A 70,592-nucleotide genomic window follows, 5' to 3' on the forward strand; every position below is an offset into this window, starting at 1 on the left:
CAGATATAACATTACAAACATCCGTGTTAAGTACCTTTCCAGAAAAGACCATGGAAGAGTGGAAGAGGAAAAGAGTCTCAGGGAAGCCTGGAAAGGCTCACAGGGCTAGCAGCCATGCTGCATTAGCATGTTCCTAATCCTCTTCTGCCTCTATTTTGAGTTAACAACTTGTGTTAACTTGTGTGTAGTGTGGATGTAACAAGGGTTTTAGGACAACAATACTTCCTGAGTGCCTGTTACTAAGTGGGAAAATGCCCTTGAATCATGGGTGATCAATCTATTCTTTAAAATGACACAACAGATCGCAAGAAGAAAAATCATTTTTATTCACGTGGGGATGGAGGGAGGCTCTGCAAAACTCCATAAAATTCTCAGCTTCTAATGCCCTTCTTGCTCCCAACACCTTTGACCCCGGCACGTGGTTGGCAGAGGTAGGCCAGTTTGGTTTTCAGAGCAAATTCCAGGACAGCAGGGCTACACAGTAAGACCTTGTCTCAAAATACAAAAATCGATCTGAGGTTGTGAGATTGTGGAAGAACCTAGGCTTATCACTCCATGAGTGGCTACTGAGAAAACAGAGATTTACTTCTTCGGTGGGTTGTGAAGGTAAACTATGGGGGGTTCATGGAAGCAAACGGGGAGGGGAGGAGCTACAAGGAAAAGCCTGGGGAGATGACACTTCCCATCGAGCAGTTCTATTCCTGGTGCAGACACTTTTACAAAGAGGACTCTTTTTTTTTTTCTTGTAATTTTGGTTTGTTTTTGTAGTTGCAGCTGCCCCAGACAAAAGAGGCAACTTTAATCGAAAAATCACCAGCTCGGTGCTCGCTGGCTTGGGACGACTACTCTGGTCTCTTAGAGCCTTAGTTTGGCAGGATGTCTCCGGAGTCTGTCAAGAAGCAGAAGACTGCAGAGAGCTTCTCTGCCAGCCTCACCTCTGTCCCACCCTGGGTACAAGTTAACATCTCAGTCTTTGGGAGCTGGAGGATGGGAGATTTCTGACCCAAAGGATTTTCTTCAGTAGGAAAGCCTGGGCTCATTGCGAAGGGGAGCTGGAACACCTGCTCTTAAGAGATGTGCCCAACTGGGGCCCTCTTGGTGTCCTCAGCCCAGACCTGTCGGGGCTGGGAATGTAGCTGCTCCCGGACTTTCAAGGGACAGGGTTAGCGCTCCCTTGGGCTTCCTCCTTCACTCATAGTACAGTCCAAAGACTGCATGGGTCTGAGCCGCAAAGGCCCGGGGCTCCGGAGGCGGGTCGCTGCTAGGGGAATGCCTTAAGTTCAGTCTGGTCTCTCGGTGTTAGGGGAGGAGCGCTCCCTGGGCTTCCCTCGGGGAAACTCCTCCTCCTCCTCCACCTCCCCCGCGGACAACCTTTCCTGGCCGTTCCCTCCTCCTAGCCGAGGTGACCGGGCACCTGCGTTTAGGGGTGTCACCCTGGCTCCTGGGACGCCGCCTCCGGAGATTTAAGCAAGAGCTGGAGTGGGTCGTGTACGTGGAGCGGACGAGGAAGCCAAGAGCTCGGACGGAGGAGGAGAGGGGCGGGGAGCGCAGCAGGTGAGCAGAGCGCCGGACAAGCTCCGGGTCCCCACACAGACAAGGAAATGGGGGTGACCCGGGTCCGTCCGGCGGTGCCGGGCCTGGGCGTCTAGGGTACAGATGAGTTAGGTGAGGCCAGGGCGCTCTAGGTTTGGCCGTCTCGAGACTGAGCGGCCCGGGCGTTCGTCCTGGGGACTGGGAAGGGGCCCCGACGTCCCCAATCTCGTGACGCGCGGCAGAGATCCCAGGTCGACTCCGTAAATTCGCGGCTTGGCATGTGGTCTTGCTGGTCCCTGACTAATGGCTTGGAGAAGAGACTCCCTAGGGGCGGGGGTCCTTTGGCTCGCATCAAGTGCTCATATCCTTTTCTAGAGCACGGATCAGAGGTTCGTCCGCAGTTCTCTTTGTTTCGGGAAAATCTCGGCATTCGGGCTGGTTACCTGAACTCCTTCCGCTCCTTGGTCCCTACTGAGGTGGAGAGAAACTGGAAACTGGCTGAGATGCCTAGGACCGATACAGGCGGCGCTGCTGGGCCCTGGGGACCTTGGCAAGACTAGAATTGTCAGCCACCTGTGGGAAGCGAGTGCTCCAGCTGTCCCGTGCGGTGACCCGGTGCGACAGTGCGGGTCAGACTCCTTGGTTTTGGGCATTCACTGGAACCGGCCTTGGAGGAGCTTGCTCTGAGACAGCAGGCTGGGCTGCCAAGGGCGGACTGTGTACTCCAAAAAGGGCTGACCACCTGTAGCATCTCATTGGGTGGGACTTGGGATGGTGGCAGGGTAGGGCAGTGGACGCGGTGCGTGAGGACCTGGAAGCCCAGTTGAAGAAATTTAACTGTCCCATGGCCTGAAAGTTTTGTGTGTCCATGCCCCAGAGGGTGTGGGTGGCTTGTGGCTGGGCTTTTGCTTGCTGGGAGCCCAGACACCTTCACAGTGACCCCTACTTCAGTCTAGAGCATGCAAAGGCCTCTAGTAGCTTGTTTAAGGGAGGAGAAAGCACTAGATGTACCTAGAAAACAGGGGTTACTTCAAGGGTTGGGCTTGCAGACCTTTCATGCAAATGCTTACCTTAATCCTAGGGCTAAGATAAGCCATCTAGGGCTGGTTCCTTCAGTTCTCAGCCGGCAAGAGCCAGGCATTGTGGAAAGTTCCAAAGGGCAGGCCACTTACAAGGTGTAAAATCCAAAGTGAGGTGGGAGTTGTTTACCTGGTTTGGGAGGAGGGGAGAGGTTCTCTTGCTGATGAGGGTAAGGACTGCTTCCTTCCTGGTAGGAAGGCTAGAGGGCAAAGGAACTGAAAGATCCCAGGCCACTAAGCTGCTGCAGTGGTAGGTGGGGAAGGACCTCCAGGTAGACAAGGTGGCCCACTCCCCACCTTTACCTGCCTCTACTGAAGAAGTGCTTGGGATTCTTCTCAAGTGACCTGTCTGGTCATATGCTAGAACGGAAACTCAAAAGCCAGGTGTGGTGAGATTTATCTTTAACTCCAGCATTTGGGAGGCAGAGGCAGACACATGTGGCACTCTGTGAGTTCAAGACCATCAAGGCTACCCAGTGAGACCCTGTATAAAGAAAGAAGGAAGAAAGAGGAAAGAAACTGAAGAGTGTCACCAAAGCATGAGACCAAGCACAAGAATTGAGAGGCGCTCTTGTGGCTTGGACTCACATCTCAGTCTTTGGTCTTTTTAGGCATCTCTGGCTGATGTTCTCAGCTCATATCCCGGTTTGGTCTTACACACGCACGCCTTTAAAATCAACTTTCCAGCAGCAAGGTCTTGGAGTCAAGAGCAGAGAGCCTTGCCTGTGACACATTAGTCATTGGAGGAGGAAGTTTGACCATACAGCAGAATAGCTACACACTCTTTATTTCTTCTAGCTGGACAACGTAGTGAATTCTTTGTAATTTGTTTACCTCAGCTACGGAGAGGCTGATGCAAAGGTTAGGTAGTGGTAGGGTCCAAGAGTCATTGAAGGAAGACCCCAGACTCAAATAGTATGCAAAAGCAAATAGCATTTATTCTACAGAAATTACCAGCATGCAGGGGTGGGGGTAGGGGAGTGGGGGGTGGGAGGGGTCAACCATTCATCAAAAAGGGGATGACTTGAGGGGCTCACAGGCCCCCTTTTTTTTTGCAGGGCTAGAGGAATTTGCCAGAAGGGTTAGGTCACCTCTGATTGGTAGGGGCAAAGCAGTGACATTAGTACAATTTTGATTGGTTGCTAAGTTTCTCTATATTTGGTGAGGGCTTGAAGGATTCTGGAAACCAGCTCAATTCTGGCCTTGTTATCACCTCTAACTCGGTGTCCCAGGAGCTGACTCAACTCCAGACTTATTCTCCCTGAGTCAAGGCTGTCATTAACTAAAGGCCTATTGTCAGTGGCTGCTTCTGAGGAGCCCAGCATGCTTCCCAAGAAATTGAAATTTTTATTCCTAAGGTTTTTGGACCTCTCAGTAGCTTTTCTGGTGCCTCTATGGGAAGAAAGGGGCAGACTCAGGGCAGAACTGGTCTTTTTAGGGCAGCTGCCCTAGTAGGTCAGTGCTATAAGCAATGGGCTCTCAGGTAGAGCTGTGCAAAAGTGGCTTTGTTGACCATAGCTGAACCTAGGACCGCACAGTCTCAATTCTTTTTTCTCCCCTTAGTCCTGAGGTTACAGTGTGGCAGCAAGTCAAAAGAAGAGGAGATGAAAACTGAGAATGAAGTCTAGGGAATCTAGATACCACAGGTGCTCTAGGGCCAGGCTGCCATGCTGCCTAATCTCAAAGGCCTACTTCTGTTTGCAGCACCACAGTGGCCAGGACCTGGGATTACTTAATGAACCAGAAGGCTGCCTCTCTGGGTTACAGGGTCACTGACTGACAGACACTTGTGCAATTATCCTGCAGGCAATAAAGCATGAATATGTGACGTATGGTATTCCAGAGACTGCTCCCCGTGATAAGCCCAGTCTGGGACCAGGAGTTACCAAGAAATGGAAACCAAAAATCTAGTTGACTGTATCACTCTTTACATTTAAGTATTAAGGGAGCCTAGAAAGTCTTGGGGAAGGGGCCTTCCTTAATCTGAGGTCATTGCCTTGGTCCCGAGTACTCTTCAAGCCCTGAAAGTGGGAACCAGGAGTTTTTGTAAGGTCTGCAGAAAGTTCTGTGTCTGGGAACTCCTGGTCATTCCACACACTGGGCATTGAGGAAGAAAGGAAAGGTGGCTGGTCCGTCAGGTGGCTGATCAATTTGGGTTCCTGAAAGACTGGAAACTGGCTCTGTTGGTGAGGAGGCAAAGGAGACATCTAGGGATGAGCAGGAGAGCTCCCAGGGAGCCACACAACTTGTCAGAGGCTTTTCGATGGGAAAGCCTCTATCCTCTCTGAATTGTTCGACTAGCTGTCCTTAAGGTTGAAATTGCTGAGCCTGTTCAGGCTCCTCCTCACTTTCTGAAATACTCCCCAGGGGCCCTCCCAAGCTGCCCCCAGGGGACCTTTAAGAACCGAAATTCAGGAATTCAGAAGTATCATGATCATAAGAGCTGAGACTTTATAAAGGCTGACTTGGGAAGCCTTTATGTGGAGTCCCCAGATATAGTGGATCTGGTAATGAAGGACAGTGGTTCAAGTGTACCTCATTCCAGGGGCAACTTTGGTCTAAACCTACCTGTGGGTTCTTGGGGAGGAACATGGTCATTTGTGTTTCATCTGACCACAGTGGCAATTCTAAAGGATGGTCCCTGGAGTAGACTTGGGATTCTGGAAGGGAGTAGAGCTAGACCTAGGGCTGCTTCTCTCAGCAGGTGGTTATCAGGAGAAAGAAATAGGAATGCATAGGGGCATCTTGGGCAATGGCAGCTCTTGGGAAGAGAATCCATGCGGGATACTGGAGGGTATGTATGTTGTCAGTGACCTACACTGTGCACAGGGTGGATTTTGAAGAGCCCAGAGACTCAGTGGGGGAAGGGAGGAGGTGTGCCTGCCGTGCTTGTGTACACAGGTGAGCTATCAGGCATGGGGACATGGGCTCAAGAGGCAGGGAATGATAACAAAGCACCTAGTGTGTGAAGGCCATCCATGGCTTGTGGCTGTGGAAATTCACACAAGGACAATGGATAGACAGAAGGCTTAGCCTCAATGATGACTGAAGAGTGAGGTTGACACTGTAGTGTTTTCAAGTTAGTTGAATAGGCAGATGAAACAAGCCTGGCTTTGTTATTGTTTGTTTGCCTAAGGTACAATACAAAGAGTCAATTTCCCTTTAGTTTATTTAGTTTGGTTTCTATGGGGCATCCAAGCAGGTGGCTCTGAGCTCTTATCTGAGCTCATACAGGGTCAGAATGATCTGACATCCAGACTCAGGAAACGGATTTCTAGAGGCCATAAATTTGGAGGTCATCCTACACAGAACTCCGAGAGGTGTTCACGTTCACTACGTTATGATGTGTGGCAGTGACTTTCACCACTGAGCAAGTGCTCGGTCACTTATGGTCTAGAATGTGCTGGATCTCGTGCTTTGAGGACTTTGCACTTTCCAGTAGCTCCCATACTCAGCTAAACTTTTGAATTTCGGGAAACTTGGTTTTCCTGTGCTCAGTCAAAGTCTGCCTTCTGACGGATTCCGATCCTTAATCCTGAGGCAAGCCTCTAGGTTTACATGGCCCGAATCAGGTCCTTCTCCACATAGCAATAGCATAAATACTGGAAGGCAAAGCCTGTTTTTATCATATTGAGCGCAGAGCTGGAGAACATACTTTCACTCAATCTTTATAACACCTCATTTATGACTCATTATCCTCATTAAACTGATCCGCCTGAGTAAGGCCTTTAACCTGAGCCAGGAGCACGAACGTGTTCTAGAACTAGCCTGCCATGACCTGGAACCTTTCTGCCTGTATCAGTGTTAGCTCTAGGTACCTGAACTTTGCGGTGATTACCTGACTTATGAAGCTGATAAAGTCCTAGTGTGAGCTTCCCATTCCTGGCTGTTCAATTTCATCTTATTCATGTAGCCTCTGGAACTAAAACTAAAAAAAATTGTGTGCATATGTATGTACATCTGTGTGTCTGTATGCATGTGCATGTGTCTCTATGTGTCTCTGTGCATGTATATATGTTTATGACTGTATGCAAGTCTCTGTGTGTATGTCTGTATGTTTGTATATGTCTCTGGTCTGTCTGTATCTGTATGTGTGAGTGTGTGTGTACGCATGTCTCTGTGTGCAGGTATATGGGTATCTGTATCTGTATGCATATGTTTCTGCATGTGTGCCTTAGTATGTGCCTCTGCATATGTGTGTGAATGTCTGTGTGCATGTCTCTGTGTCTGTATGTGCATTTGTGTATCTGTTTATACGTGCACGTGTATCTGTGTTTGTATACATGTGTGTGCACATGTGTCTTTGTGTGTGTGTTTCTTCCTAGTTGGCTTCTCTATTGCTGTGATTAAACAAATAAAAAACACCAGGGATCAAAATGAGTCCAGGATAAAAGGGTTTATTTAAGCTTATAGTTTATAGTCCCTCATCCAGGGAATTTAGGGCAGGAACATGGAGGCAGGAACTGAAGCAGAGACCATCAAGGAACTATGTTTTGTGGCTTGTTCTACATGTTTGCTCAACCTACTTTGATCACATTTCCAGGGTGAAATTGCCCATGGTGGGCTGCGTCCTTCAATTGTCAGTCAAGAAAATTGCCCCATGGACTTGTCTATAGAGCAGTCTGATTCTGATGGAGGCATTTTCTTACCCAAGGTTCCCTCTTCCCAAATGCCCCTAGCTTATATCAAGTTCACACACACACACACACACACACACACACACACACACTTACACACACTCACAGACAGACAGACACAGAGGGAGAGGGAGAGGGAGAGGGAGAGGGAGAGGGAGAGGGAGAGGGAAAAAGATTGATTGATTTTAATTTTTGGTGTGGTACAAAGCTAGATTACAAACAAAACAAACAGACTTATTTTTCACCCCAAAACCCTTGTAATCTCCTTGGGGCAACAAGGCATTCACAGAAAAAGAAAGACAGATGACAAGGGCCTGCCTTTTCTGAGGTATTTTGTTTCACTTTCTTCCTCTCCCCCTAGTTTTAGGGAGCTGGCACTACCAACTAGCCAGGCCCAGCCACCCATCTCCAATATATCAGCTAAGGAGACAAGTCATAACGAAGAGCAGAATGAGATTTATTCAGTGTGGCCACACCGGGATAAGGAACATACAGGGGTCCAGTGACCCCCCCCCCCGCCAAGTCCTTCTGAGGGTCCTTACATGAGATCCATGTTTGAATAGAGGACAAGAAGTGTGGATATCTAAGCAGTCCTGGCCAAGGTCACATACTGAGCCATCATGGTCTCAGCTCCAGTCTTTTCTACTATGACTGTATAAGCTGTCAGACCCGTGTGAAATCTTTTCCTGGGAAGCAAGTTCTTCTGGCTGGCATCAGGCTTCAGCATCTTTCTCTTCAGCACTGGGATTTATGAGGAACTCTTTTTGGTTTGGTTTTTTGTTTGTTTTTTTTTGGGGGGGGCTTTTGGAGACAATTTTTTTTTTCACATGTAGCCCTAGCTGTCCTGGAACTCGCTTTGTAGACCAAGCTGGTTTTGAACTCAGAGATCTGACTGCCTCTGCCTCCTGAGTGCCAGGACTAAAGTCATTGTGTTGGCTATCCCTGGTTGTCAACTTGACTACATCTGGAATGAACTATGATGCAGAAATGGAGGACACACCTGTGATCCAGATCCTGAGGCTGGAAAACACAGGCTTCTGACCTGTATCTTGACATGGGATGACACAGGCTTTTGATCCAGCTCTTGAGATATAGTGGCCATGAAAACCTTAGGCCCAGGCAAGGTTGTACATGCCTTTAATCTCAGGAGACAGAGTCAAGCAGATCTCTGACTTCAAGGCCAGCATGGAACAGAGCAAGTTCCAAATCCAGGTGTGGTGGTAAACTGGAGGCCTACATAAGGGCAATGGAAAAATGGAAAGGTTCATTCTTCTTTTGCCTGCTTGCACTTACGGGCCAGCACATCTGTTGGAACCTACTTCTTCAGGATTCCAGCTTACACAGAAGACCAGCTGAAACACCTAGCCTTGTGTGACTGAGCAGTGACTAGACTAGCCTCATATGACTGAGCAGCCTCTAGACTCGTGGGCTCCCCTTTCACAGCTGCCCATTGTTGGGTTAGTTGGATTGCAGACTGTATATCATTCCAATAATTTCCATTAATATATAGAGATATTCCATAAATTCTGTGATTAAAGAACCCTGACCAACACAGTCATGCACCACTACACCCTGAGGAACTCTTAATTCTTCCAGGTTCACTGTTTTGATAGTCTGATAGTACAAGCATCTCTCTTTAAATATCTTCTTCCCTGACAGAGCAGTATCCCCATGTCCAGTACTTGTCTATGCTGAATGCCTTGCACCTATACCCTATACTACTATTGACTAGCTTTCTCCTAACAGAGCACTGTGCCCCTAAGAGGAGAGAGTATCTTATAAGGTCACTTAAGCCATGGTTCTCTCTCTTCTGTGTGTTCATTGGATGCACAGTGTTTGATGATGGTGACAGTGTGATGGCAGAGGTGGAAGAAAGATTCTGGGGTCCCCTCCTACTTCTAGCATCTTGAAGAGTACCTGACACTCTGGGGACCTTGTGAAGTGCCAGCACATGAAAAGTGGTGTGTGATGACATCAATGGACTTCAGTAATTGGGGTTATCCCACACTCTTGAATGAAAGTATCAATAAAAATGTCACCATTTTCAGAGGAAAGGACTACAAGGCAGTTTTTGTTTGGGAAAGAGTTTTTTAATATCATGAGATGGGACTGGACTCCACAGTGTTGTCCCATTGTGTGACAACTGGACAAGTGATTCATGAGCTCATTCTAGACGGCACCAGGGTGCTGTGTTCCTTTGAGATGGAGTAGATGAGGCTGCCGTCCAGGGGCCCTTAGGAAGCTTGCCCTCATTTGCTTTCTTAACCTTTAAATGACAGTTACCCATACTTCCTTATGTCTAGCTTTCCAGAGCGAAAGGCAAGCATCAGGTTTCTTTAAATGACAGAGTGGCTCTTTTGTCTGGTTATGTCTTGCTTCTTTCAGAAGTCAACATGTAAGAGTCAGAGCCACATGTCACCGTGGAAATCCTCATTTAGAAGACAACCAGGATTGAATGGGACTCCCTGGCTCTTTTTGACACCTTTTCTGATCATACCTAGTGTGGGCATCTCTCCTTTCATTTTTTCTCTCTTTCTTTTTCTTTTCTTCCTTCCTTCCTTCCTTCCTTCCTTCCTTCCTTCCTTCCTTTCTTCCTTTCTTTCTTTCTTTCTTTCTTTCTTTCTTTCTTTCTTTTTGAAAGTTTAGGCTGCCCTCTCCTTCCTTCCCAAGTTCATGGTAGCTGAGATAGGCCATCCTTTTATCTCTGGCTTCTATGTTTTGTGGGTCATGGGATCCCTAGACAAGATTAAAAGTCTCTGTAGGCTTCTGCTTCTTATGGCTTTCCCTTGACAATTCACAACCATGCTCCTGGCTTCCTCCTTGCATGAATTTCAAGCACCCAATCATTACTCCTTTCAGAGGGCTCCCAAACTGGGAAGGCTGCCAGTGGATCAGCTTTTCATTTTCTGAAATGTTAACCAAGACTAATTGGTGAGCCAGATCAACAAGCCAGAAAGAACTCATAGGAGTGAGAACCAGTGCAGCTGGGCTCTTCTGGAAGGACACTGGACAGGGCCTGGGTGGCCCTGCTTATGGGAGGAAGTCAGGATGCACCAGGTAGATGTCCAGGCTTATTTGAAAAGTGGTCACAGAGAAGACACACCAGTGAGTGGCAATTGCATCATTTTATGAGGTTTAGGTGTTTCCCATACATTTTAAATGGCGATTCCTCTCACTGTATAGTACTCAGTTTCATTCTCATGCCCAGAAAGCTGTTGACTTTAATAGTAGAAAAACCTAGAATCTCTCAGCATGACTTGGTTCTTCTGTTTGTTTGATCTACAACAGAAGAAATGAAAGACTTGGTGCATTTTTACTGTAGTCTGTTCAATGTTCAAAGCTGTAATCGTCTTTCTTCATCGCAGGTTGTTGGTTTGGGGATCTTCTTGTGTTTAATGATCCAAGTGCTAGCTTTGCTTAGGAGATGAGTAGGTGGCCTCTGCTGCTCCCTTCGGAGACAATGAGCTTTGAGGACAGCTGAATTCCTCATTAGCTTGGAAGAATTTTTACCAATATCAATCTGCAATTGTTGAAGGAGACACCAGAAGCCTTTAGAGTTGCTTCTTTTGTGGTGTTGGGGATCATACCCATGGTCCCCTGTGTGAATGGCAAATACTCTATCACCAAGATATGTCCCCAGGTAAAATTAGTTTTATTTAACTCTTACTAAGGTAACACTGTGTACCAACACCAATCATGTTATTGCTAATGTTACTCAATGCTTTTGAGAGTAGTATAAAAGGCAGCATCTCTTTTCTGCCTTGATAGAGAACTGAGGCATAGGACCTTTTTCGGGTCACAGCTAGTGAGAGATTGAATCTAGCTTGGGATCCAAGTCACACCTAAAGCCTAGTGTGTCATAGCTTCTAGCTATGTAGTGCTGCCTACTGCTTTCTGTGTACTTAAGTGTTACACTTGTATGTGCATGTGTAGTGTATGCATGTGTATGTGTTCATGTGTGTGTAAGTGTCCATACACATGTGTACATGTATGGAGACCCAGAGGTGGATACTAGGTGTCTTCCTCAGTCTCTTTGCACTTTAATTTTGAGATAGGCTATTTTACTGAGCCAGGAGTTTACTGAATGGGGAAGAGTATCCATTCATGTGTTAGAGAGCCTCCTGGATCTGCCTCCCTAGTGCTAGGATTACAGGTGAGCACTTCCATGTTTAAATTTTTAAGGGGCTCTGGGATCCAAACTCAGGTCACCATGTTTGCTTAGCAAACACTTTGCCCACGGATCATCTCCTCAGCACTCGAGTATCTGGTTCTTATAGATGAAGGAGGCTTATCCCTGCTTCTGAACTCCTTCCAGCCCTCATGGGCACAACATCTGGTGAATAGATGCCTCCCCAAAATGGTTTCTTAGAATAATCTTGGATCACTTCAAGTCCAGCATGGAGGAGTGAAGCAAAGCCCTTATAGAGAGGATATCAATGAAAAAAATAATGCAACAACCCCCATTAAAGCAAGGTGAGGACTGATGGATTCAGGAGCATCTTAGCAGATGGGTGGACCAGGCAGGGAGCCAGTGGTGAAGAGACAGCTTTGATTCTCAATGCAGCAAGAGAGAATGGGAACCTACAGCCATGGAGCAGAATGTAGCGAATAACAAATCAGTAAGAGATTAGATGAGTGGAAGGAAGGCTAGCCTGACTTGACAGGGTTTCTCCTGAAGGCACTCCAGGCTCACCAGGAATCCTTTGAGGATGGTAGAGGACTGAGACTCTGCTCAAGGATTTAAAGTTGAGATTCTTAGTAAAACTGATTTATCAAGGTTTTCTTAAACTTGATGTCATGAGGCAGTACACAGAGGTCCGGAAGCTTGATAAGGCTGTCGGTAGAGGACAGTGATGGGAAAGATGGCTCACGTAAGTAAGGACTTTATGCTGATGGCAACTCTGGTCGTTACTGACATTTCACACATGGCTACATGTGCAATGACCCAGGGTCTTCTTTTCATAACTACAAATCGTTGGGTTGGTCTAAGTAGTTAGTTTGGCATCATTTTCAGTTAGAGTTTGGGATGGTGAACAAATTGGGGGTGGATGTCTACATCATGCACCTTTTCTTCCTTGTGATGAATGACGGACAGAACAGCCTGAGGCGGGATTTTTCATGGATCACTGTTCAGGAAATGCATCCATCATGGCCCAGAAGATGTGGCCCAGGACCAGCCCTTGTCTGCAGCAGTGCGAGCATGAAGCAGCTTGCTGACATCCTAGTATATCAGGAAGCAGGACCTCTATCCAGAAGCAGAGCCAAGGAGTAAAGCTGGCCCGTAGAGCTATGTTCAAAAGGCTCTGTGCCTTACCCAAGCACCCCAAACTAGCTTGGGTGTCGTTTCACATTCGAACCATAACAATGTGTCGTAAGGACACATCATTTACTAAAGCTTAGGCAGTCCTGTGAGGCTTATGTAGAAGAGTCAAATGCAGCCTGTCTCTGGTATTCAATTGCAGGCCACCAGGTCCATGCAGTTGTCTGCATGGACACACCTGTAAGGAGGCCAGGTCTGACCCTGTCAGTTGCTCCTCTGCTGTTTACTCTCTGAAGACCCCTTTCTGTGTACATTTGCAACGACCTTCATCTTAAATGTGTCAACCGTGGTATCCTCTTTGTGGAGATGGAAGTGAGATGTCAGGCTGATCCAGTTATTTGTCTAAGGATGCTTTTGGGAAAGGGTACGGGCAGAAGGTAGTCCTGAGTGTTTGCCTTCCAGCTTATTGTCGCCCTCTATGGAGCAAGATGGTGGGTCTTGTGTGGTTTTCTCCCATGAATCTTCCTTTTGGTAAATGTAACTTGGAGGAACCATTACTAAACCGTGTAAATGTGGAAGGGCTTGGAGTCCCAGGGGTCTCAGCCCTGGGGTCTCTCCTGTAGGCAGGGCTCTCTGCCTGTCCACATTTCTTCAAGGTTAGGCAGACTCTCATGGCCACAGTAGTTCAACTTGTACCCCAGGCCCACTCATGAGTTTCTCTGTACCCCAGAGGAGGACATTAGGTTGTGTGGCATAAACACACCAGGAATGAAGACACTTGGGAAGACACAGGTAGAGTGAAGGCTGAAGGCCAGGGGCAGAACTTGCTGTGGTATGCTGCAACTTTCACCCAGAGTCTTCTAAAGCTAAACTGCATTAAATATTATTGCATGTGCTTCTTTCCTTCAGGTCACCTGGAGGAAGCCACATACTGACCTCCTCATGCTGCTGACACAGGCAGGATGGCACTGAACTCAGTAAGTGGTTAGTTCTTACGTCTCTGGCCTTTTCCTTGCTCCTCCGTCCCACAGGTATCTTCCACAGGTGTCCATCAGTAGTTTTAAGAGCTGTGTGTAGGAGCAGGTGGCCCTTTGGACATTGTTCAAGGTATTTGTATTAATCACTGTTCTGTTACTTTGAACAGAAACTGTGACTAAGGCAACTCTTATAAGTAAAAGCATTTAATCGGGGGCTTGCTTACAGTTTCAGAGGTTTAGTCTGTCATCTTGATAGGGAATATGGTGGCACGTAGACAGTTTCAGAAGCAGTAGCTGGAAGTTCTATATCCTGATCTGTAGAAAGCATGTTTTTTTTTTTTTTTTTAAACAAGGTCCACTCCCTAGTGACTAAGCATTTAAATATATGAGCCTATGGGGAGATTCTTACTCAAACCACTAGTTATGTTAGAAAGGGTGAGACAGGGAGGGAAACCACCAATGCTAGGCAGAATCTGGGATTGGTATACTGTATGTGTTTCCTTCTTCCTTCAAAGGCAGCAGCAGGTGTATATAGAGCAGAGGCAGGATGGGGCAGAGAGAATCAATTAAGGGAAGAGAGTTTGTAACAAAGCTGTCAGTGTCTGCCTATCAGTAACTGGGGATCAGCCACAGCTGGATGAGGCATTGGGTGGTCTATTCCTGCTGGGAGCCCACTCCCTAGGGTAATAAAAGCAGTTGTCTCTGACATCTTCAAATCTGGCCAGTTCACCATACAACTTCCACATTTATAAATACTTACTGGCTAATAGAAATATTTCTCCAGGTTCTATAAAATATATGCCAGTGTTCCATTCCCATTTTATGAGTCTCTGCTACTTTTTTTTTTTTTTTTTTTTTTACTGGATCCCTTTATAATTTTAAGAACTTCATCCAGAACAAAGTGCTAGGTGATTCTTGGTCTTTCCTGCTGGAAAGAGGAACATATTCTTAGATAGTTTGGTTTTGGGACAGATACTCACCTGATTTCTGAATCTGGAGTGCTCTGTCAAGATGGGGATAGCTTTCACTGTCCTACCCCTCTAGCTTCAAGTCATAATCTTTGGACTTTTGAAGGAGAGTGCTAGTGAGTTATTAAGCACAGATTATTAACCTTGGAGTGTTTGTATTGCCTTAAAATCCTCAACCTTTAGGCCAGCAAGACAGCTCTCTAAGGTAAGAGATGACCTGCATTCAATCTTTGTGGCCCACAGGGTAGAAGGAGGCAACCAATTCTCACAGGTTGTCCTCTGATCTCTGTTTACACACACGTGCAATATACACAATAAATAAATTAGTTTTAAAAAAATCTGAACATTTAGTGGCCCCTACTGAGGAGATCTGCTTCCAGAACATGATTTCTCTGTCATTCCTGAGGCCCATGAGAGCCTAAGCAGAAAGGGAGCTGGAGAGGTTTGGGGTAAGAACCATTAGATATGGATTAGGGTAACTGTGGCCTCCAGGAAAGGTCCAGTCACTGAGAGAGTGGGGAGAGTGAAGTCCTGACAGACTGCTAGGCTGTACTAGCAGTGCAGCCTGGGGAAGGTCATGTGAATGGACTGAGTGGAAGGATTGATACCCGAGCAGAGGATCCTGCCCTTTTCACATTTACACAGCACATACTTTGGAGCCCCAAGTTCCCCTGAAAGGGCACCTGTTCCCTCAGCACGCAAATGCACACACTCTATAGGGATGCTTACTCTGGGCTAACATCACCCTGGTGAGAGCATACGGGTAAAGAAATGACAACTATAGCTGCATGAGAGAAAGGACCCTGGAAGAGAATGGCCACAGGAGCCTGCATCATGGGTTCCTAGCAGTTTCCCAGATCAGCTGAAAAGTGTATGTACTACACCCAAGGTTGCACATAGGATCTGAATGTGAGGTCCCTTCAGGAGGTGAGTTCTCAGAGATGAGCTATTCTGAACCTTGACATCAGCCTGGCTTATAATTTTCACACCTCAAGGCTCAGGGAATGACCTAGAGGAGGAACTAGAGAATGGGATTCGCTCGGTGTGTGACTTTTGACCCCAAACTTGTATGTATTTTTTCCTTTGTTTTCTACAGAATCTTAGTTATTAGTCACCTTTTTTTTTTTTTAATTTCAAGGAACAAATAATGGAAACAAATGGACTAGGAAACCAAAATCAGTGAAACACAGATAGTTGAGCATTCTAGTAAATTCAGAAACAGAATCTAGTCGTTCTAAGTGAGTTGCTCCAATGCCAGAGTACTAAGCAATCTGCTGGCTCTCTCCCTGTCTTCTGTGAATGATGCTAACTTTCTAAACCTTTAGGATGAATGAGAGCTATAACTGATTTAATCTCCTTTCCCATCATTTAGGGGTCGCCTCCAGGAATTGGACCTTACTATGAGAACCATGGGTATCAATCTGAGCACATCTATCCCCCAAGGCCACCTGTGGCTCCCAATGGCTACAACTTGTATCCAGCCCAGTGCTACCCATCTCCAGTGCCCCAGTATGCTCCGAGGGTTACAACGCAAACCTCAACACCTGCCATCCACACACAGCCCAAATCCTCAGGAACACTGTGCACCTCAAGTAAGACTCTAGCATTGTACCACAAGGGACCACAGTTTCTGGTTCTGCATTCTCTTGTGGTCTCTTATTTCTCCTACCTTGTCAATAACACTGCACTGCCATCAGAGCCAATATTTCCTACCTGCCTTCCACTCTGCCTTACCTCTCTTTGGCAGGGACCTTCTTCTCCCCATGGCCTTTGGTGCAGCACTACTGTATGCTTGCCCAGCTCAGTTGGACTGTTAGGGCATAATTTCTCAGTCCCTTCTTGCCTCTGTGCTTATGGATGTGTTGTCTTGAATCAACCGTAATCCCTCAAGGTTGGGACTGAACTGTCTTACATGTGATTGATGTGCTCAGAATACAGCAGGCTCAGGGTTAAGGTAGCTCCTGTGACTAGTCAGAGACCTGTTGCCACTCTCATATCTGACAGTACTCGCTCTAGCAGAAGAAGGGTCTTCCCCACGAGGGGGGTTTCTCCCCTTCCAGGGCCTGTCCACATACTTTTTAGGGGAGCCGGGCTGCCCCTCCCATGGCACAAATACTCTCCCACCCCTGGATGTATCATGTCTTCCCCATAGCTCCTTAAATCCCCACCCCCGTAGCCCCAGAACAGTGCTGAAGGTTGAATATGAAAGCTGAATCTCTTTACCTTCTCCTTTGGCCTTTTTACTCAATGGTTATTCTCACTATCCAGATTCCTTACCTCTATGTTCCTCCACCTTTTAATTTGCGATGTTCCCAGTGTTGTCTCTCTTTTGTAAAGGACACCAGTGACTATTAATAAGCTATTTTTTATATTTATTTTTTAAAAGTGTGTGTGAGAGCACGTGTATGTTACATGTGTGTTGGTGTCTATGGAAGAAGGTGTTGGAATCCTCTGAAGCTGGAGTCCCAGGTATTGTCGGTGGTTGTAAAAACTCAACACAAATGCTGGAGACTAAATTTGGATCGTCTGGAATAGCAATAGATGATCCTAACTGATGGATATCTCTCCAGCTCCACACCAGCTTTTTAGCGGATAGTCTCTGATTTATGAAATGAGCACCCGTCTGTGTTTCATGTATAGTTCAAGGTTGATAAGGAAGTGAATCCTGTGGGCCACCCATCACTTCATCAGCAAGTGATAGGCCTTGGGTCTCAGGAATCTGTCTGTCTTACTTGGACATTCTGACTTCCCTGCTGTCCCTCTCTTCTTCTGAGTGGCTCTTCTGTCCTTTGCTCTTCTCCACCTCTAGTCACTTGCTCTCTTTCCTGTCTCCATGAATCGTTTTGTTTTAGCCCAGCCGAGGTGCAGAAGACCTGACCTTTACTCACCATGCTGGCTGGAAGAAAGTCAGGACAAGGAACTGTTAGTTGTCAGAAGCCAAAGAGTCCCGTATAAGGTTGTACCTCCAAAAAGACTGTCCTGCCTTCAGTGGTCAGCCCAGAAGGCAGAAGGGTCCCAGTGTGCTCTACTGAATACTTTTGCTTTCCCAGGGAGTAATCAGGAAGTGACAGATAAGGGGTAGGACATGTTAGTTTTCTGCCAGTTGCCTGTAAATAGGAAGGATACACACCGAGGTGTAATTTTCCACTGTAAACCTGCATTATAAAACCTCTGGCTGTGCTTTGATAAAATCACTTTCTGATTGGCCAGCCTTTCAGACTAAAGTCTTGGGCTTCCCACCATTAGCCTGCCAGAAGTACAGACTGATGTCTATGTCCCATGAACTGGAAAGTAGTTTAGTAATTTTATTTTATTATTTTTTTGCACTCACTTTGACAATGTTTTTAAAATCACTGGGGTAACTCAGCAGTAAAGAACACTAGCTGTCCTCACAGAGCACCTGAGTTCCTCTACAATCCCAGCTGGAAGGAATCCTATATTATCTCCTGGCCTCTGAGGGTGTACACACACACACACGCGCCACAAAAAGAAAAATGAAACAAGTTGTTGCTATTAAGACATGATATTAAGCTCTGAACTTGTGTCCTACATTATGCTGGTAGCACTAGTTTAGAAGTCAGGAGTGTAAGGACATTTTGCTTTGGGTTTATCCGTTTGCTTTAACAACTGTCCTGGAACTTACCCATTTGAGTGGCAGGGTATGCACCTGCAAGAGCCTTTAAAGATCAAAGTCAACAGTCTTGTGATACAGAGATGCCATAGGGCTGAGTCAACAGGCTCTGCTGAGAAGGATGGCTATAAATGAACAATGGCCCAAGATTGAACCTTCCGAGTCTATGCTGTGCAGACCGTAGCTGGTGACAAATGCCTGTTCAGAGGTGAAATGGGGGTTTCTTGCTGCACACATGGTCCTGAGCAAACCAGCCAGATTGTGACTCTGCACATGCCCCAACAAGAGGTGAAGGACACCTGATTTAATCTCCCCTACTCACCAGCCAAGTTACTGATTCAGTGTTTGTTTTTTCCCCGCTGAGCTAGGTTCCTGAACATGCTAGGCAAATGTTTACCACTGAGCCACATGGGCAGCTTTAAGCAAGTTATTTTATCTCAGATATAATGGCATGCAGATAAGTTGTCCAAAGAGGAAAGTGTGTTTGGTAGTTCGTCAGGTGAACCATAAGGAATTTCTCTTGTGGGTTTCTTGGTGGCTCCGCCCTGGTGCCTGAAGGCACCGTCACCCCTCATTGCGTTTTGATAAAATCGCTGCCTTGCGAGGTTTTCAGACCCAGGCCTCCCCTGTGAGGCTGCTGAGAGTACAGATTGCCCACTTTACCATAAGAGCACAGTCCCTGGTGACGAGGATGAGGACCAATACCCAGGCATTTTTTTTATACCATCAGCAGGATGTAGTAACCAGATGAAAGCAAGTCTTTCAGTCCTAAGCAGGTCAGCTTGGGTGTTTTGGCTCCAGAGCCCAAACTGAGCCTGCCCTGCTGACTTCTGGAAGCACAGTGGCACTGCAGCTGGAGTCCCCAGGCCTGAAGGCTCTTTCTAGCCCGAGAGTGTCCATTGCAAAGATGTTTCCCCTGCCCTGTATTCTATCTCTTAGCCTGTCTTCCAAGGAAAGCTCCAGGAACCCCACCCCTGTGAGACTGGGAACTCACCTGGAGAGGGAGCTGCTGGGAGTGACCAACCCCTCACTGTTAAGAGGCCAAATTTCAGACTCTCCAGGGTCCCTTCTCTGACATCTGGCTCTTTCTTTAAACCTTTATCCTACTTTTGGCTTAAACTTCTGTCCAGCAGTGCTACCCCTGTTTGCTATGGCTGGAAGATATCAGTGACTTATTGGAAATAATTCTCTAAATTATTTTTATTCTTAGCTGAATTTTTATTCTTTCTTTATGAGTGCCTGGACATACATATGTGCACCAAGTGCATGTAGTACCCACAGAGGCCAGCAGAAGGCACTAGATCCCATGAAACTGGAGCCATAGTCAGTTGTGAGTCACCAAGTATGTGACTTCTGCAAGAGCAGCAAGTGCTCTTAACTGCTGATCCATATCTCCAAACAAAGGGTGCCTTCTTTGCTTTTTGTTTGTTTGCTCGTTTTAAACATTTATTTATTTATTTATTTATTTATTTATTTATTTATTTATTTATGTACCACAGAGTGTGTAGAGGTCAGAGTAGTCTGTTGGATTCAGCCCTGTCCTTCTACCATGTAGGTTCTGGGGACCGAACTTAGGTTATCAGGCTTGGCAGTAAGTGCCTATATCTGCCAGACTATCTTGTAACCCCCCCTCCAGTGGCAGCTGAGTATTTCAATTTATGCACTTTAGTTTAATTCCACTTAACCGTGATTACTGAAAGTGTCAATAACAGTAAGTGGCTAGTGGCTGTCAAATCTACAGGGTTCTTTTAACAGCCATGGGATGTAGAAAGAATCTCTTAAGCATCACCTGTCAATAAAAACCGATGACCAATGAGCTGCAGCAGGAATTAGAAGTTGGGACATCTGGCAAGGAAAGAGAGAAAGGAATTCTGAGAAATAGTCAGATGGGGGAGATTTGCCTCTAATTCTGGAGGAGACAGTTATATAAACCCTAGGAGAGGTAACTAACCATGTGGAAGACATGATAGAATCTATAGGGTAATTGGGTTATGAGTTATGTTAGGGAACAAGACAAAACTAATGGCCTAAGCATTTATTTATAAATAATTTGCCTCAGAGTCGTTATTTCTGGGAACAAAGTGGCCAGGAGGAAAAGCCCAAAGTCATCTTAGAAAGGTTAGGTGCCTTACCTGGAGCCCCCTGGGAGCCCCATGATGTTTTTGGGGACAATATTATATGACTCATACTTGCAGTTGCTGAAACCAGGCAGCTCTCCTCTTTGAGCTGTTTTTTATGTGAACATTGGCTCGTTTTCAAACACTTCCTGAGGTGTCCTGATGTTTTAAGAGCTTAGCATTGCTGGATTTCATGTCAAGTTGGAGCTTCAGTTCCCATTCTCCAAGCATATGTTTTCATGCTACAAAAGCATCAAGACTCTCAAAGTGGTGCCCTTAACATTCAAACTAACATCTGTATGTGTGTGGCAATACTGTTTCTTAGGGCGGTTGTGTAGCTCAGTGTTAGAACACTTACCTAGAATGGGTGAAACATTGGGTTTGATCCTTAGCCTCATAAAAACAAATGAATAAATCAGTGCCTTTTCTAGCCCTAATGTGGTATATAGATGGACCCATGTACAGTAGCAAAACTAGGACTTTTGGCTGCATGACAATGTTAATGTGTACTCATAAAATCATTCTGATCGTTCTGTTTCTCAGGCTCAGTGTGGTATTCAATGAGGAGCTTGCAGAATCTAGTACTTTATGAATAGGCTTCAAACTGGGTGGTTTTCCCAGCTTTAGGTAATGTAAGAGTTCTAAGCTAGTTTCAAGGTGCCCAGGTTAAGCTGACCTGGTTGCTATGTGTAGCAACTGTACTTTGGACTTGGACTTCTGAGATCCTCCCCTCCTGCTTCTCCTCCTCCTCTTTGTTGTATTCCAGGCTGGCCTTAAACTCTTGCCCCTGTTCTCACCTCCTGAGTACTGGAGTTACAGGCAAGCCTGTGCAATCATGCCCAGCCTGACATGTGATATTTTCAAGTTAAATGACTCTAAGCATGGTGGAAGGACCATCTTCTTACAGCACTGATCTGAGCATTCCTCTCTTCCGCAGAGTCTAAGAAATCGCTGTGTGTCGCCCTCGCCCTGGGCACTGTCCTCGTGGGTGCTGCTGTGGCTGCTGGTTTGCTTTGGAAGTTCTGTAAGTTTTGGGTTGGATGCTGCTCCTGTGTGTGTGGCTGTGACTGTAACCCTTCTCCCCAGGCTAGAGGAGCCACCTGATCATCCCAATTTGACTTCCCTTGAGGCCAAGGCTGCCTGTCCTTTCCTCCCCTTTCTCCATGCACAAGTTTAACAGTGTACTCTTGCTTCCCTAACTGATGGCTTGTGGGAATCCTAAGCTAGTTCTCCCATTCAAGTAGCAATCATGCTGTACCCTGCTGAGCTTCTATACACTTCCTCCAACAAGACCACACCAATTCCAACAAGGCCGCACCTCCTCATGTTGTCATTTCCCATGAACCAAGCTTATTCAAACCACTACACGTGGCACTGGCATGTTTCTTCCTTATAAGGAGGTGGTTTCTCCTGTTCCCTGGACTTGAGGGTGAATGACAAGACTCCTAAGGGCTCTGTAGTTCCTTGGATACTCAGCCTGATGAGTTTTCCTCCCTTACTCCCAATCCAGTGTCAGGGGACAGCAAGTGTTCTACATCCGAGATGGAGTGTGAGTCTTCAGGGACATGCATCAGCTCCTCTCTCTGGTGTGACGGGGTATCACATTGTCCTGACGGGGAAGACGAGAACCGGTGTGGTGAGTTGGTCCTGGCTCAGAAAGCACTGGGCTCTGTATCTCTGCCACAAAGCAACAGCTGGGGACAGCCAGGCACGGTGCTGAGCCCAGGCTCAGGATTGTGTTTTTGGCCCTGCAGCTCACAGAGTGATAGGGAGGGGAACAAAACCAGCAAGGACTCAGTAATTCGAACACACATGTTCCCAACTGCCATTGGATGGCAGTTAAAACAAGCAGGCTGGTGAAAATAAGTTAGGGTGCACTATTCTGGTTTTAAAATGAGTGTCTTTAAGGTCGTGTCTACTGTGACAGACACAGTATATTATATATTTGCTTTTTTTCTTTAAATTATTTACTTAATAACTGACAAGCTAAGCTTGTGTCACGTTTGTCAGGTATAGTGTGATGTCTCTATACATGTACCCCTATGGATGGGGCAGTCACGCTGCTTACCATATATCCCCTGTGCTCTTATGGTGGACTTCTGTGGTCTGTCTTTGAATGGACAGTGCTGTTAACATTTATCATCATCTTGTACTATAGATCGCTTGAATTCATTCTTCCTATGTTATTAATATTTTGTGTATTTTGACAAGCTGTCCCCAACCACTCCTGTGCAGCACCACTCTGGTGAGCACTACTCTGATCTCAGCTTCAGTGACTATGACTTCTGGATCCCACATCCTTGTGGCGCTTGCCTCTCTGAACTGACTTACTTCCTTAGTGCAAAGTTCTTCAAGCTTGTCTGTATTGTCACAAGTGGCAGGGCTCCATCCTTTTTATAGCTGGATTCTAGTCCGTTGTGTACATGTACCACATTTCTATGCACCAGCTGATGGATGTTTATTTCCAGAAGTTGGATTGCTTGTTCATGTGATAAAATTCTGTTTTAGTGGTTTCAAGGAGCCTCCATATTGTTTTTCATTACTGGTTAGACACATTACAAGCCTATTGCTGATTTCAGAGGCTCTCTTCACCCTCACCAGCACAAGTTATGTTCAAAATTTTAATGATAGTTGTTCTGTTAACAATGGGCACAAGGTAATATCCCTTTGAAGAAGTTTTAATTTTGTATTTTTAAAATTAAAAAAAATATATATTCACTTACTATGTGTGTGGCAGGAACAGTGATGCCATGGTGCATGTGCGGAGGTGGAGGACAGCTTGCGGGAATTGGATCTCTCCTTTCACTATGAGGATTCTGGGAGATCAAATTCAGCTTGATGACAGGCTTTCTAACCCACGGAATCTTCTTGAATGCATGTGTCTTTCTTGTGCTGTTAATTTTTGAAGCTGACTTCAAGGACAGTCAAGAGGCTGGGCCCGAGATAGACACCTTTCTTGGAGCAAGGTTGTGTTAGTCATGTTCCAGAGTCTCAAGCTAAACCATTTGATATCCTGGCACTGTGAGCCAAGCCTGCTGTCTGGCTGCTCCATGTTGAAGGGGTGATGAGGTGACACAGACCCTGGGTTTCCCTGGCTCTGCAGTTGACAGTGAACTGTCAGCTGTCTGTCTTGCTGCCTGCAACAGCTGTCTTGTCCGGCTTTTTTGACTTTCTTAGAACTTGTTCCACAAGCACTGCTCGTGCCCAGGGGCTGAAGCCAGCCATGGCTCCTCTCTGACTTCCTGTGAAGTTCAGATGTGTCCTAACCCAGGAGCCATTCTCCAAAATGGGTAGTTCATATTGCTTTCTGAGTCTCTCCAGGAATCTCCCAAACTTTGCTGTCTCCATCCAAGTGGTCTCCAGTATTCTTGGAATTTAGAGACCTAATTATCCAAGGTGGGTTTTATTTATTCAGAGCTGACTTTGGGTGGGGCAGCTTTCTGCTGCATCCTCACCTCTTTGCCCTGCATGAATTAGAATCTGTGGCATTGGTCATGGCTCAAAGAAATTCCCATGGAGGAGCATGGGTCCCGGCTGATAGTTCACTTGAGTGGACCGATGCCTGTTCTGTGCCCCCTGGTTCCTCATCAGATGTGTGCTTGGGAGATACAGTGCTCCCAGCTTAAGATGGCTCTTTCCCTTTCTTTGGGTGACAGCAAATGTCTTAAGAGGCCAGTATCTGTGTTGAGAATGGCTAAAGTGTCATGTGCAGTAGATATCACTGCATTTCTGCTCCTGTGTATATGTGAGCACATGTGTATATATAAACTTTCATTTTATTTTATTTCAACACTAGATAGAAACCAGGACCACACACATGGAAGGCCAGCATTCTACCACTACCATGCATTCCTGTGCATACACTACTTTTTTTGAGGCAGGGTCTCATTAAGTTACCCAGGCTGGTCTCAACTCATGATTCTCATGAAGGCTAGATTTCAATGCCCAGGATGTAATGTGAGTAGACAGTAGGATACCTTCTTAGGAGCCGAGCTGCTAGGAAGGCCTTTCCATTTGAGATTTGGGTTTGTGCAGTTTGCATATAAAAGGGGCAAATGACTGGCATGGTGTGTGTTCCATGTAGATGGGAATAGCATACTTACATCCTCTCCTTCATGTCTGCTATTAAATGCACATCTAAGAATGTGCATGGAAACTGGGCATCCTTGTGCATGCCTCTAGTCCCAGCATTCAGGAGGCAGAGGTGAGCAGATCTCTGTGAGTTCAAGGCTAGCCTAGTAGCCTGGTTTACAAGACAAGTTCCAGCACAGCCAAGGCTGTTACACAGAGAAACCAAGTCTCAAAAAGCCAAAAAGGGGAGGGGGGTATAGATATGCATGGCACTTTCTTCCCAAGGGTAGGGCATGTGTGAACACCAGAACCCACCAGTTCCTTTTTCATTTTATCGAGTCTTTCTCAAAGCTGTCAGAGCGATTGTGGCCAACAGCCCTGTGCTAAGTCACTGACAGAGACAGTCCTAAGTGTCCTCACCATAGACAGAAGAAGGAACCTAGCATGAGGGAAGGAGGCAAACATGCTCCTTTGGTAGTGGAGATGTTTTGTGATGGACACTAACCAAATCGTCCCCTTGGACCCCACAAACATACACTTTGACTTGTCATTTATAGCCCTATAAGACTTAGGGGAAAAATCTCAACTCTTAAAAATATTTCCTTGGGGCCTGTTGCCTCCCTCTCGCTTCATCAGTGTGGGGAGGCAGACAGGAGGGACGACAGCCACCCCTCATGCCACTGTCCCTACCCCACCACGCAGGAATTCCATCACTAACTGTGGAAGCATACAGTTTCAGCCGCATTTCAGCACTTTAATTTTGAAAGCACCATTAGGCCATCCTGCCTCCAGCAGTCACCTGGACATTAATACACTGGTCCCTGGACCTTGTCCCTGGGAACCAGAGCCATGTCCCTGGTGTGACCATTTGGGATTTGACAAAGACACAGCACTGGTTGTGTACCTACACCCTGATTGCCCTGCTGTCCCCCGCATGCTCTTCTCCCTGCAGTGTCCTCTAGCAGCCTCAGATCTTTGTCTCCATAGCTTAGCTTTTTTGAATGTTCTGTGTTGGATGTTCTGTGAGGTACAGACCTTTTGGATTGAGTTGATTCTTTTTGTAGTATGTGGTTGGGATTTTCGTATGGCTTTTCATGGCTTTGTGGTTTCTCTTGGGTACCAACTGACATCCTATTGCCCAGCTTGTAGCAGATATATATATATCCATGAAAACACACATGCTCTGTGGCTTCACCCATCCCTGAAGACAGTTGGATCCCAGAGTGGTCACCCTCTGGGAGGGGACCCTAAGGTGTCAGGCTATTTGTCCAATGAGTCAGGGCCAGAATGAAAGATGAAAGTGAGAATTGAGCCAAGGCTTGACCAGAACCTATTGTTTTCCCTGGTCACATGGCCCTGTCTTTTGGCAGTAGACTCTCTTTGGTGTGGCACTATTTAGAAGATTCTTCTTGTAAACTCCTTACCTCCTGGATGACCCACCAGTTACCTAGGAGTCTGCTCTGAGTTAGCCACTCTCACACCTCTATCAGATGACAAGTCTTTTGAATGCTCAGATATACAGATCTCTCTGAAGACCAGAGCTGAGTAAGGAAGAGCCTAGCTGCATCTAAGTATGTTAGTCATGAAGTTAAAGAGCTGGTGTCTTTTGAAGCAAAATGTAAATGAACAGCTCAGCATTCCTGTACTAATGCTGGGGCACTTGTCAGGGACCTGGGTGATGTTCTGCCAGGGCTTGGGATTTGGATGTGAGATCAACTTGTTCAAAATGAGAGCTTAGTAGGAATTTTGTGTTGATCTGTATTTTATTCATTTTTTAAACCAGCCTTGCTCAGGTCCCAAGAAATTACTAACCACCCCCTTTTAATAATTTCTTTAAAAATAAATTTAGAAAAGTATGTGTATGTGTGTTTCTCAGTGTGTGTATGCCACATGAGTGCATTGTCCCAGGAGGCCAGAACAAGAAGGCATTGGATTCCCTGGAGCTGCAGTAAGAGGTTGTTTTTGAGCTACCCAACATGGGTGCTGGGAACTGAACTTGGGTCCTCTACAAGGGCACTATGTGCTCTTAATGACCCAAGTCATCTCTCCACCCCTTTCTTAGATTTTCTAGCCTAGACATTTCATGTGTTTGAGATTTCCAATTTCCTTCATTTTGTGTCTTGCCTTAAAGGCTCATTCATATAGTGGCTCCTGTCAGAGCTTGGCTCCTGTCAGAGCTTGGCTCCCATTGACAGCTGAGTGACTTTCCACTATGTTGCTTGGCTGTGGTATGTTTCCATTAATGTGATCACTGATAGGCTGTGGACCATTGTGAAGAATTTATGTCTGAATATCTATCTGGAATTCTTTTAGAATGCTTTCAATCATGGGAACGGAGATTCACGGTCCCTCTTTGTGTGCAGCCATGGCCTTAGGAAGAAGCTGTAGTGGTGTGTGTGGGCAGTGTTGGGGTAGGACAGCAACTAGAAGGTATAGGGTTAGAGTTAAGGACTCACAGAGCATCTTTCTCCTTGAACAGTTCGCCTCTATGGACCAAGCTTCATCCTCCAGGTTTACTCATCTCAGAGGAAAGCCTGGTATCCCGTGTGCCAGGATAATTGGAGTGAGAGCTATGGGAGAGCAGCATGTAAAGACATGGGATACAAGTGAGTATGGCAGCCCAGAAAGGACACAATACCACCATAATGACACTGAAAGACTGTCTCTACAGCTCTGTGTATGTGTCAGGGACTAGATGCTATAGACACTTGTTACCCTCCAAAAGCTGGTCCTACAACCCCATCGCCCGACACTGTCAACCTAGCCTCACTGCACCTGTCCTGCATCTTTCATGGCTACTTAGGGATGCCCATGGAGTGCTGGGGTGCCAGGAGAAAGGGTGCAAAACAAGAAAAATAGGTCACATTCTGTCCTTGGAGTTAGTCAAATGAGCTGACCCTTTTTTCTGTTCACTGTAAGTGGGAGCCACCAAAGGCTTGGGGCATGGAAGAGACCTGTGTCTTGGAAGAGACAGAGTCACACTTAAGAATTCCTTTCTGCTGGGTGATGGTGGTGTACATCTTTAATCCCTGCACCTAAGAGGCAGAGGCAGGTGGATCTTTGGTATTGAGGCAAGCCTGGTCTGCATAATGAGTTCTAGAAAAGCCTGGGTGACACACAGAAATATGATCTTAAAAAAAAAAAAGAATTTCTTCCTGTGTGCAGCAACCAGAGACATTGGACAGGGTTGAGATGGAATATTGGCGTATCTTCCACCATCTTCCTGGCCAGGGGCTCCAGCATTGCCCAGTGCCTTCTGTTATAAAAAAGCACTTGAGGTTGGGTACTTTATAGGGAATGGAGGTTCATTTTAGCCCACCATTCTGAAGGAAATCAAAGATCGTGTGCTGGCTTCTTGTGAAGGCCTTGTACTGTTTCACCCCATGGTAGAAAAGTAGGAGAGTCGATGAGCACATGTGGTGGGGAGGACTGAGAGGCCTGGATCTGCTGTGTTCTACAGAGACTTAAAAGTCAACCCCCTAGAACAGAATTGATCCCTTTGTGGGAGTGGAGTTGCTGCTACACAAATGTTTCTTAAAGTTCCTGTCACATCTCAACACTGCTGAATCAGAGTCCTCTTAGCAGACAAACCATATCCAGACTATGGCTCTCATAAAGAATGGCAGGCTTTAAGCCTGGGAAGACAGCTATGGTTTTAATGAGGATTTTTCTTTCATGGGGTCACCATGAGTTCCTATGCACAGTAGGGCATTCTGTTTGCCAGTTCTCAAAGGTGAATTGGTCTATGGTATGAAGGTTAGGTTCTTAGCGAATGAGATGCTTCAAAATGCCACCCTATGGGGTTAGGGAGATGACTTAGTGGGTCAAGTGCTTGCCACAAAAACTTGCGAACCTCAGATTGATTTTCAGCACCCACGTGAAAGCTAGCTGTGGAGGCAAACTGAAATCTGCAATGAGGAGGCAGAGACAAGAGAATCTTTTGGGTTTGCTGCACAGGCAGCCCAGCTGAATTGATGATATCCAGGTTCAGTAAGAAACCCAGGCTCAAAATATAAGGTAGAGGGGACTAGGAAGACTGATCAACAGTTAAGAGAATTGGCTCCTCTTCCAGAAAAATTGAGGCCAGTTCCCAGCACCCACATAGTGTCTCACAACCATCTGTAACTCTAGTTCCAGGGGATCCAGTGCCATTTTTTGGCCTCTAAGAGTACTAGGGATATGTGGGATACATAGACATATATACAGACAGACACATAAAAACAAAATACTTTAAAAATATAAATATAAGGTGGAGAGCAACTGAGATAGATATAGTGTTGACCTGACTCAGTTTTTAGGTACACAATGATACCCCCAAATCCAGAACCAGTGGAAATTTTATTACCAGGTAAGACTAACATCTCTACATTTTATTAGTCAGCGTGCAATCGGGCATCCTTAGCATCCTGTTGTCCTAGCTCACCCTGGGTCTGTTTCACGGCTGATGGGAGACTCTAACCTTACAAGGTTTCTGGATTGGACAATGGTTTTCACACAGCATGGATGAATTTGGACTTGAATTTTGTTTTCTAGAGTGTTCAGGTGTCCCTTTTAGTGCAATCCTCATCAAAGGGTGGCTTTGTGATTCAGAGTATGCTCTGTGAATTGACATGACTGAAGCATTATTTTCAGTAATATTTTTCTGTCTTTTTTGTGGCAGGAACAATTTGTATTCTAGCCAAGGGATACCAGACCACAGTGGGGCCGTGAGCTTTATGAAGGTGAACGTGAGTGCAGGCAACGTCGACCTCTATAAAAAACTCTACCACAGGTATGGAGGGCGCCTTTGATTTGCAGAATTTGAGAAGGATGAGGCAATTCCATAGGCACTGCCTTCCTGAGCTGATTTTTCTAGACTATGTTCTGGGTGGAGGTAGGAGGTGAGCTTCACACTGCTGGAGGTTAGAAACGGGACTTGCAGTGACCTTGACTTCATTCTTACAAACTTCTGTGACTTACATGGTACTTTGCCATTTTGGTTTCAGTCCCTACCTTCTGACCCCCTGTTAGTAATAACTAACATTGTGAAATGAGATTAGACTTTGGTTAGACGTTGTTGTTTGGTTGATCGGTTTTTGTTCTCCAGACACTAGAAGGTATGTCTACTGTGCTAGGGTATATGTTGGTTGGCTTTTAGTTACTATAACAAAATGCCTGAAGCAGACTGCTTTATAAAGAAAAGTGTTTTGTTTTTGTTTATATTGTATTGACTCATGCTTTTAGAAATAGAAGAGCCATATGTCATGACATGGCGCTAGCAGGGTCCCCGGGCTACATCTCAGCATGTAAGGGATGTTAAGCCCTGTGTGGCCTCTCTCCTTGTCCTTATGAAGTCACCAGGACTCTGTCACAGAGACTCCCCCATTCAATGACTCAATTTCACAAAGCTCCACTTTTGAGGCTCACAGTTACATCAAGTCTCTGAACTCAGTACCGTGACTCTGGGGCTTATTTTCTGCCATAAGCTCAGAGGGACAAAATGTATGACACTGTAGCATTGTGTACCAGGAATTCAAGAGACTCTCTGGCCCTTAACTCCAACCCATGACTGTCAGTGAGAAGACGACATGGGATAACATTTGGGGCTCTGGTACGAATGGCAAGTTCAGTAAACATTCGCTGTACCCAAACCATAGATAATAGGGCTGTTGACTGAGCTGTTGCCAGTTTGGAGGGGGTCATAGACAACCATCATTTGTGTGTGAGTTTACAGGGCCTTAGCTCTTTTCTGATTGTTTGATATTGGAGACCCATGATGTCTTCTTTGTGTAGAAATGTCTTCCCCCAGGGCCTCGTTGTTCTTCTCCAGGTGACTCAGCTGCCTCTAGGCCCAGCTGTCAGGTACTGCATATCAGGGCTGGAGAACTAATCACTCAATCCACATTTCTACTAAGTGGCTTGCCTTCCTGGTAGCCACTAGCCAGCGTGTCCTGATGTAGGCTGGCTATACCTGAGAATGTGGCCTGGCTGGCCTGGCTGGAGATCAGTACCCTGCCAGGTGTTCACCCAGACAGCAGGGCTTAGCACAGGAGACAGGGGGCTTTTTGTGAGTTGAATGGCTCTTTGTCTTCCACAAGGACTCAGGCCTAGAAGAGTCAGCAGGTGTAGATGGGAGGAAAGAGGAGGTGCAGGCTTCTGGTGCAGAAGGGAGCACAGTAGAAAGAGGTAGGCTCAGGTTGCCAGCCTAGGTGAGGGACTTCACAACTCCAGAGGTGGCTGACAGGAAAGCTATTGTCTAGTATTGGGCTTCTTAAAGTTATGACCCTTTTTCACTCAAGAAAATTTTATGTGACCTCAGGTATATGGGATTATAAGATAGGTATACACATCAAGTGTTTACTGGTAATAAATCATCAAGAAATTTATCTGCATAAAAATTTTTGTTTGTATGTATATATGTATGTATTCTGTGTGTATGATTTAAAGATGAAAGCAAATTTACATATTAAAATAAATGAGATAGATACATTTGTTTGTGTAGCTCAATATAACTTAAAAATATGAGAATTTACTTACATACACAGGAGTCCCTGCATTCTGCAGTTGAATCTGAATATTTTATACACAGAAATGAGGCATTACAGTAACATTCTACAGCTTGTTACACACAGAAGTCTAGAACCTCCAGTGAGGCATTTGCAGAGGGATTCATTGGTGCACATGGCCCAACTGGGTGCTCAGTACAAAGTGTCCATGGTATGTGTTCAGAGTCAAGGCTTTAGTGAAGTCATATGATGCAGAAATACCCTCTTTCCAATGCTCCCTTCTCGAGTCTTCCTACCTGGTACTCAGGGTGGGGAGCACAAGGTAGCCAGGACAGGTGATGATAGCTCCTTATTTGGGGGTTTAGAAAGGTCCTCATTCAGTGTGTGCATGGGTGACAGTGTAGTGGGTTTGTGCATGCGATGTTCTATCTGTCCAAGTGGCCTGGTGGGACATCCATGTTTGGGAAATCAACTGTTCCCCACAGAATCACAGTTGGCAGTTGATGCCATCAGGGCATGCTGTGGCCTCTTCAGCACACCAGGGACAGTGTCTATAGGACAGAACGCACTGATTCTTTCTCATGCACAATGTGGGAAGTTTGACTCCCAACTGAGTGGCTTTTTTTCTGTCCCTGGCAGAATGTTGTTATGTTGTGTGGTCTGTGGCTTACATGTAAAGCCATCCATGGAAATCAGAAGTTTCCAGACAACTTCCTAATGACACTACTGGATGACTGCTCATTTGTTTGTAACAGAGTCTTGCTGTGTAGCCCAGGCTAGCTCTGAAGTGGTGATTCTTCTGCCTTAGACTCTATAGCACTGAAATTTCCAGTGTTTGCCATGACACCCAAACTAGAGAATATTTTTAAATTATACAAGGACAGAAGTGAAAACTGAATTGCCCTCTCCCCAAAGCCATGATCCTAATGGGTGCCAAAGGTTGAACATTCTTGTCTGAGATGTTGGGAGCAGAAAGAATTTCAGAGTTCAGACTTTTCAATTTAACTTTCTATTGATTCTTTGTGAATTTTACACCATACAATCTAATTCCACTCATCTTTCCATTCTTTTATACCCACCCTTTGCCCTTGAACCCCACCCCACCACCACCACCAAAAGAAAAAAGATCTCATGTGGAAGCTGTAGTGTGTTGCCATGTGTCCCATAGCACACCCTTTTGTCCACACTTCTTTACTTGCAAATGTTCATTTTCAAGTCATCTGTCTACACTATGAGTACCGGATCCTTACCACGACTCTTCTCAGATATCCTGTTGTTGCCAAGGAGAGCCTGCAGCTTTGGTTCTGCAGGACTGGTTCCTTCATGGACTCCAGCAGCTCACTGATGGGGTAGATGTTGGGGTGAGCCAACTTAAAGCCTTAGGTCTGGATTTGTATAGTAGCTAAGTTGGTCTGCCAGCCAGTTCTCCCGCACCTACACCACCAAGGTGGGCTCTCTAGCACTGCCCCTGTCCAGGCAGGATGCAGGGCCCTCTCTCTAGAATGCTATAACCAGTGAGGGGCAGGGCCAGCTCTCCTGCCTGCAGATGGCAAGGGGGAGAGGAAGGGCATCTCTCCCTCACCTACCCACAAGATGGCTGACAAGTTGTAGGGTCAGCTTTTCTACACTCTCATCCTTGGGGCCAGCTCACCTGTGCCCCCTCAGAATTTAGACCTTTAAAATACTCATGTATGAGATATCTTTGGGCTAGGAATCAAATCTAAGGAATTCATTTGTTTCATGTATTCTCCTATTTATTAAAATTTATTTAGTCTGTGTATGTGGTGGGGTTGCTGTCATGGCACACATGCAGAGGTCAGAGAAACCAATCTTTTCTATGTGGATTTCAGGGATTAAACTCAGACTTTCAGACTTGGAAGCAAGTACCCTTACCCACTGAGCCATCTCTCTGGCTCTTGCATATACTTTATATGCATAAACTGAAGGTCATTGCATTCTAGCATGACTATGAAACTTCACATGTGGTTAGGTCATTTGTGGTATTGTGTAGGGGCTCCAAAGTTTGAAGATTTGGTACAGTGCAGATCAGGGATCAACTTGGGTTGTTGTCTTATTCTTCCTGTTGAGAAGAGGCAAAGAGAGGGTAAGCATCACACCCAAGGTTGCATAGTCTGGTACTGACTGAATCCACTCTTTGCCACTGTCTTAATGCAGGTCTAGTTGTATCAGTAGTGTCATTAGTAGTGGACAAGAGGCAACGCTAAGAGAAGACACAGTGTCTCTCCCTGCCTATGGTAACCAGAGTCCCTTCTTCTTTTCAGTGACTCATGTTCATCCGGCATGGTGGTTTCTTTGCGCTGTATAGGTGAGTGAGTACTTCCCAATGGTGCTTTTCTATGTTTCTGAGTAGGATCCAGTCTGTGATTTGGGGGAAATGTCCCTGGGTCTTGGGAAATGGTGAGAGAAGGCCTCCAGAAACCAGCAAAGATGTGCCTTGAGGCCTCTTGGTTACACTAGGAACTCGATTTTGAAGTTTTGCTGCACTGTAGTGTAGATGATGGCTGGACAGGCCTTGTTTTTAGGTGCCACAATGAATAAGGGGCCTTAGTGGATCCTCCTCTATGAAACAGGAGGATGGTTAGCAAGTTGAATGTGAGCCTGAAGCATCAGTGACCTGGCCTAGACCAAAGCCAGAGCAGTATCATTCAGTCTTCCACTGGACACAGCTTCCTGAGGAGAGCCTAACATCAAGCATGCCTGTGTGCTTTCTGCCTTCCCTCAGGAGCTTGCATGGTGGCTATCTGGGGTCTCTCTGTGTCTGTCTGTCTGTCTGTCTGTCTGTGCACATGTATGCACGGGCACACACGGATGTGGATATTTGTGAATTATTCATGGACTAGATAAATATAGATGTCCCCCCTAGGCCTGGGACTTGAAGCCCACACTTTAGCAAGGAAGCTCTGAATCTCCTTAAGGCTTCCAGAAATCCTGCCCCATACTGTGCTGAGATGCACCAGGCCTGTTCAGCTAGTATCCCCACACCAACCATTAGCCTGGGGGCCTTCCAGCATATCAGGAAGTCTCTAACATCTACTTCTCATATTATCTTGGCTTCTCTCAACTGAGAACTTGACCCACAACTGTGAACTTTCTAGAGCTCTCTCTTCAGGCCAGCAGGGACTGTTCACCCTGAAGTAGATCTTATCCCTGCTCAGTAAAGAACCTCTGTGTCTTATTTCCTGGGGGATTGGCCTTCATTTGCCCTGATTGCCCCTCACTTACCTACTGACTCCCTTCACACGTGACCTCGCCTCTCGCTCACCTTTATACCACCTGCTGAAACCCTCACTTGCCTCCTCATTCATTCTCAGCCTTATCTACTTCCCTCTTTGCTCAAAAGTCTGGGGGTTGGGGTGCTGACTGTGTCAGTCTCCCTGAGGAACCTGTTACCCAGGACCTTCCTAATCCTGCCAGAGATCTGATGGAATCAGATAGCAATAAGAATTAGCCTGTGCTCCAGTCAGGGAAGGAGTGGTTCCTTGGGTACCAGTAGCCCCACTGCAAGGTGAGGCCAGGGAAAGGCAGCTGGGTGGAGCACATATGATTGGCTTTGTGCTGGCCTTGGTGTCTTCTGCTCTGTTGATTGACACCTGACATGTGCTTGTCACCCTCAGAATGTGGGGTTCGCTCAGTGAGACGCCAGAGCAGGATTGTGGGTGGATCGAACGCCTCACCAGGAGACTGGCCCTGGCAGGTCAGCCTGCACGTCCAAGGTGTCCATGTCTGCGGAGGCTCCATCATCACCCCTGAGTGGATTGTGACGGCCGCCCACTGTGTGGAAGAGTATGTCTACATTCTGTGAAGTCTGGGGTGGTAGAGTGGAGTCACATGGCCCAGACTTTTCGGTTTGGAGTGTGGTTCTACCACCATGTGACCCCCACCAAGCTGTGTGGAAGCTCCCATGTCCTGCTGGGGTGACAGAGCTGCTGGGTGAGGGATATGTGTGCTACAGATGCACAGCCTCATCCACTCATTACACAAATGTTCCCATGGTATCTCCTGCCCGCTCGCTGCTGCGCCCCAGCCTGGGATAGGGGTGATTATCAACAGCAGTGTGACTAGATGGGCTTCATCTCTAAGTTCTGAGAGCTCCTGCTCTATCAGTCTCATTTTTCCTGGATGCTAATTTCAGGGCAAAGCCCACTTTGACAACCTCACACTATCCTAGTAGGTTCTCTGGGAGCCTGTATAGATGCCCTCTGCCTTGGCATTGCCCTCACCGGTGGGCAGGAAAGACAATGACAACCATACGGCATAGTGTCAGCTCTTGCGAAAGACATTGTTCTCATTCTGGTTTTCTTTCTTACTTCCTCCATATTTTCTTTCCACGTCTTCCTCTCCAAGGGTTTTATTATGTAGCTCAGGCTGGCCTCAAATGAATAACTATGCCCCAGCCCCCTGAGTGTCCGGGTGTAACCCGCTTACAACAAATCACATCATTATCAGACAGATTTCGGGTACTTGCTGCCTCAACCTGGCTCAACTCCTGGCCCAGCCATTCTCTGGCTGTGTGGCCTTGGACAGATGATTAATGTCTTTTAGCCTGTTGCTACCACACAAGAGTGCCCTCCTCTTCTTCTTCCTAGTCACTTCTGGGAAGTTAGGGAAGCTATCTCTCCTGGGAGTGTACCTTCCTTCCTCACACATCCCAGATTCGACAGTCCCTCTGGTAGTTGAAGCTAAAAGTTCCAAAGAAAATCCCCAGATGAAAGAAAATCATGACCAGTATTAGACTCCAAGTATGTCCATCGGTACACATTTGTTAAGCACCTCCTGCACCCCCTGTGTCAGTAAATGCTCTGGCATATAAAGATTAGTGAGACCCAGTCTTGTCAGAATGTGATTTCAAGTATCACAGAGAGGTGTCAGCTCTATTTGTGGGCTGGTGCAGGAGATGGGAGAAGGAACAGAATCTTCGGGGAGCCATTCGGCAGTGGGGGGTGGGGTGGGAGGAAAGTCAGAAGGCCTCTGCCTCAGCCTTACTCTGTGGCATGAGTCTTCGTTTTACTCCAGGACTCAGCATATGTGTTTGTGAAGGGAACATCTCATATCTGTGGTCCTGAGTTTCCCTGTCTGTCCTTCTCTCTCTCAGACCCCTTAGCAGCCCAAGGTACTGGACGGCATTTGCGGGAATTTTGAGACAGTCTCTCATGTTCTATGGAAGTAGACACCAGGTAGAAAAAGTGATTTCCCATCCAAATTACGACTCTAAGACCAAGAATAACGACATTGCTCTCATGAAGCTGCAGACGCCTTTGGCTTTTAATGGTACGTGAGACTCAGCCCACTAGAGGGCAGTAGCACCCCCTGGTTGTATGGGGCAGAGCTGGCTTCAAACATTGCTTAGTGTCTGTGGGACATCCTCTCCAGCTGAGGCCGTACGGTTGATAATTTTTAAAAGGTTTAAATTTAATTTTTTAACTTTTATTTTATGTGCATGGGTGTTTTGCCTATAAGTATGTCTTTGTACCACTTGTGTGCCTGAAAAGAGTGTCAAATTTCCTGGGACAGTTGTGAGCCACCGAGTAAGTGTTGGGAATCAAACATGGGTTCTCTGGAAGAGCATCCAGTGCTCCTAACTACTGAGCCATCTCTCTGAAGACTACTGTTAACTCACCTTTTGCTCTTCTTTAAACAGATGTAGTGAAGCCGGTGTGCCTGCCGAACCCAGGCATGATGCTGGACCTAGCCCAGGAGTGCTGGATTTCAGGGTGGGGGGCCACCTATGAGAAAGGTGAGGCTTTGGGTCACACAGGATGGGACATTGATTTCCACAGTAGGAACTCTTCATTTGAATCCCAGTTTGGTTGTTCAGTGGCTTTTAGCATTGGACAATCTGCATGTGCTATGTACCTTGTTTTTCCCATTCGATTAACAGAAAACATCAAGTTAGTTCCACCTAGCAACATAGGAAGAGGGCTTAGGGTTTTGATGGACTGAGGAAGTATACTAGTTACTTCCACACATCTATATGTTCAGGATTCAGAAAGAGAGAGATGAGTGCGATACTCAGCCTACTTTCTTCTTTTTTATTCCGTCTCGGACCCAGCCATATTTAGAGCATTTTCCCTCCTTGATGTACCCACTCTAGAAATTCCCTCATAGACATGCTCAGAGGTTTGTCTCCTGGGTGAGTCTAGATCCTGTCAATCAATGTTAACCATTACAGGGAGGGAGGAGGGGAGAGAGGTATGCGATCATCTGCATGGAGTATGGGCCTCTTGAGGAAGATATCCACAAGAGCTGCTGGCTGATGCCTCTGTTGTTAGGGAAGACCTCGGAAGTGCTGAATGCTGCCATGGTACCCTTGATCGAGCCCTCCAAATGTAATAGTAAATACATATACAACAACCTAGTCACACCAGCCATGATCTGTGCCGGCTTTCTCCAGGGCTCTGTCGACTCTTGCCAGGTAATTGTGAGCTTTTATTTATTTAACCTTTGAACGTGCAGTCCACACTGAGCCCCTTGGAGACATGAGGCTCTGCTGGGATCAGAGATACCTCCCAGGGACACAGAACCAGCTGGGAGCAGCTGTGGGGAGGGATGTGGCTACTAGCAGCATTTATACCTCTGGCAGAAACCAGTGCTGTGTACACTATGGTCTCCAGAGAAGCTTTAGCTTGGCACAAGTGTTGGTGTGGTTGAAGTGTGTTCTTCCAGGCACTTGCTAACTGCAGCTGGCATGGACCAATGCCATCTTTTGGATTATGTCTCTGTGACCACTGCCTCCTTCATGGGAGACAGATCCACAGCCTGTCTTATATCCAGAGACGCTGTGTCCTCTGTGCATATATGCTTTCGTGTGCCTTTTTCTTCTCAGTAACTTGCTGTGTTTCCCAGGGAGATAGTGGAGGGCCGCTGGTTACTTTGAAGAATGGGATCTGGTGGCTGATTGGGGACACGAGTTGGGGCTCTGGCTGTGCCAAGGCGTTCAGACCTGGAGTATACGGGAATGTGACAGTATTTACAGATTGGATCTACCAGCAAATGAGGGTAATTTCCTCTATCCCTGGGCTGTCCATCTCCTTGAGTCAAGTCGTGGGTCTGGGAGGAGTGCACCTTGACAGAAAGCAGACATTTTCATGGCCTGAGCTTCTCCTGGATCACCTTTCACCCCTGTCTTCCAGATCCCCCCATCCCTATCATTTCCCAATCCCTCTATAAACCCACCTCAGGCCTGTGGTGCCTGTATACCTGGAGGGAGACGCTGTCAACTTCACTGGCCTTCCTGCTAGCGCTGATGGCAGAGCTGGACTCATAGAATCGCCCCCGCCCCTTGTCTCCCCATTTTAGTGCTGGGTCAGCAAAGCCAGGCACCTACCCAACCTTCACCCACTCACGTACTTGGGTGATGGGATAGTCAGAATGGTACTCTTCCTGGGGGGGGGTCTCTTGAGGGACATTATGTTCATGTTCAGAGGGAGAGGGGTGGCTAGAGACCTCAAGTCCCCAACTTGGGTCCAGCAGAGGTTGCACAGCAAGGAAGGAGCCCAGAAGTTCCTGTGAACCTACCTTCCCGGCTCATCAATACAGTCTGTTGGATCTCCAGCCCCTTCCATTCTAGGGATCAGAATGACGGTCTGCTTAGACATGAACTCATAGGAGGGGTTCCTAGGGAAAGACCATCTCTCCTAGTATCTGCCTGATAAACAAGGAATGGGACTGAGGCATTGAAGCCTGACCATGTCCATGCAAGTGTCACCTGGGTTCACCGTGTCTTATCTCTTGAGGGGAAGTCCTCCTGGCAGAGGAAGAGTTGGGAACAGACAAGTCAGACTTTGCTGAGGAGCACAAAGAGGAGACTAGAGGGAGGGGCAGAATGGAGGGCACTGAGCAGCAGGTATATTTAAGCCTGAAGGCCACGCAGCATGGCTTTGAGGAAGGAGAGTGCTGAGAGGGAGGGGTACCACAGGCAAGAATGGAGGACCTCTCCAGGTAGAGAGTGGCTGGAACCAAGTGAGGCTTCTGGGCAGAGTCTCATGTGCTTCCTGAACCTGTGGCCTGAGCTCGACTTGCAGAAGTCTGTGAGGTCTGTGTCAGACTCTGGGATTCTCACATCATCAGGGGAAAAAGACAGCTTTGTCTGTTTTAGGAAAGTAACCTCATCTCTTCTTCCTATTTGCACAGGCGAACAGCTAATCCACGTGGCTTTGTCCCTGACTTCCTTTTGTCTTCAACAACCTTCTGCAAGAAAACCGAGGGGCTGAGTTTTAACTTCCTGTGCACAATGTACCTTTTGAGATGATTCAAAGGGCCTTTCACTTTTATTAAACAGTGACTTGTCTGAATGTGCTCCCTGGTCCTGTGCGGGCTTCAGTGCCCCACCCCCAGGCCACTTCTGCAGCTCCCACCAGAAAGGATGACTGGATCCTGTTGGGTTTGGGCACATAGGACCAAATGCAGAGGAGGGTGGCACTCTCATACTGGGACTTCTTTTTGGCTCGTGCTCAGGCTTTTTTTTTTTTTTTTTTTTTTTTTTTTTTTTTTTGGATGTGTAAGGTCTATGACCTCTGAGTAGGCTGATGACCTGAGAAAGAGTAGAGAGGCCAGGCAGAACCTTGGTCCCAGGAACAAGTACCTTGGGAGTGAGAGCTACCCATTGCATGTGGCCTAGCTCTGCTGTGGAGTTTGGGCTGGTCATACTGTAATGACTTCATTAACAGCCTGGGCTAACATGGCTGGGAGTAAAGGGCTTGCTCTCCTACATGTTGACAGGACAGCCATTTTTAAGGATGATGGAGCCTTTGCAAGGCTGAGGGCCTAGGCAGAGCCCTCAGAGTAATAAATTAATGCTGGCATGTCCCTTGGGTGAGTTCTACATGGTGTCATTCAGTCTGGTTCTTGGCTCCCCACCACTGTTTCTCTCAGCCTCTCAGAATTGAGACTTACCTCTTAGGTTTGCTACAGGCAAGGCCTAGTACCTGATGGAGCCTGTATAGCTCAGCTAGTCACCTGGAGGCTGAGGTCCATCAGAATCAGGGACTTGTGATTCCAGTCACCTTACCTCTGGGTCGTATTTCTTCTCTTACTACCTCACTGCACCTGGACACTAGTCTGGATGAATGTCTGGAGTTAACCTGCATGTGGACTGTGTGGTTGTGCCTCAAACATTAGACCTCTTCTAGATGGTTAGGTTGTTCTGTAGACTGGGAAAGGGATTAGAAGTTCCTAGTTAGGGACAAAGATGTAAAAGAGGTCTTCTGTCCTCTTCTGGTCCTGGGTTTACCCAGGAAAGCCATGCCAGAATTACCAAATATGAATGTCTTACCTATGGTGAGCATCTGCCTCCTCTCTGCCTGGTTCTTCAGAAGCCAGTGAATGGGTCATAGCTGGGACTCCTTTTTTTCTGGGGAGGGTCTCCCACCCAGGGAATGGTTGCCACTCCATGTAAAGAAAACTCCCTCATGCTTCCTCTGGGAACAACACTCTAGGGACCTTCTTAGACGCCATAAGGTACCTACTTACAGACTAAATGTGCAAGCACCTTGAAGTGTGAGAACATGTCCCCTCCTTATCTCTCCCTGTTTTTGCTGTTGGTTGGTTATTTCCTGCTTTGTGTCTGCTTTCTGAGCTGTGAGATTCCACTGTGAAATATATGAATAAAGTATATAATTCTTTCCATTACTCGTTGGCTCTGTAGTTGTGCTCCAGGAGCAAGGCCAGGCTACAGTTCCCAGTTTGGGAAAGATGTCAGTGCTGCTGCTAGCTTGGGGAGAGATGCTGTCAGAGCACTACTCCAGAACTGGCAGGCCCTGGTTGACCCCTGTGCTTGAATATAGTCTTCCAATGACTCCTGCAAGAGCCTTATCAGCTCCCCAACACAGCTTCCCAAAGTCAGACTCCAAGAACCACCACTCCATCTCAGCTCCTCCTCAGGCCTCCCTCATAGCCTCTTGGTCCTGAAAAAAGAGCAGAGCAGGCATCTATTTATGTCAGTTGGCATGTGGAGGCCCTTATCTCTGGGCTCCACATTTCCAGGCTCCCACCTCATCAGGCAACCTGACCTAGATTAAGTCCAGCATCTGTACTCTTCTTCTCAAAGTCCAAGATGGTTCATGGTGACAGAGATGCTGTCTCATACAATGTATACTTCTCTTCCCTGTAGTTGGGACTATGGACAGGAGAAAGATGGATGTGGTCTTCTACATAAGAGCTAAAAGCCACTCTGCTTGGAGTTCTTAGTATACATGTGTTTCTGCTGTGATATCATTCTCCTTTCTTGTCTTACCTTCCATCAAGACCTTATGTTTAAGACCACCAGGATAGCCTCAAATGCTACATAGATCAAAAGAAAAGGTGATACATAGATTCACAGAGGGTAACTTTGACCTTATCCATCTACCTCCAGAGTGCTAGAATCAAAGTCATGTATTACCACACGGATTTCATGTGGTACTGGGGATTGAACCCAGAGCTACCTGGTTATTAGGTAAGTACTGTACTAAATGAGCTACATCTCTATCCCTAAACAGCATATCTAGATACCCTGTAGATCCCTCACCATTGAACCCACATCTGTCAGCCTCATACCTCAGCCTGAACAAACTTTCTCTATCATGTTTCCATTAGCTGCTTCTGCCATATGGGGCTGAGGACGGATACATTACAGATATGCAGCACTGTGTTTGGGGCTTACAGAAGCAAAATTATAATGAAAATGCAAATGTGCAAAGAAGCCAACATACCGTGGTAAATTATTGGGAGAAGGACTTGCCTCAGCGTGTGTGTTGGTACGGCAAGCAAAGTGCTAGCTGCTAGCTGCCACTGGGGCATGGCCATTTACAGCTGCAGATACCTGCCTTGGGGTTACTACAATCAGACACTGGGGACAGTGAAGACTGATGCTGGTTTAACGTGCTTCCATGGGCAAACAAGCTGGGATGTTTCCTTCTTCCATGTTGGGAAATTGCATCTTAGGCGAATTCATTTGTACACGGTGCTGGCTTCACTTGAAAGATTAATCCAAAAGCAACAAGATGAAGAAAACATTGATGTTGGTGTAGTTAAACAGCACATTTAATTTTCTGAATGTAAATTAACCCAGCCTCTCATTAGAGTAAAAATCAGCATTGGCAGCTTCTCAGAGCTGGGCAAGTAGCTGAAACCAGCCTTGAAATGATCACTGACTGGCTAAATTTGGGGATGACAGTTTTGCTTGAGCTCATGTCTGTGAGGTTCTCCTGTGATCTAGGTCCCTGACTTCAAAATTATTTTCCATTCAGACCAAGGTTGTGGTTCCAGAGGCACACCTGCAGTGTAATTCTGTCCAGTCACAGTGTAGAGAGGTGACTATGTGGCATGACATAACCCAGGCTCACTTGGGTGGGTGCAGTGTTTGACAAGAGCTTTAAAATCTCTGTACTTGGAAAGAAGGCTTGAGAACTTCCCCTGGGGGGCTTCTGGCTCATCCTAAATACATCAGCCTGCAGTAATGGTACTTGAGACCCAACAAGCTGGAACACTGAAGCATCCTCAATGGAAACAAAGGGGACACATCACTGAGTGGCAGTTTCTTGCTTGGCCTGGGTACAATGAGCCTGAGAGGCACACAGCTGGTGTGCTGGCTCATCAGACCCTCTGTCACCTAGTGTTGGGTTACACTCACATTGATTTCCTTCCTTGATACGAGGCTTGCTGTGGGGGTCTGCTGGCTGGCTGGTGGCAAGTATATGCTCCATTTGAAGAGGATTTATAGAAAGCAGAAGGCTCTCCTCATTAAACATCATTTCTCAAGACCTTAGAAACAAAGTTCATATGGATCCCCATCACACATGGATTGAGCTCCTGCAGCATGCCAGCCCCAGTGTTCAGTCTACTGGAGTCCGTTAATACCTGTCTAGCCCTCCTCTTACTCCCCTTACTACACCAAAGGTCCCCACTCTGTGATATTCACCAAGGCCCATTCTATAATGCACACCTTCCTGGGTTGGGGGTCCAGGAGAAGATAAGCTACAAATTCTAACATCATGTCAGGGAGGTGGTATATAATAGGTGACAATACCTTGGACGTGATTGCCATCCTGGAGGCACTAATGAGCTTTGGCCTGAACCTAGCCTTTCCTAGTGCTAGAATCTCATAGCGGGGTCCCAGAGCCCTCACCCTGTGTTATGACCACCACAGGGATAGAGTCTGGACATTTGTTATTTATATCCTGAAAAAATCATCTTCCTGGCTCTTTGGGAGAACCACACCCAGCAGGCGCTACATAAACTTTCTCCTTTATAGCATAGATTCTCACCTTCTCCCCTCACCCTCTATATATCCAGGGAAACAATGCAGCCAGGCAAGGTACATCTGATACTTGCATGCCTCTGACTGTTTCTGGTCCATCAAAATCTAATGTCCCTATAAGATGGAGCTAGGCCTGGGCATGGAAAACTCCTAAGGCACCAGGCTAGAGGGACAAACACGAGTCAGAGATGTTTAAACTCTCTGCCCACTGTATTCTCCCAGAATCTTCTGTGATGAAAGGCTTGGGCACTTCAAGCTCCAGTTCATAGTCAGCCTCTGGGAGCTCCAGTGACCACAGGAATGACAAGTGGTCAGTAAGCCTTGGAGAGGCCTATTGGTATCACCCACCCCAAGCTATGGAATTGCACATGGACAGTGGCCATTGTCTTCCTAGCATCTTTGTAAGCATATTCTAGAACCTCCTAAAGTCAGAGATAATAGAGTTTCAAAGGTCAGAAGACATGTGGGCTGAAATCTGTTAGGAGAGCACAGGGTGGCTTGTCAACTGCCCAGCTGCCATCTAAGAGTGGGCTATGCAGCTGGTCTCCTCAGGGAGCAAGGCGCTTTTGAGGAAGTCAGATTTTCTGGAAGTCTCACTGTGCCCCATGTCCTTCATCATGTTTCTTGGAGAATGTCCCTCAGCTCCTTTATCCCTCTCCCTCCCTACTGGGGGCATCATCTCCTTCCTGGGCCTGGCATTCCTGATGCTTCAGTGCTTCAGTGAACCTGGTGTCAAGGCTTCTATTGGGCATCTGTCCTCAGCTAGTGTTGTGACCTGCAACCAAGGCTTCTTAAACTTGAAGGCAGGAAGTGCTGGGTAGATTTGGAGCTGGATTCTGGGAGAGTCAGTCTGAGGGCTAGGGTTCATTTACTCATGCCCCAGTCATGGAGGGACTCTGCAGCTCTCCTGCAGGGAGGGTATGGTTCCCTAGCTGATCTGGCACTACCCTGGATGGTTTTTCTACCACAGTTGTGCATGCAGAATCTCCCACAGCTTCTGCTCACACCGAGACTGCTTTGTATTCCCTGCAGGCCAGTGCCCATGTACACAAAGCATGCATGTGTTTGAAAGTTTGTCTTTCCAAGCTTGTCTTTACCTGTTGCGCTCCCTAGGAAGTAAACCCTCCTTGGTTCCCAATTCCAAGAGGGTTGGTTTTTAGTGGGCAACCTTTTGCCCATTTGCCCTCCACCCTCTGCAGTCCTGTGCAACCCCTTCCCCCAATTCAAACTGAGTCAAAGAAAAGTGATTTATTAAGGAATGTAATAGGCAGCTCCCAACACCATGGCCCATTTGTACATCAAATACTTGTTCCTGGCAGAGTGCTAAAAGGTAGAGCACATGGTGGGTAGGAAGTGTACTCAGGGTGAAGTCATTGTCTTATCAGCAAAGTGGCTTCCTCTATCCATCTACTAGCTGAGTTTTGGGAGCCTCTTTCCCTTCCTCATCTCAAGAGTGAGCAGAAAGCTCCTTCAAATCTGAGTGCTAACATTTATCAAAGGATAAAGGGTGGTGGTATAGCTACCAGGAAAAGCAAGAGCCTTTCTGTCTCAGAATCAGTATCCAGGAGACACAGGAAAGGACAGAGCCAGCTTAACCAGGGAATTTGGCTAGCCGGCGTCGAGCCTGGGCCAGCCTTGCCAGCCGCTCCTTCAGGAATTTCCTCTTCTCACTGGTGTCACTCTTCTCCTTCAGAAGCCAGCTGCAGGAGTCCTTGTCCTGCAGAAGCTGGAGCATGCCCTTCTGCAGCTGCTCAGCAAACATCTTCAGGATGAAATACTGAATGATCAGGGGAATGTGGCTGGAAATGCGGTTGTGAGCCTCCTAGTAGAGGGAGACACAAAAGGCTTGAGGGAGAGGTGCAGGGAGCCTGAGCTTCCCATGTCATCTCTGAGTAGTGAGATCTTGGCAGGTACAGGCTTCCCTCAGGCCCCTCAGTGTCCTGGCAGAGCAGGTCCAAGTTGGCAGCTAGACTCTGGATTCTACGTTTCCTGACCATCAAATGGATTTTCAATGGAACACAGTCCACAGAGACATCCCAACTCCATTTCAAAATGGCTGACCCCTCTGCTGAGAGCACTGCTCACCTGTCCTTAAGATCCAGGCTTCTCGGTAGGAGGTTAGCATCACTAGGCAGAGTTTTCAATGAGCTGCCTGAAGGAAGTCAGCCTCCACCTGCCCCTTTTGCTCTCCTAGCTAACAGCTCAATCCTCCCTGTCTCTCCTGAGACAGGTTGCTCTCCAAGTTATAAGTCATCTGCTGCTGGTTTCCTCTGGTACTCATTTTTCTTCTTCAGGATACAAGTATACCATGACCACTGCCTTCTAGAGATGGTCAAATGGATGTCACAAGACACCAGAGTAAGAAGATGCCAGACAAGCGATAAGTACCTGGTCGTGGTTGGGGCACAAACTTCAAGTCATGTCAGGACATAGGACAGATGGCTAGGGTGTGGCCCAAGTCATCTCTGAGAAGTAAGATGCAGGCAGATACAGGCCTCCCTCAATGTCCTTGCAGAAGACAGAAGCAATGGGAAAGAGTGGCGTGCACAGGTGAGGGGCATAGAGAAGGCACAGTAACCCAAGATATCCAGTCATGGATACCTTAGGTGGGAAGAGGGCCTTGGCCAAAAGGAAGGGATGATGTCTGCAGACAAGCCCTGATTCACGGTATGACATGTAGAGACAATGAGGGCATTATACTCAGAAAAAAAGCCAGTCAGGAAGGATAAAACCTCTACTCCCCCATTAGTTGAGGTCCCTGGAGTTGTCAAGAGTCCCAGAGACAGATAAACAATCTGATTATCTACATGTGCTTGGCCATAGGACCCAGGAACAATGGGCTTGGCCACATGATAAGACTGGCCTTCTAGCAGCCAGTGATTAAGACAAAGTTCTGTACACGAGAAGGTCACCAAGACTTCCCCTGTATGGATGCTTTAAGTCCCTGTGGCTCTGATTGAGTAGGACCTGCTGTTATCTAGTTATGTAATGTGTGCCCCACCAAACAGGTGTCAGGACCTAGCTTCTACTTGAACTATTTCCCAGAGGCTTACCTAGAGCTGTAAGCCAGAGCTGTCTTGAAACCCCTTGCAGACTTATACCCTATACAGAGAGACACACAGAAACAAAAGGAACACATGGCCTAAAACCCAGTTCCAATATGTTCACATACTTACCTGGCGGTAGGCATTCAGATGCTGGAAGATCTCAGCCATGTTGGAATTCTGTAAATCTTGGGACTTAGAGAAACTGATGGTGCCATGCTTCGTCTTCTTCTCCTCCTCCTCAGCTTCCTCCGCTCTGACCTTCTGCAAGGCTCCCCTGTAAATTTGGTCCTGGCAGTAGATGATTTGCTCCATCTGGAAGTGAAGCCGGATCAACTTCTCTGCTTCCGTTTCTTGTTCTAATCTGATGTCTTCAAGTTTGGACTGCACAGAAAGAGAAAAGCAGGCCAATAGTCACCAAGAAATGCTTACCATGGAGGAAGAACACAGAACATGCAACAGATCCACAAGCATCTAGTCACCTGGCAGAAATACAGGCAGTCATTACCTGGGAGTAGTCCCTTTCCCCCCTCCTCAGGTCATCTGTACGGAGGTTCCCTGAGCTGAAGGTGGAAACCTAGGGAGATCTGAGCCAGGTATGAGTAGCCCCCTGCCACAAGGGTCAGTCTTCAGTGTCAATTTGAATGGATTTAAAGATTTGTTTATTTATGTGTGTTGTATACGTTTGTGTTTACATACCGTATTCATGCGAGTGCCTACAAAGGCCAGACAAAGGGACTGGATCCCCTGGAACTAGAGCCACTGGACGTGGGTACTGGGAACTGAACCCAAGTCCTCTCCAAGAGCAGTATAAGCATTCTTAACTACTGAATCACCTCTCCAGCTCCTTGACTAGATTTCAAATCACACAGGATTCTACATCCAAGCATGTCTGAGAAGGTATTTCCAGAGGTGTTTAAATGAGATAGAAAACTGATTCTAATGTGGGCAGTGCTATCCTATAGTTTGAGCTTCTGAATTTCAGCATTCATCTGCTTTCTGAACAGAGAAATGTGACCAGCTGGCTCACATTCCTACCTCTTTGTCTTTCTGGACACAACAAACTGTCTCCCATCAAACCATGAGCCCAAATAAATTCATATTAAGTTGTTCCTATTAAGCATTTGGTCACAACCAGGACTGAAGTAAGGAATACAGATTGGCAGGGGCTGGGACCTGTGTGAACTCTCAGCTCTGACCTGGCTACTCTTGCTTTTTTAGCAGCTTCGACATCTACAGGAAGGAAGTAGCTTCTACCAGAGAATGTGCGGATAGAAGAAGGGCTCACTTTAGGCCAGTCATCTATGGGCATCATGTCCTGGGCTTTAAGGACAGCCATAGAGGATAGCCTTCACGCAGCATTCTCACTGATGGGAATCCAGCCCAGACTGCTACTCTGGCCCCAAGAACTCAGCGTCCCTTTCCTCTGATTCACAGAACATCAGCTATCCTACTAAGCCAATAGGCTTTCAGATGCCTGAATTTCTCATTTTGGGAAATAAGTTTTCTAAGACACATTGCACACATCAAAGGACATTGAAAGACTACTGCTGGTTGTCTGATGCTTACCTGTGGTCACATTTTCCCCATCCCTCTCCCTTCTGCATGCTAGGGTATCAGAGAGTATGTCTACAGGGTTATAAAATATCCCTCCTTCCTCAGAGACGTATAAGGGACCCGTGTGTTTTCTGTGAGCTTCATTCCTCGTCAGATCCCTGTCAAGAGTGTCTGGGGCCCTAGGGCTTGACTTCCCTCAGAGCAACTGGTATGCTGTGTGTCTATAACACTAACAATTTTTCTAATAAATGTCTTACTTCCCACAATCCATCTTAATGTCCCCCTTGGGTCCCATATCTGACATCTTTCACTCAATGTCAGAAGTGCCTTTGTAACATGGGTCTGTGAGCCTCCCTGACATGGTACTCATTTGTGGATTTCAGCATTCATCTCTGAATCCTCCTTTGTTCCTCTCTCCCTTCTCTCCCCTCTCTATGTTCTGACTTTAGTCAGACAGCACCAGTAACCTCATCATTAAAATCCAAGCAGGAACTAAACTAAGCCTTTTCCAAACAAGCACAGAAAAGCAGATATAATCTCAATCCAAAACACCGATTCTCTACCGTTATATTCATTATGCTTTAAAAATAATACATTTGGTTTTACCTTGGCAGTTCTGTGGAGGTTAAGAAACTCACAAAAATTTTTCTCAGAAACTCTTATAAAGGCAGCTCGTACAATTTCTGATTGAAGAGAGAAAAAAACAGTTTAATGTGGTAAGGAGTAACATGTGTTCACGCTATGTAGATGCAAAACCAGGGCAGAGGTGAGGGGTGCTCTCCTGCTCTTTTCCCCCTTTATTGTCTCTTTGCCCGATGAAGAGAGAAGTACACCCAGTTTCCAGAGATAATATATTTGCAGGAGAAGGGTGATCACCATCTTGCATGAAGGACTCTGGCCATGTTCTCTACAGAACTGAGCTAAGGGCCTAGGAGGTTTCGTGACTCTGTCTTTTGACAGCAAATCTGCCCACAATGTCAGAATAGACTGGATTCCTGAACACCACAGTAGTATCCAGGATCACAGAAAACCTCCCACAGGCCTAGAACCAGACAGCTCTGAAGTGGAGCACTGCCTTTGTTCCCATCCCAGAAATAAAATGGCTAAGACCCACAAAAGCTGTCTTCAGTGAAACCCTGTGCAGCACTCACCAGTGACCGTGTGCAGCATCTCTATAGCTGGTTCTTCCAGGGCTTTGATTTGTCTTCTAATGATGTTCTCAAATGTTTTGTAATTCACAAATCCTGGCAGTTCTCGGCCACGATATTGCTTTTCAAATGTCTGGACTTCTTTATATAAAACATCATAACCTACAATAGGAAGTAACCGCTACTTGTTTCGAAAATCATCTTGCAGATTTTTCTAAACAAACTCATTCTGATCTTTCTGAATTTGACAAGATAAAGTGAAGCAAATAAATGTCTGCATATTGAAAAATATTTAGGGGGGCTGGAGTGATGGCTTCACTGACTGTTCTCCCAGAGTTACTGATTTTCAATCCTCAGCAACCGCATGGTGGCTCATGACCATCTGTAATAGGATTTGATGCCCTCTCCTTGTATGTCTAAAGAGAGTGACAGTATACTTACATACATAAAATAAATAAATAAATCTTTAAAAAAGGAAAGAAAGAAAAATATTCAGAGTTATAGAGATGAATACAGTCTTAAGTCCTCTTCTCAGCTAAGGCAAAAGGCAAGATCAGAGCCAGAGACCATGGCAGAATCCAACAGGTGGAAACCAGAGGAAAATACAGCCTCAAAAAGACCTGAGCATGTGGATTTATGAATCCAACTGGATTTTGACCAAAGAAGGGTCAGAGCATATGGCTCACCAGGCCCTGTGGGCCCTAGACTAAATCATAAACTGGGTGGGAGGAGAAGCACCCTTCATCAAGGGATGACAGGAGAAATAGGCATCAGGGTGACTTGATCCCCTGTTCATGACACAAAACACATAGTCCCTCTCACCTCTACTGGAAGTAGGCAGCAGACTCAGATGGTGCCAGCTTTCTCTGCGATGAACTGATAATTTGTTTTTTGTTTGTTTGTATTTGTTATTGTTTTGTTTTTATCATTTTATGTGTTTGGGTGTTTTGCCTGCATGTATGTGTGTGCACAGTATGCATACAGTGCCTCCACAGGCCAGAAGAGAGTGTCAGCTCTCCTGGGACTGGAGTTACAGTTGGTTGTGTGAGTCAGCGTGTAGGTGCTGAAGATCAAACCCAAATCCTCTAGAAGAACAGCCACTGTGCCACTGCTCCAGACTCCAAAGAATATTTTTTAATTAAAAAGAAAGCTTACCTCATTAAACAAGACATCAAATATATCCAGAGAATTGTAAGTCAAGCTCTACAGTCTTACCCTTGGTACTGGGAAGTTTCTGTTACCCCTGGAACCACTCTTCTTACCAGTAGATGGTACCTCATCTTATTCTATCTCCAACTCTGAAGCCTGTCCTCTGCCTCTGTCTGCGCCATATGTATATTCTGGGTGTCTTTGAAATGAAATTACAGGACACAGGCCCTTGTGACTGGTGGTTTTCACTCAGTATCCTGCCTACAAGGTTCATCAGCCAAGTACCTTGTGACTCTACTCCTTCTTTGCCTTTCTGTGGGTTAAAATACTCCACTGAGAGTGATGCTAACAGCTGAACTGCCTTCCTCAAAACTCTTGTGCTGTGGTCCTAAACACCCAGCAACCTCAAGGTGGCACTATTTGCAGCTGAGGTTTTTAAAGGTACTGGCTAAGTATAGACAAGTCTGGTAGTGTGGTCTCTAATCCTTACAGGGATTGACATGAATGCACAAATACCTAGAGGAGAAGACTCTATCGACACGGGGAGAAATGTCAGGTCAAGGCAAAAGGGCTTGTATGCTGTCTATTTCCTGTAGCCTTCTTTCCAAGTCCCCCTGGGAGTGGAAATAGGCAGTGTGTGTTCACTTCTCTGAGGGTTCACTGCTGTAATACACAGCAACTATACCATTTCACATTCCCCATCACTACACCAGGGCTTCCTTTTTCCCTGCCTCTTCTCCAGCATCTGGCAGTGTCTGCCTTTCTGAATCTACTTTCCCTAGGGCTTGGGACATGAATTATTTCTGTGTTTTCATTTGCATTTCTGATGGCCTCTGGTCATACATCTTTTGAGCGTTTTATTATTCATTTGTATCTTCTTTTCAGAATGCCTTTTACAATCCTTTGCCTGTTTTCTAACTGGATCTTGTTCTGGTATCTTGGGGTTGTAAAGCTGCTTCATAGTCTGTTCTTTAACCTCCCCTTCCCCCATCTAATAGATGTAGTGGCGAACACTTCTTGAATTTTGAAATGGGACAGTGGCACTTTCATGGAGTGAAGACGCACTGTAGAGCCTACAGTGTTCAGCTTCAGCTGCCTGGGCTTAGTGGTGAGCATAGGGAGGACATGGAAAGTCACAGCCTTTAAATAAGTGTCTCATAAGGCACCAACCTGACCACCCACCATATCCTCCACAAGGGACTATCGGATTCCACATGTGGCCTGCATGAGATAGAGCATTCCACTTTCTATATCTGTCACTCATGCCAAGGGAAGCTATTTGTCTGAATCTCTGAATGGTTCAAACCAATTCTATGTCTTCATTAAGCAACTTCAAGGAAGGCAAAGTCCCTTGGATTTCCTCTTAGCCATCCCAGCACTGATATATGATCAAAGAATAGATTTAAAACACCGTTCTCCTGCTTCAGATTCTGAAGATATAAAGATGGAAATGTGGGGTACTGCAGAGGTAGAGGGCTGCTAGCACTTATATTATCTTCTCATTGCCAAAATGAAACACATTAAGACATCCCAGCCTGAAGGCCCTGCACAGGCAGCAGTTTCCTCCAAGATTAAAACTTTCCATTTTAGAAGGATGCTCCTAAGGCATAAGATGTTAAAAAGGAGGTGAAAAAAAATAGGATGTTCCTAAGGGAAGTAAACACTACAACCTCCTAGGAGACTGCTTAAACTCAGGAAGTAAACAACTGAGTGGTTTTAGGAAGTCCCTGAAACTGATAAATTTCACTAGCCCCCCTCCTCAAGTGTATATAAACAATAGGGACTGTTGAGAGTCACTCTTAGATAAGCTGGGCTTCCTGGCAGAAGCATAGACAAATCAAGCTGCTTAGCAAAGGTTCAGGCCAATTGAACTACCCAGAAAGGACAAACTCCAACCTATTAAGCTGCCTGCAAGCTGTGCAGTGTGCACTAGATTTCATAGGCAATCACCTATGCTGGGGCGGTCTTTGAGGATACACATATCTCTGAGTCATTTCTGTGCCTGTAATCGCCCATATTCCTGTAAGTAATCCCCCCAAACCTCTTTGTTTCACCAAGTTAGATTTTGGTAGTATGTGTAATTTGGTCTATTGCCAGGTCCTTATCTGATGCATCATCCAAGTTCATAAGTAGAACTTCGTTTCCAGTGTATTAGCATTGAAAAGTGCGCCTTTAAGAAGTGACAAGGACATGACTGCCCCATCCTCACAGAGGAGAAGCGTGTTCTCAGAACAGAGGACAGAGGAAACTGATTCTCATCTTCTTCACACAAGGACCAGGCTAGAGCATCATGGAAGCAGAGATGAAGACCTCACTAGACACCTCATCTTCTGGTGCCTTGACCTGGGACTTCCTAGCACCCAGAACTATGAATGATGAACTTCTAGTGTCAATAACAATGGAGTGTAAGATTGTTAAGGATACCAACACAGATTGAACAGGATACTCACCTCTTTGGAAATTCTTTTCAATTTCCTTACTCCACAACACGAACTCGATACGGAGCCTGGTGAATAGGCGACATTCTCCTTCCCCCACATTCTCTTCCCCTTGTACTATGGTAGTGATGTCCTGGTTAAAAGCATTGAGTTTCTGTCAAGAAGAAAAACATCAATATAAGCAGAGATCTTTCAAGCAAGGGATAAAGTAGTGAAAGGACATGTGTGTGCTCTGAAGGCAGGAGTGCCACCTCATCCTCGTGGGTGGGCCCAGCAGAACAGTAAGGAGAAGGGACTTTTGCAGCAAGAAATACCTCCCTTACTCCTCTTCCTTTGAAATCCTCAGGGAGAACTCTTCTCTCAGTGTGGATAAAAGAAAATGCCACCCAGCTCCACCCTGAACTCAACCATGGTCTGTCCTGACTCCCTTTTTAACATTAAATGGGCAGGGTACATTTCCATCAGCTTTGGAGATCTGAAGAGCACCAGACAGATTCCTGTGTAGAGAGTGATGTAGTCACCATGTCTGGAAGCATAGACTATGCTCACTTCGATCAGGAAGATAGTTTTTTCACTGTCGTCTTCTGGTATGTCTGCACCATACTTCTGCAGCTCCTCACTTGCATTCTGGTGACTTTCCTTGATTTGATTTTCTAACAAAGGAAGAGATTTCTGGAATGGAAAGAGGTGAAAGGAACATAGAAATTTAGACTGGAATGCAAAGGAGGCCCCAAGCCTATTCTACACAGTCATCATGATATACAGACAACATTCAGACAATTTTCCAGGTGCAGAGCAATACTTGAGAAGCATCTCTTTCCACCCAGGTTTGCCCACACCTCCATCTGGAACATAATCCTGTCTACTGTACATGGCTGGTTCCTAAAAGAGCCACCCAGGGAGACTGCTTTCTGTATCAGAGACATGAACTCTATATAGGAAAATGCCACAAAGCACCTTCTAGTAGCTTCTAAAACAGTGGAAGTTGGAACAACACAAGACTCCTAAACTCTTTTGTTGTCTCAACAAGTCAACAGGTGCCAAGAACTCTTGTTTCCAAGCAGGATTTCTATAGCTTACACAGATGTGTGAGATGAGTTCGGTGGTCAGTCTTTCTGCCAGGCAGGGCACTGTGGCCTTCCCATCCTCCAGAAGAACCCTGAGGGAACAGGAGAGAGGGTTCTATCAGACCTGGCCAGAGAACAAGTCTGCAGCCTGCTGTGGGGATGTCAGGACAGTTTGGATACTATCAGTGAATGGGATACCTACTGAGAGGTGGGTTTGTGGGATGATGCAGGGGAATCAGCTTGGATAGTTCTACAGTGGGCTGCAATGATCCCCCTTGGCTCATGTAATAAAACCTGTAAAACCTGCTTTCCACCAAACATACATACACAACTACAGCTATGTTATCATAGCACACATATCCCTGTCCATGTGTGATACACATGAACATACGCACACAAGTATACATACAACACATCCTTTCATGTGTGGTAAGTGAGTAAACACACACATTACATGTGTTGGAGTAACCTATCGCACAGATATTTTATCAACTGGCTATGAAGGTGCGTCCCTGTATTCTCAGTTGTTAATTGCTGCGCTGGCAGTGCCAGGTGCTGGCAGGATATATGGTCTTGTCATTTCTACAGTCCACAATACTTACTTTCTAAATGTAATCGTTTGTCACTTTCTCATCCACCCAAAAAGATGATTCTCTGAGATTATCATGTTAAAAAAGCAAGCTGCAGGGGGTAGGTCACGCAGCTCTCAATCTGGCTACAGGCATAGCACACAGTCCTGCCTGCTGCTGACTGTCTAAGAGTGAGGAAGCCCACTTTGCTAATAACTTTTTTTGTATGAGAAGGGAGTGTGACTCTTGATGAATAAAGAGACGAAGGCTAGAACTGAAGCAGAGGAAGAACAGGAGCAATACTGAGAGATACAGCAGAGAGAGCCAGGTGATAGAGACACAGTGGCAGGGAAGAGAGGTGCAGTCTGGACAGCTAGCTGAGGGACTGCCCCAGAAAACAGACTAGCAGCCTTGTACTGTTCAGTGTTTTGTACTATACTGTGTCTTTATTATTAAACCCTAAACAGGACCCCCAAAACACCTGCAATATACATGTATAATACATATTAGTATACATACCCTTCCATATAGGCTACAATATGAGTACATGCATGCACACTCACATGCATAATACACAGAAATATAGACAATACATATAGACCCAGGTCTTTATACAAATTGACTGACATGTATTTGCATATGTATGATGAACAAGTAAAGTGGGGAGATTCACCCTGGCTCAAGACAGGATTTATGCCATGAGCTCTTAAAGGCATGAAGCTATACTAGTCTCATACTACCAACATCTGTGTTCACACAGTACACTGTTATGCTAAGGATACAAGGCATAAGGAAGTTAGAACTCTTCCTGTCTGTGGCAGCTTACTCTTATTAGGGATCCAATTTCTACACTGGTTAATTTACTTAAACAAACAAAAAATAACAATCATAGAAGTGATTGAATGGTAGGATAGAAAGGGAATTGAATGGAAACCTTTGTTTTGATTTTTTGAACCAGGGTCTCTCTATGTAATCCTGGCTGTCCTAGAACGCACTATGTAGACTAGGCTGGCCTCCAGCTCCTAGAGATCCACCTGTCTCTGCCTCCCAAGTGCTGGTGTTAAAGGCTGGCACACAAAGGAAACGTTTAAAGCCAAGAAAACCTGGAAAGATGTATTCCAAGTTCTGAAAAAAGCACAAATGTCAATCCAGACTATTATACTCAGCAAAGCTATCTATAATTGATGGAGAAATAAAAACTTCCATGATAAAAACAAATTTAGGGAATTTATGACTGCTAATACAGCTTTGCAGAGGATTCTCAAAAAATTACTGGGATCTGAAGAGAAGGATAAATATATCCAAGAACTTATGGGAAATAAATATGCAATAACACAATAGTCTATCAAAAGAAATCAATGAACACCATTAAATCAACAACAAAGCCATGCATGGTAGTACACTCTGTGAGCCTGGTCTACATAGTGAATTCCAGGACAGCCAGAACTGTATTGTGAAACCCTGTCTCAAAATGCAAAGTCAAAAACAAACAAAACAAAACCAGTGACAGGAATTAGCACATACCCATCAATAATAACTCTGAATAGTAAGTCTGAGATCTGTAGTAAAGACAAACTAGCAGACTGGATCTGAATATAGAATCCGTCTTCTTTTTTGCTGGCCCCAGAAAACAGAGCTTACTAGACATAACCTCAGGGAAAGGGTAGTAAAGCAAATGGATCTAGCACCTGAAATGAGGGTGTTCCTTGAAGAAGATTTGCTCATTCTGAAGAGCCTCAGTCAGGCTCAGCTGCTCCTGGATGTCCTGCTGACCCCTGCACTTGACTATCATGTAGCCCTTCTTCAGATGATACACCAAGTTCCGGACCACATCCACGACCTTGTCTTCGGCACCTCTGTCCACCAGATCAGGCTTGGTCAAGATCCCTGAAGGACAGGCATTGAGATCAGAGGACACACACTGCTCCAAGACAGCAGGAAGCTCAGTTCTCACAGGCCACCAGGATCCCATCCCTGGCTGAGGCAGACATGATCTATACAAACCCCATGCAAGGTAAAAACCCACCCATAGAGACTTGTACATGGCCTTGTGAAGCCCATCTGTCATCTGCAGACTTCTCAGCACCTCTCCATGGCCACCACCCAGACAACAGCTGTTCATTCTTCACTCTACCATGGACTTTACCATGGCTCCTGGCCCAATGAGTCTCAGCAGATATGATTTCTTCCCCGTGTTTGTCCACCTCTGGCTCCTCAGGCATTTTCTACCTGGGAGATGAGATGAGGGGGTCCCTTTTCCTAGCCTCAGTGGGATCCTGAGCTTGGTCCATCTGGATCCAGGAGATGAATCTCACTTGCACTCACACACCACTGTTATCTCCCACTCTCCTTACCTATGGTCCTATCCCCTTCAGGGTCCACCTCCTGAGCCATGCTCAGGGCCTCTGTGGTAGCAATGTCCACATTGCTGGGGACTACCACCAGGTTGATGGTCTCCTGCTTTTGGATGTATGTCCTGATGAGTCTCTTGATCTGTAAGAAATTAGATGATGACTCTTAATAATGGAGACAGGATCAAGATTGAGATGATCCTGACCATCTACTTGATTCAGGGTTCAGGCCCTAGCCTCCATAGACTGTAGCCATCTGTCTCCCTGTCTCCATCAAACATGGCGGTCGTGGTAAAGCCTGGCTATCCAGCCTTACTCCCACTTCCACAAGGTCTCTCTTAGACATAGCCCTGGACATACCCCAGTACCCCTGCAACCCTGTGTCAGAATAGGGTCTGGAGTCTCACCTGGCGTCCTATGTCTGCAGGCTGGTTGCCTACAGCCACCCTAGTAATTCCAGGCAGGTCAATCAGAGTCAGGTCTGGAACGTGTGGGGAGCTGACATCCAGGCTAATGAGCTTATCACTGATGCCCAGCCCTGCCCCAGCAATGAAGTTCTGACCTACAAAGGAGGAAAAAGGATAGCCTGGTCAAGCTTAGTGCAGTGGGATAAGGAGACTAGAGGGCAGATAGAGGGGGGATCTTATTCCAGAGAATTCTGGGAAAGCATGCCTTGGCTATGCTGTGACCCTATAGGCTCCTCCACTGAGAAGTTGGGTTGGTCCTCAGCTGCTCATATTTTGAGCTTCTAGATACTTTGGAGGGGAAATTATGCTCGAAGAAGTAGGTTATTAGGCACAGGTCCATGTGTCTTATTTCCGACCCCTCCTGTGACATTCTGTTTCCTGTCTGCTCCACTTGTCCTTGTCACAATAATGTTCCTCCCAGGATCGTAGGAAAAGGTGACCATGGACAAAACCCTCTGAATCCAGGATAGAATGTAAATCGTCCTGTAAGGCATTCTGTGAGGAACTGTGCCACAGCCACAAAGAGGGAATTCGAAGCCTCTTCTGTGCAGGGGTCCTGGGTGACAGCAGCTTTGAAGGGAACAAGGTCCTGACAGAAAGACTCAGCATTTTTCCGCTGACTCAAGACATAGTGTTGACAGATAGTCAGAGGGTAAGGGAGAAACAGGATACCGACCTTTGTTGATGGCCTCTTCCACCTGTGAAGGATCAGAGAGTTCCACTTCGATGTCATCATAGATGACTTTGCCTCTCCACTCCTCTCCCTGATTCAGTTTCTTCAATTTCAGCACCAGAGGACATCTGGTGACAATACCTATAAGATAAGGTCCATGTTAATCCAGTGGTCTGCTGCACACACCAGTATGGGGCCTTAGGCTAGAGGTGCCCACACCTTCACACTCTCATCTGCAGAGATGCTGGGAATAAAAACATCTGGTCTCATCTGATGCTGCCTGTCCAGGGTGACCTCAGGTCTATATTCTGGGTACAAGAACCCTGGTTATGGTTATTCATCTGGGGTAAAAGCTACCAACTACTTCAGGTGGATAGCTATGGAACCCTTAGGAGGGTTCCTCCTAGTTTGGCACTCTCAGCTCCATAGGGACCTTGGTAGAACCTTTAACACACCTGACATGTCCCACCAGCCTACACATCCTGGTCATCGTGTCCCTCAGGCTACTTCATCATGCCTTGTATTATGATCAACTCCTGTCATGTCTATGGCATTTCATCTGTGTCCTTGAACCAGTTGGCTCCCTGAGTGTCCAATGACTGCCTCAGCCATAGAATTTATACAGCAACACTAACCTGGACACCAGTCTCTTCTCTGAAGGGAACAGTCACCTCAAAGGAAAGGGTCTGGGACCTGACCCACTCAATCAGAGCTCCTGCAAACTGCTGATTTCAAGTGTCTCTCAAATATACAATGGGAGCGTGTGATGGACTGAAAGCTGCCCCCACTACATGTGTTTAGCACCAACACTTGGAGTGACTCTGTTAGATACAGAGCCCAAAAAGAGGCAATGTAGGCTGATGGAGGGCTTGAGAAGCTGGATGGGTGGAACCCTAGTGTCTGACTCTGAACCTGGTGCCCTTGTGAGAGGAAGAAGAAACTATAAGCCTGCACCTCAAGCCCAAAAGTAAGAGCACCTTGACCATTATTCTGCTATGTCCCCAAACTGGGAGAAGACCTGTTTCTACACTAGAAGTCCCAAGGCCTCCAGCCTAGCAGAGCAACAGGTACTGAGCTCTCACCACTGCCTCTGGGAAGGGCCACTCCAGACAGTGCTTCCAGCACAGAGCTTTTCCCTGAACTCTGGTCCCCAATGACAGCGATGGCAGGCAGGGCCAGGTCCTGCTCCACACCCAGAGCCCGCAGAGAGTCGATGAGGTCAATGCAGGGTCGCACCTTCTCCTCATACTGACTGCAGAGGTTGTTCACAGAATCCTAGATGAGGGGAAAGCAAGAGTGAGGTCATGCACCACAGGAGATGTTCCAGCAAGAGTGAGGTCATGCACCACGGGAGATGTTCCAGCAAGAGTGAGGTCATGCACCACAGGAGATGTTCCAGCAAAGCCAACAGAGTTCAACAGCAATATATGTGTTGTTAGAATTCCCTAAACAGTGAGAAATAGGCAAAATATATTCGAGGAAATCAAAAATGTTGATTCTTCTGTCTTGATGATGAAAGACAGGATCCATGTTGTGCATGGTCCAAGCACCTAAAGTACAGCAAGCTCCTGATTACCAGTAATGGACCTGCAAAGGTAACTTCAGATTCACTATCTCCAGAGAAGATAGATAGATAGATAGATAGATAGATAGATAGATAGATAGACAGATAAACATGGGTTTCCAAGGCAGAAGTAAAGCCATTCAGTTTCCCTTGTCCACAGTTTTTATAGGGTCGTGGCAAAAACTGGACAAAGGCTGAAGTAATCTCTGTGAAAACCGGTTAATTCTCCAGGCTGTTCTGGGCTGAGCCAATGACAGGGCACATACTCTATGTATGTCCTCTGGCCCAACCAGGGAGATGATCATATACTGTTTATGTTATGCCTGCTCAGTTAGGAGTAATTGAAGGCCCATTCTATCCATCTCTGATTCCAGCTTTGATACTGACAAACCCCCAGCTATTGGTTACTCTGAAGTGTTATTACCCACTTTTGAGATGCACACACATCACAGATCTCCAGTGGCGTTTATTATACTAAACTCTTTATTCTCATATTGATCACTCCAGTGGCGTTTATTATACTAAACTCTTTATTCTCATATTGATCACTCCAGTGGTGTTTGTTATACTAAACTCTCTTTATTCTCATGTTGACCAGCTTGTAGCTCCACTACGGTATGGAACTCTTATCACAGTCAAAAAGTTGTTACTACAGCTTGTCTCGGTTATCACATATTTGACTTCTTGTCTGTGGGGTGATCTGAGATGGTCTCCCAAATGAAAGCTTCTTTTTAGAAGTCTTCCTTACCCATTACTCTGCCAGGAAGCCTAATAAATACATTGGTCCTCTGGTGAATGCTGGTTAAACTGCACGCACCTTGGTTTGTCCTTGGGACCTTAGAAGGAGGGTCATATACTGTTGTCTCGCCTAGAGAAAGAATTTTAGCAACAGTATCCTACACCCCAGGACTTGTTCCGAGTACTGCAGCACCAGGTCCTTTAGGGCTTTGTTGCTGACAACAGCTGTGCCCCCAGGAGATGTAAGAGTCTCACTTGTACTGCTAACAGAGTACACCTGTGCCTGTTAAAGAAATGGCTCCAGCCCTAGCGGAGGCTGGGCTGCTACTGTAGACCTGAAAACACCCAAATCAGAAACTCAGTACCTATCTCCCTAGAGATTGTGCTAAGTAACCATAGATGGTTGCCCCCAAAGCATGTGAGTGTGAGCGTATATGAGTTTAGATCTGAAACATCCCCCAAAGATCTATGAAAACAGATACCAAGTGGCTTCTCCCAGGAGGTAATGTCTCAGTGAGTCCAAACAGGGGTTGTAGCTGGAGACACAGCTATGGTATGGGCAGAGGACAGCATAGCACTGTCCAGGGCCCTGCCAGTCCTTAACAATACCATCTTTTTCAGAGCACGATGGAATCCTGGACACATTCAATGAAGGACACGAGAGGGCCACTGGTCTTGCCTTGGCCCAAGCAAAGATAACAGTAGGCACATCTGCATCCTGCCCCAGGATGCATCCTCCATCTCCAGTGGGTATGACATAAAGGAGCAGCCCTCAGATGGACATGGGTCATACCTTGTCTTTCTCTCCTAGGCCAGTCTCTCCATTGGGCAGTGGGTCACTGGGTAAGTTGACTGAATCAACGCTTCTGTTTTCTTCTGTGCTAAGAACCATCTTTTACTTCTTCTCTCAATTAGGCACTCTGTTGGAAATCAATATTATAAGCTAGAACGGTCTGGAATACAATTTTCTGGACCTTGGTTAAGATTTACACCAAAGATATCAACATTACAACCTCCAGTCTTTCCTGCCAATCCCATCCCAGGGGTCCTTCTGGAAAGGCAGGCATTTGTTTGTGGGAGGGAATCATGAAAGGGGAGTAATCGTAAAGGCACTCATGGAGTCTGTTAGTCTAAAAAATCCTTCAGACATAGCTCTCCTTCCCCTGCTTTGGAAAGACTGTATATTAAAGGGGACCCAGGCTCCAGAGTGGACACCCCTTCACTTCATTCAGTTGAGTCTCATCTATTGGTCCATGGCTGTCTTGATTAGTCTCACTGCACAAGCAGGGAATATCACTGGTCCCAGCTTTGTGTCCCATGACCAAAGATTCTGAGTGACCAGTCCCAACAGGACTTAGGAGTCTGTTCCATTTGTTTCCTTTTCTGAGATCTAAACCCTGTGTTCGGTTTGCAATTCACAAGCATGTATAATTCTCCTGAGTCGCTTTTGAGACTTGGTGGATCACTAAAGGAGAGAAACCTGAAAGGTCACACCAATTTCTGCACATTCAGTGCCCTGGGTAGCCAGCTGTACTGTCCACCTGAAGTGAGTGCATCTGCCCATCCAGATCTCAGTCCAGTCAAGTAGAAGCTGCTTCCAGCACTAGATAAACTCTAATTTTCAGGAGACCAGCAGGACCTTGCCTCCTGTCTCTCTACTTCCTGACTCTTCCCCACAGAGACCACCACATGTCATGCGGATTCACGCCTCACATGAAGGTTAGGGTCAGGCACACACAAGTAAACAGGTGTGTGGGGCGGGGGGTGTCCTGTGCCCATTCCTGCTGTACTTGGGATGGCTGGCTTGTTTCCGCTCTACAGTACATAGTGGACATTTGTGTGGACTCAATGTGACATCTATCAGTTATTCTAAAATAAATAAATAAATAAATAAATAAATAAATAAATAAATAAATAAGGCCCTGAGGCAGGGCTCCCTGTTGGGGATATACCCTCAGCCCAGTGGAAACAGGAACAGCATGGGGGTAGAATTCAGTTCCTTTCACTGTCAGAACCCTAACCACCCACCACCATGCCTGTCCAGAACAACTCTAAGATGCTAAGAATGGGAACCTTCCCAGGCCCATCAGGGTGTTAAAGTGGCCACAGAGAGACTCAAGAACCCTTTCCTCTCCAGGGTTCCTGCCCTCCATGTCCCCTGCAGTTGAGCCTTTGAGAATGAAAGGTCTAAGGGACACCTGCACTCTGAGCAGAGGTAGGGCTTCAGAACAGCCAGAGCATGTCCTGTCTAGGGACCTGGAAGAACCTGGACAGAAGCATTTCTCTATACAGATCCTGTCAGCCTTTCCAGCAGGGTCTCCAAAGCAGGCTCCTGTCTGCACTTCAAAGCCTGCCCCTGGGTCACCTGGCTTCCTCCAACCCTTAACAAGAGATCTCCATCTGATTTCTCATGGACTCTTAGCCCAGGCAGCAGGGGATCTGGAACTTCTCATCTAGGCCTTAGCCCCAGACCCCGGAGGCCCTGGGACCCCCACCATCTCCTGCTGCCTCCCAGCAGAGATAATTGCAGTTTGAGGAGTATTTCACACTGCCCCCAGGATCGGCAGCTGGATAGGGCACTGTGTCTAGCCTAGAAGCTCCACCTGTGTTGTTACTGACCCCCTTATTTTAATAACACCAAGAAATGTTCCACAGTGACCCCCAGGATCCACAAGGAACCCAGAGGCATCCTTACCTTGAGGTACAGATTGTCCCCTAGATACTCACCAGTGTCCTGCTTAATGACTGAGTGCTTGGCTTTCTGGGCTCCAGTGTCTTTAAACACTTCTGGCTCCACCCCTTGCCAGGGAGAATAGACATTGAGATTGCCTGAGTCACTGCCTTCTCATCAGCACCACATCAGACACAAACTGAGCTCACTGCCTTCCCACCACCACCACACCACACACAAACTGTCACTGTCCCCATTATTGTAACAGCACCAACAAATGCCCTGCAGTGCTCACCAATGTCTACAAAGAACCATTAGAAGGTATCCTCTATCCCTTCACAGAATCCCGTGCAATACTCACCACTCCTGGCTTGGCAACAGAGTGTCCAGCTGCCAGAACTCAGAGCTCTTTTAACAGTGCTGACTCCGCCCCTTCCAGAGGAGAATTGAAACTTAGTGAAAAGGCTTGAGCTTGCTGCCAACCCCCAGCACACACAAACGGAGCTCAGAAACGAAACTGAAACTCACTGTGCTCAGAAATGAAACTCACCCTCGGGGGACCTTGGCTCGGTCCAGAGGTTCGGAAATTGATACTGTAGGCCCAGCCCACCAAGGCATGCTATATGGACATCAGTTCAGATGGCTGCCTGCTTTCTGTCAGAACCATCCCAGCACTAGGGAGGGTCAGAAACAAACCTTACCAGGAATCACTGCAGGATCCTGCCAGCCCTTCTGGGTCCCTTGTGACAGCAGGTCTAGAGGTCTGAGCACACTGCTGCTGCAGGGCTGGTGAGGGTAACAGGTGCCTTCAGGGATCTGCTGCCCCTTGCCCTACTCTGCAGAGGAAAGCCCTGCTCTGCAGAGAACATCCCTCAGCTCAGGGAAGTAAGTGTCTGTCTTCCTCAGAGCTCTTGGACTGGCGTGCTGCAGCCCTTTCCCTGGGCTGCTTGTCCTGGAAACTAGCAGGACAGACACTAGGGTCCTCTTAGAGTAGACCATGTCACAGGGTTTTGACCTCTGCCCCAAGACTGAGGGCAGATTTGGTAGCTAGCACCTGGTCCATGCTGGTGGCTCTTGTTGTGTTTATAAAAAGATAAAGAGATAGGGGATATGTTCTATGGGGGTGTGGTGAGGTGTGGGGGGAAGGGGGATGTCTCAGTGGGCCCATGCCAAGGCATCCCTTCCCACTGAGGGACCAGCCACACAACGGCATAGCATGGAACAGCGTTTATTCAAGGCACAGGGAGGAGTTAAAAGGGTGGGGGGGGAGGGGAGCGAAGCAGAGGCAGCCTTGAGCACGTGGAGAGATGGGGAAGGGAATTCCCCATGAGCACATGGCGGAGAGGGGACAGGGTGGTAGCAAGAAGGCAAGAGATCAAGAGAGGGAGGAGCAGGCAAGCAGCCCCTTTTATAGTGGGTCGGCCTACCTGGCTGTTGCTAGGTAACTGTGGGGTGGAGTTTAGACAGAATGCTAACATTCCCCCGGTTTGGTTTGGTTCAAAAAAGAGAAGTGAGAAAGAGTTGATGGTGAAGTGCTCTCACAAGTGGGATCAAGCATGGTTCCTGGCACACAATGTTCTTTGGCCCTAGAAAGCATAGTGGTGGAGAAGGCAGGTTCAGTGACCTCAGATGAAGTCACCCTGTTTTCTGATTTGTTTAGCTTCCTTCCCTCCCTCTCCCTCCCTCCCTGTTGCGTTTCTCAGCTCAGCTTAGACTTAGTTTCACTTTCATTTCTCTGGTTCTTGGGAAGTTCATTCAGTCTGTGCCTGCGAGATTCAGGGCTGAAGCCCAGTGGGAAGCTGGAGGGAAGCTGGAATTAGTGGGCTGTACTTCAGGGAGGTGACAATGCCTGGAGAAGGGGCAGACGTGTTATCAATGGGCAGTGCTGAGAGGAAGAGGCCTAGAAGAGCAGGTGAGACAGGGGATAGAACTGGGCAGGACTGGGATTAGTGGCCCTGGAGATGGTAGGACAACCACCTTCCTAAGGTTGCCGGTCGCCCTGCACTCTGCAGAGCAAACCCGACCTCCATTAGGTTCTATCCTTGTCTCTGCAGTGTTTGGACTGAAAAGCTGAGGGACAGAGCCTACAAGCACAAATACATGCTGAGCATGCTCTGCGTTTGTATTACAGGATGGAAGGAAGGGTAGTGGAGCAAGAGCACTGGGGGAGGGGGAGGGTGGAGCTGGAGAAGACAGCCCATAGCCAGAGCTCATTTCCAGTTTCCTGACAGAAAGGGAAGGCGTGGTAACCACCAGGTCGTCATCTTTTCTGTTTACCAAATACACAGCTGGAGATGCTTACCAAATACACAGCAGGTAGGCAGATTATTACTGTGGAGGTTTAGATGAGATGTCCCCCATCGTCTTGGACATTTGAACACTTGGCCCCCGGTTGATGGCACTTAGTAGTTTTCCTCCACAGTTGAAATAAGTCAATTCAAGCCAAATTAGAATCTTAAAAGAGCAGGTTTATTTGGGAATGGCTCTCAGCAAGAGGAGCTATAGGCTAGGCTAGTGCCCAGGTATGGTCACATAAAGTGGGGATTTGGGTGGCTAGCCACTTCAGGGGAGGAGGTTACAGTAGTTATCAGGAATGTCAGGAATGCAGAACTGGGCTTTTGGTGACTTTTCCTTGTTTGGAGGCTTTCTGAGTAGACAGGGTTGAAGAGAGAGGAAGGAATGGAATTTACTGGACCATGGGGGGTTGGGAGGGAGTAAACCGGGGGTTTTAACTGAACATGCACTGTTCAGATAATTTAGGAGGTGTGATCTTCCTGAAGGAAATGTGTCACTGGGGGCAGGCTTTGAGAGTTTAATGACTCATGTTGTTTCTAGTTCATTCTGCTTTGTGCTGTAGTTCATTATGTAAGCTTTCAGCCTACTTGCTGGTCCAGCTTTTGGCTTTCTACCCTCCCAGGCTAGACTCTTATCCTTATAGAACCTTAAGCCCAAATAAACCCTTCCTTCTACAAGTTGCCTTGGTCTTGGTGTTTTATTACAGTGATAGAAAAGTAACTAAGACAACAGCAAAAGGGTGTGTGTAGTTTTTTAGATACTTTGACCAGATGTCAACTGAAGTGGAAACTTAAGGGTTCTTTGGAAAGTCAGTTGTGTTGGATGGTGTTTTTCTGGGGCAAACATATGAAGGAATGTTTCGCTGAAGCAGAAACAAGTGAAAGAATGTTTTGCTGGGAGAACCTGACAGCCAGCATCTGCTTTGATGTGTATGGTGGTTTGAATATGCTTGCCCCAGGGAATGGCACTGTTAGGAGGTGTGGCCTTGTTGGAGGAAGTGTGTTACTGTGGAAAGGCTTTGGGACTCTCCTCCTATATGCCTGGAAGAGGGTCTCTTCCAGACTGCCTTTGGATAAAGATGTAGAACTCTCAGCTTATTCTCCTGCACCATGTCTGCCTGGATGCTGACATTCTTCCTGCCAGGATGATAATAGACTGAGCCTCTGAAACTGTAAGCCAATCCCAATTAAATGTTGTCCCTTATAAGAGTAGACTTAGTCATGGTGTCTCTTCATAACAATGGAAACCCAAACTAAGACAATGTTAATGGGCACCTCTAACATCCCAGCCTTCTGTTAATAATAAATAAATAAATGATAAAGGGAGGTATAATCTTTTCTATGACAACTTTCTGCTGACATTCATCTCCCTTTTTTAGGGACCCAAGAAAGCTGGATTGTTGGCTAAGGCCAGGAAGAGTAGGCTGTTTTATTTGCTGACCAGGCTTTCTGGGACCTCCTCGGGTGAGGGAAGTGCAGGCACATTGGAGCAGTTTGTGAGGCTGGATCACAAAGCTAGCTGCTTTGAAGCTATCTAGGATACAGATTATAAAGGAACTTTGGGGCACTGGACTGTGCCACCAGACAGAAAACCTGGTAAGGTCAAGCAGGTTCAGGAACCCCAGAGAGTCTCATAATTGAGAACAGTAGACATTTAAATCTACTCCCAACCAGTTTCTGTCCTGGAACACGTGACCATGACACCCCATTGAGAGGACTGTGACAGTCACGTAGGGACAACACCTGGAGTCCTTCCACAGGCAGATGAGGCATCCCTAACATCTCACACCAAGCCAATAGGAAGCATCTACCTCTAGATTCCCAACCCACCCCAAAATGTTTATAAGGTCCTATCCACAAGGAATAAGGTTCACAAATTATTTCACCAAAGATCATCTGAGAGTGCCTGTCTCATTGAGCTGTAGCACTTTAGGGAAGAGTATTCTCTCCCAAAGCTTTTGTCTGGACCTCGACCTGGCTAAACCAGCTGGGTGCTTGAGCCTACAGCAGCCACTTCCTGCTCGGTAGACTCAACCTTGGTCCCTATTGCCTGCTATGTCTAGCTGCCTGCCACTGACTTCTGGTCAGCAGTAGCTCACCTTGCTCCAGCTTTCCCTCAGAAAACTGTAACTCTTTGGCTCCTCCAGCTGGGCCAGAGATCTGCGGATCTCTATGGATCCCTCGAGGAAAGAGACCCTAAGGCAGACAGGCAGGAAGACCTGGAGTAGGTGAGCAGTCTGTAGTTGATTTGAAGTCAGCTGGGAAGAAAAGACTAGGGAGAGAACATAAAGTTAAGGAGCTTAGAAGAAAATTTTTTATCCAGTGTGTGAAACTTTCAGGCCCATAGTTCTGGTAGTTAGGAGAGGGGATTTTCATGGCCAGGGAGAGGAAGAGAGATCCCACTTTCAGAAACAGGGAGATGAGGAAACGTTTAAGTACTCATTGGGTTTCAGACGTGGGACAGAGGGCTGAGGTGCATATTTTACATAGCAAAGCAAACCTGGCTTCCAGGTTCTCCCAGCATCCTTCAGCCCCTACTTGGCATACCCTGCCACTAACCCTGAACTTTCCAGCCCAGGGACTGGGCTGCCCTTCCCCCATAGGCTCTTTGCTGTATAATCCAGACATTTTGGGTTCTTTTTGCTCTCTTCTTCTTCTCTTTTCTTTCTCTCTATAGCAGTGCTTTCTCTCTCTTCCCCATCCCCTCTGTTTCTCTCCTTAGGGCTAATGAACTCACTGGCCCAAGAGCAGTTTCCCAATAAACCTGCTTTTATATACTCTAATCTGGTTTGGATTGGCTCATTTCAGTGGCAGAAGAATAACTTATTAGTACTTGTCTGTCTTCAGTTCCTTTGACCTGCAAGAGGTGGATTCAAGTCAATGTCCTTGAAAGGATGACATAAACCCCATTTGTCTCCATTTAAGGACAAGGCCTGATTTCAAAAAGAAGACCATAAGACACCAGCTCCAGGAACAGAGCATAAGTCCCAGGAACTAGTCCATAAGGCAACAGCTCCAGGAACAGACCATAAAACCCTGTTCCACAGAACAGCCTGGGGGATAATCACAAATTTGGGAAAATATCTTATCTCAGAATGGGCCATCTGTGCTGGGCAGCCCTATTTCAACCTGTGGTTAAACATTCATGACCTAGGAATGCAGACCACTGACCACCTGTGAACCCCTAGCACCCACCAATGAAATTTCAGATTACCTAATTCTTCTAGACAGTTCCTCCCTTTCCCTATAAGAAGACTTTCAGGCCTTTGGTCGACATTTCAAAGAATGGTTGACAACCCCCCCCCCCACACACACACACATGCTGGTTGTTTCTGCAGAATAAGCTCTCTTTGTCTTTGCATTCTATATGATTTTGGGGTCTTCATAGATTTTTGGACCCTAACACCCTGAAGCTTACAAGAATTTTTTTAAGTTTACAAAAAGAGTTGAAAGCTTTAGGTATATTAACATTATCATATTTTGTAATCTGTACTCAATTCCACATTGTAGAAAGGGCAGTAGATTCACATCTTTAAGTCATAGTAAAAGCTGAGTAACCCAAAAATAATTTGGGGTTTAAAACATTTGTGAGTTTATCTCCTTTCAGAGTCTGGGCAAAGTAAACTGTCTTTCTTAGCTGGAGACCTCATAGCTCCAGGAAGAGAGGCCTGAGGCTTGATTTTTTTACACATGAGTAAAGAAGGCAGTTGTAGCCTTGGGGGAGCAGTTGTTAAACTTGCTGCAGTTAAAGCTATAGTTAGTCAATATCAGAGATCTTAGAAGGATAAATTATACCAAGAGGTATAATATAAATGGCCAATGTATCAATAAAAATGATCTAGACTTACCCACTACCTACATGACTGCCCCAGGTCCCCATGGTCTTGATGGGTTTGTTGGGGGCAGTGGTCATAGTGTTATGCCCAAGTTCCAGGTACCCCTAAGAGCACTGAGGAGCCAATTCTGATGTAAACACATAGGGTCTTTTTTTACAAGCTCTTGAGCAAGATCTCTCAGGTCAGTGTAGCAGGTCAAAGCAAAAGCCTGGAGTCTAGAGGTGCAGGGGAATTTCCATAGAGTCATCAGATTAATATTTTAAAGAGACATTAAAAATGGCATACTCTGCAGAAACTGAACAGAAGAGAAAAACTACCTGGATGAACATGATGGCTAAGTTATCTATTCTTTGCAGGATGTCTTAAGTTATCTATATGTACCTTGACCCTGCGATTCTAGCCTGACTGGCTGTTGCTAAGGGGGATAGGTTGCCATAGGATGTTTGCTCAGGAGAACTCTATGATTTTCTTCCTGGAATTGGAATTTAGCTCCTGGTCTTGCACAAAATGGAGTTGGTTGAACCTTAGGTCTTCTGCCACACACGACTTTTTAAAAATCTTAGCTTCTTAGCTTCCACACAGAGCAGCATGAGCCTTTGGCTGCCAGACCCAGGTCTGAGAGATTTTCCTGTGGAGAAGGAACTTGGGGGAAGTGTCCACAGATTGGGCAGAGCCCCAGATGTTGGGGTGTAGGAGATGCCCCACAAACCACATGAATACTGATCTCAGTCAGACAGGGATTGTTTATTGGACATTCACTCCAGGACTGATCAATCAGGGATGCAGACCAGACTCAACAGCAGAGCCTATGACTCTGAACCAGAATCCTACAGAGCTTTTAAGCTGGAAATCCACACACATCTGTGCCAAGTTAGTCTACCAATACCGATTTAGGATAGGAGACTTCCTATCATGTGTCTTTGTTGTACATTTATCCTGTTCCAATTAGTTGTGTTATTCAATTGTAGCAGGACAACTTGACTTGCCTAGCATTCATGTCTTAACTTACCAACCAGGATGTCAGTTACACACATACATGTTTCTTTCTGCCAAGTAGGATGTCAGTTCCCAGGGAGGTCTCAGAAACTTAAATTTTTATTTGACCCCTATTCAAAATGGAAGTTTTATTAAAAATGGATTCTTATATTGGCACAAGTGTCTCTCTTATGTTGGGGTCCATCCCAGGGGCAGCTTGTAAAGGCAAAAGCCATAAATAGAGTCATACATGGGTACAGGAAGTGTTGCCAGGCAGATGGTTCAGGTCCAAGCTTACTGTGGCTAACTATACAAAGCAGTTCTAACTGACCTCTGTTGTGACTGATTTTCAAGAACACCAAAGCATAGAACATAACAGAATACGCAGTCAACTTGTGCATGAAAAGGTTTCCTAGTAACAGCACATTAGAAAGTTTCCTTATAAAGCCTAAGATAGCCACAGGCATAAAACAAAATAGCTACAGTTATGCTAGAGCATGAGGCCTCAACGCTGGCAACAGGTGAGGTACTGGGCAGTTTTCCCCAGTGGTTAGTTTTACTACAATTTAGATGGGGTTGTCATTGGGCCCTATCTATATTCTTTTGGAGACCATAGTGTTCTTGCTAGGAACATTTCTCTCTATAACGGAAAGCTTTCTCATTAAACAATTGAAATCCCATATTCAGCAGATCTCCGAAGAGTTTGACGACCATTATCTATTAAGTATACATGATTTTAGGCTTAACCTGGAAAACACATACAGGAGGCTAAATAAAACTTGTCACTAAATGTATTATAAACAGTTTATAAGTTCATAGCTTTTATAAGTTAGGATTTTACAGCTTTATCCCTGTTAAATTTGAGCCTTAAAGATCTGAATTGACTTCACTGAATATTCTTTAGCATCAAAATGAAGCATTAAACTATGAATAAACCATAAATAAACCATAAATACAGTCCATGGGGAAACTGGTAATTTCTTTCTTTTTTCTTTCTTCTTCTTATGATCATTTTATAGTGCACCATCATAGACTAT

At 46.3% G+C, this 70,592-nt stretch overlaps 3 protein-coding genes across 5 annotated transcripts in view; 2 read left to right on the top strand and 1 right to left on the bottom strand.

Annotated features, from left to right (window-relative positions):
- The first annotated feature begins 1,463 nt into the window (after positions 1 to 1,463).
- Tmprss2 (transmembrane serine protease 2) lies at positions 1,464 to 39,074 on the top strand. Its single transcript, XM_028752540.1, has 14 exons — positions 1,464 to 1,554; positions 13,419 to 13,486; positions 15,827 to 16,046; positions 21,140 to 21,226; positions 21,713 to 21,838; positions 26,753 to 26,879; positions 28,934 to 29,044; positions 33,041 to 33,084; positions 34,394 to 34,562; positions 35,872 to 36,047; positions 36,418 to 36,513; positions 37,049 to 37,191; positions 37,623 to 37,775; positions 38,910 to 39,074. Exons 2-14 carry the CDS (start codon positions 13,472 to 13,474, stop codon positions 38,919 to 38,921), a joined length of 1,479 nt encoding a protein of 492 aa, XP_028608373.1. The 5' UTR covers positions 1,464 to 1,554; positions 13,419 to 13,471; the 3' UTR covers positions 38,922 to 39,074.
- A 5,173-nt stretch (positions 39,075 to 44,247) lies between these two features.
- LOC114608536 (interferon-induced GTP-binding protein Mx2) lies at positions 44,248 to 62,866 on the bottom strand. Its single transcript, XM_028752508.1, has 15 exons — positions 62,812 to 62,866; positions 62,507 to 62,578; positions 60,573 to 60,699; positions 58,560 to 58,752; positions 57,481 to 57,618; positions 56,745 to 56,899; positions 56,341 to 56,479; positions 55,675 to 55,873; positions 53,431 to 53,509; positions 52,900 to 53,022; positions 52,363 to 52,504; positions 48,767 to 48,925; positions 48,222 to 48,298; positions 46,191 to 46,442; positions 44,248 to 44,836 (listed from the first exon to the last, which is right to left on the bottom strand). Exons 3-15 carry the CDS (start codon positions 60,669 to 60,671, stop codon positions 44,606 to 44,608), a joined length of 1,986 nt encoding a protein of 661 aa, XP_028608341.1. The 5' UTR covers positions 60,672 to 60,699; positions 62,507 to 62,578; positions 62,812 to 62,866; the 3' UTR covers positions 44,248 to 44,605.
- A 1,343-nt stretch (positions 62,867 to 64,209) lies between these two features.
- Fam3b (family with sequence similarity 3 member B) overlaps positions 64,210 to 70,592 on the top strand; it is a 58,043-nt gene continuing 51,660 nt past the window's right edge. For all 3 annotated transcript variants that reach the window (XM_028752532.1, XM_028752533.1, XM_028752535.1), the window contains exon 1: positions 64,210 to 64,362. In XM_028752532.1, the coding sequence (XP_028608365.1) occupies positions 64,296 to 64,362 (67 nt within the window). In that variant the 5' untranslated portion in view covers positions 64,210 to 64,295. The remainder of the gene's footprint in view (positions 64,363 to 70,592) is intronic.

This window comes from Grammomys surdaster, unplaced genomic scaffold (genome assembly GCF_004785775.1).
Source record: "Grammomys surdaster isolate TR1022 unplaced genomic scaffold, NIH_TR_1.0 125925, whole genome shotgun sequence".
In the NCBI taxonomy this organism is placed as follows: Eukaryota; Metazoa; Chordata; class Mammalia; order Rodentia; family Muridae; genus Grammomys; species Grammomys surdaster.

Bases quoted from the DNA above. Each gene is read 5' to 3' on its own strand.
- Tmprss2 (XM_028752540.1), top strand. The intron at 26,880-28,933 runs GTGAGTATGGCA...TTTTTGTGGCAG, and splicing joins TGTAAAGACATGGGATACAA to GAACAATTTGTATTCTAGCC. The intron at 33,085-34,393 runs GTGAGTGAGTAC...TGTCACCCTCAG, and splicing joins GGTTTCTTTGCGCTGTATAG to AATGTGGGGTTCGCTCAGTG.
- LOC114608536 (XM_028752508.1), bottom strand. From the start codon at position 60,671: ATGGTTCTTAGCACAGAAGAAAACAGAAGCGTTGATTCAGTCAACTTA. The intron at 48,299-48,766 runs GTGAGTGCTGCA...CTCTTCAATCAG, and splicing joins GATGCTGCACACGGTCACTG to AAATTGTACGAGCTGCCTTT. The intron at 46,443-48,221 runs GTAAAACCAAAT...CTTTCTGTGCAG, and splicing joins ACCTCCACAGAACTGCCAAG to TCCAAACTTGAAGACATCAG.